The 70,118-nt window shown below is 48.9% G+C and overlaps 5 protein-coding genes across 9 annotated transcripts; 3 read left to right on the plus strand and 2 right to left on the minus strand.

The window, feature by feature from the left end:
- Positions 1-10,826: 10,826 nt before the first annotated feature.
- On the minus strand, positions 10,827-14,396 carry LOC120672094 (homeobox-leucine zipper protein HOX3-like). Its single transcript, XM_039952388.1, has 4 exons — positions 14,242-14,396; positions 13,844-14,082; positions 13,099-13,178; positions 10,827-11,409 (listed from the first exon to the last, which is right to left on the minus strand). Exons 1-4 carry the CDS (start codon positions 14,312-14,314, stop codon positions 11,106-11,108), a joined length of 696 nt encoding a protein of 231 aa, XP_039808322.1. The 5' UTR covers positions 14,315-14,396; the 3' UTR covers positions 10,827-11,105.
- An 11,857-nt stretch (positions 14,397-26,253) lies between these two features.
- Positions 26,254-34,384, plus strand: LOC120675882 (wall-associated receptor kinase 5-like). Of its 2 annotated transcripts, XM_039957093.1 has the most exons (5): positions 26,254-26,705; positions 32,227-32,774; positions 32,867-33,001; positions 33,136-33,819; positions 33,862-34,384. In XM_039957093.1, exons 1-5 carry the CDS (start codon positions 26,269-26,271, stop codon positions 34,341-34,343), a joined length of 2,286 nt encoding a protein of 761 aa, XP_039813027.1. In that variant the 5' UTR covers positions 26,254-26,268; the 3' UTR covers positions 34,344-34,384. The 2 variants fall into 2 exon arrangements, with proteins under 2 accessions (XP_039813027.1, XP_039813026.1); XM_039957092.1 differs by having other exon boundaries at positions 33,136-34,384.
- Positions 34,385-36,618: 2,234 nt separating this feature from the next.
- Positions 36,619-42,609, plus strand: LOC120671972 (protein CHUP1, chloroplastic-like). 4 transcript variants are annotated; one of them, XM_039952249.1, is made up of 5 exons: positions 36,619-38,192; positions 38,283-38,686; positions 38,766-38,949; positions 39,031-39,213; positions 39,322-42,609. In XM_039952249.1, exons 1-5 carry the CDS (start codon positions 37,746-37,748, stop codon positions 39,397-39,399), a joined length of 1,296 nt encoding a protein of 431 aa, XP_039808183.1. In that variant the 5' UTR covers positions 36,619-37,745; the 3' UTR covers positions 39,400-42,609. The 4 variants fall into 4 exon arrangements, with proteins under 4 accessions (XP_039808183.1, XP_039808186.1, XP_039808184.1 ...); XM_039952252.1 differs by having other exon boundaries at positions 38,766-38,895; XM_039952250.1 differs by having other exon boundaries at positions 38,283-38,414; positions 38,505-38,686; positions 38,766-39,213.
- A 260-nt stretch (positions 42,610-42,869) lies between these two features.
- On the plus strand, positions 42,870-43,415 carry LOC120672985 (oleosin-like). The gene has a single exon (XM_039953644.1). The coding sequence runs from the start codon at positions 42,870-42,872 to the stop codon at positions 43,413-43,415; it is 546 nt and encodes a 181-aa protein (XP_039809578.1).
- A 453-nt stretch (positions 43,416-43,868) lies between these two features.
- LOC120674303 lies at positions 43,869-44,679 on the minus strand. The gene has a single exon (XM_039955474.1). The coding sequence runs from the start codon at positions 44,609-44,611 to the stop codon at positions 44,147-44,149; it is 465 nt and encodes a 154-aa protein (XP_039811408.1). The 5' UTR covers positions 44,612-44,679; the 3' UTR covers positions 43,869-44,146.
- Between the last annotated feature and the right edge of the window lie 25,439 nt (positions 44,680-70,118).

The following is a 70,118-nucleotide window of genomic DNA, read 5'->3' on the forward strand; positions in this document are numbered from 1 at the left end:
TACTGCTAGTTTGTGCCAACTCTACTGTAAAAAGTTAGGCTTTCTCCAACCATTCCCCCCATCCAACTCCCCCCAAACGTACTATTTACTATATTTTACTACCTCACTCCAAAAGATTCCTCCCCCTATAACTCCTTCTCTCCAACCATTCCCCCCATATCTATTCCCCCTATACACTATACCTCACTCTTTAACTATTTATTTATCATTTTTAAATTCTGAAAAAAAATAGTATTGTATTTGTACTACTATAATACATATTGTTATCAAGTTACGAAATTCAAATAAATTTTTTATCATAAACAAATGACGTGATTAGAGTATAGAGGGAGTTGTAATCTCTCCCTATATGTGGGGGGAGATTCAACTCCACCCCTACGTAGGGGGAGCTTTAGGGGGTGCCGTTGGAGGCACCCTCCCCTCTAAAGCTCCCCCCACACAGGGGGGAGGGGGGTTTGGGGGGAGGCGTTGGAGAACGCCTTAGTGTCTTCAGGAACATATAACAAGCTCTAAAATTTTTCTTCCTAATATAAATATGCAGCTCTCCAGCGTATTCTCGAGAGAGAGGAAAAAATCTTGTGTGGGTACCTTCACCCTTTAATTTTTTCACACGGACTGTTCTAACTGTACACACTTTTTTTTGCATTGGATAGGACGAAGGAAGGACCGAGCTATAATGCTTCTTTGTGGTCCATGTGAACATTGTGTGACTCAATAATTTGCCATGGTATTTACTGGGTCATGGGGGAGTCTCTCTTGTCTGTAATATAATAATCTATTTACTCTCTTCTTCACTCTATCCATAAACCTTCAGAAATATGGGATGTACTAAACTTTTATACTTTATAGGTGGCATTGTTCAGGTGGGGCGTGTAGCTAACGTGTCCCTTGACAAAAAAAAACAATATAATATACTGTTATTTGGATGCTCAAAATATGAATGAATCATGTTACCACATTTTCAACTCATCATGAATGCATTAATCTCATCAGAGACATTCACCTTATACAATTACTTTCCAGCTATCATTACTTTGATTGAGACTTTTGTAAAGAACTTATAAAACACCCCTCTCCCTCTCATCCCTCTCCCCCCATTTTCCCTTTTTTTTAATATACTAGCCTATCAATCTGTGCAGCTGCACGAGCAAGTAATTTACAGTTATATGTCTCTAGTTAGCACTCCTCCTGTTTTAAATAATAGTTTATTTTATCTTTATCCTAAAGAAAATTCATCTAAATTTGATTAAGTTTATGGAAAATATAGATCGAGACATATTTTAGTCTATCTTGTGAATCTGGTTATTTAGAATATTTATTAATTTTTTCTATAAACTTAATTAAATATAGAGAAGTTTAACTTAAAACAAAACTAAAATAACGTATAGTTTGCAATGAAGGGATTAGGCAAGTAGAGCTTTTATTTATACATTGCAATATAGAATTTGATAAATATTTTGAATCTTTTGCGAATAAATATGCTTTAACTTGCATACATCAAAATCATGGCTAAGGCGCTGGTAAGCCCATCTCTATCTTAGTGCCAATCATCTAGGTCAACCCCACGTCATGTTGCTCATCACAGAAGTATCAAATTTTATTTCTGGCTCTTTATACACAGATAGATGTACACGTATATTTGATTAGCTCCAGGCAGACTCTCTGATTTAAATAAGGAGAAGAGATTAAGAAGAATAGTTAGGGTAGATATGACCAGTATTATTTTATAGGTATAATTTTTGAAAGATTAAAATTAGGCTAGATCTAATTTTTCTGCAAGGTAGATGTGTGTAATTAAGATATAAATATAGGATCTAAGAGTCTGTTTGGTTTGGCTTTTGGTTGTGCCTTTTGCCCCCAAAAGCCAACCAAAGGGTTAAAAACCCATAGAAGCTTTTTTCCAAAACAAGCTTTTTTCTAGTTCAACTCTCACAACTACTCCCCCTGCTTTTCTTAGCTCTGAGGGTAGTTTTTCTCATAATTACCCAATTGCTTGCCACCAGTTATGAACATACACTTCTGCTCTTTTTACATGGAGTGACCACCCAGACTCCCATATGCGCTCCTCCCCTCGTCTACTCCCACCGCTCCCCCCGACGTCACCTCCCCCATCGGCCCTACCGCTACCTCCCCCGCCGGCGATGGATAGATGCTTTCACCACTGGTGGACCAGGTCGAGGATGTCGCTAATGGCGTTGCAGAGGTCGAGCGCCTTGACGACGTGGTCGAAGAATTCGGGCGGCGACAAAGCGGTCGAGTGGGGGGTGCGCAGCGTCGGCGGCCTCGGGACCGAAGAGGAGGGTGTGAAACTCCTTGAAGCAGAGGAGGAAGGCATCGAGGAGGCGACTGGTCCAGGTGAAGAAGAGGAGGTCCTACGGATCGTCGATAAGGAGGCGAGCGGCATGGAGGGCCACTGCAGCCGGCAGGTTTGAGTGGAGGGGAGGAGCGGCAACAGTCGCCTATGTGGAGGGGAGGAGTGGTGGCTGCCAATGCTGCTAGGAGCTCCAGGGAGAATGACGGAGAGAGAAGAAGAAGAAGATAACAAGTGGGGTCTGCTCATCAGTGAGGGAGTGAGAAAGTTGAGTAGGGAGGGCTGTGGATGACACGTGGGTCTGTTTAATGGTTTTCACAAAAGCCACGACTGTCTAATCAAAAGGCTTTCGGTTTTCTCACACCCTACACCTCACAGTAGTTTTTCTACAGCCCACATCTACGACTTTTTCAAAAGTCACAACCAAACACGTCTTAAATTAGGCTGGAGCTATTTTTTTTCTATTTGGATGGAATATAGTTGAGTGCTAAACTTTAGTACCTATTAGCACTCATATACTCGCTAAAGTTTAGTCTTCACTATTAGCACTCCTATTTAGATGAACTATTGCTAAAATTTATATTTTTGGAAATTCGCACTTGCATCCAAACACCCCTTAGTTGACTCGGTAGAACTGGATGTCTGGATGCACTGGATGCCAAGGCTGATCGTACACACTTCTCCTCAAAGCCTAGATGTATGTACGCATCACTCTTAAATTGGCACGTATCCATAGAAGAGTACTAACGCCATTGTGTCCAGACACAGACAGTCAGACTCAGACACAACGGGACCGCCTGTGCGCTTCTGGAAGGAAGGTCCGGTTTTCTGGGAGTAGCTGGAGCTCTAGGGCTTATAGCCACACGCCTGCATGAATGAGCTAAGGCCGCGTTTAGTTCTAAAAACAAAAAATTTTGGATGTCAAATTGACACTTTGACCAGATGTCGGGAGGGTTTTTCGGACACTAATTAAAAAACTAATTTCAGAACTCACTTAGAAACCGCGAGACGAATTTTTTGAGGCCTTTGACCGCATCATTAGCACATATGGGTTACTGTAGCACTTATGGCTAATCATGCACTAATTATACTCGAAAGATTCGTCTCGTCGTGTACATCCAAACTGTGTAATTAGTTTTGTTATTTAATTACATTTAGTGCTTCATACATGTGTTCAAAGGGGAGGTGAAAATTTTTGGCTGAAAATTTTTAGGAACTAAACGGGGCCTAAGATAAGTTGGTGCGTGAGTTGAAGTCACCTTCTCACATCCTAGGCACGTGCCCTCAAACTCATGCAGGATTTTCCTTCTTCCTGAACAAATGCACGCACGAAGCTTTCCCTCAAACTCTGTAGCTTGTTAATCTTTCATCAGAGAGAAATTCTAGTAGCTTGTTAATCTTTGCTCTCTCCCGACGCAAGGACTAACTAACTGACAGCACAGTTTGACTGCTCAGTTGGCCGTACGTCTTAAATGGACCCATGTTACTCGCACAGTGGCACAGTGAGCGAGAGCCGACACCGGCCTAGCTAGCTCGCAGTCTAGCCACGGAAATATTACGTCAATCTCGGGCAACCTATCTAATCTTGTTTAGATCCCAGAAAACAAAATATAAATTTTTTATAAATTATTTGTATAGTGTACTAAATGTAGTCAAAAAATAAATCGCATTATACAAATGGTCTGTAAATCGCGAGACGAATTTAATGAGCCTAATTATGACATGATTATACACTAAATTACTACAGTTATGCTACAGTAAACATGCTCTAAGGATGAATTAATTAGACTCATTGGATTAGTCTCGTAGTTTACAGACGAGGTCTATAATTAGTTTTATGATTAGTCTATATTTAATACTTCAAATATTAAAAATTCTCTTCCAAAAACACAAAAATATAAAATACAAAATAATCTAAACACACCCTAAGACTCCGCCGTGCCGTGTCCATCTGCTGCACGGCCGGATCAGCGGCAACCCGATCGAGCGGCGACCAGACTGTCGTGGTTCCGGGCTCGATTTCAGGTGCTTTGCCTGTCGGAAATCGCGTCACGTTCCGCTAGCTTGTCGACTTCGATCCGCTGGTGATGGTGGCATGGATTAATTTAGCCGCAAGGATCACAGGATGCAGCCTCATGCATGGTACTAGCGCCTAGCTATACAGTAGCTTCAACTGTCTGTCTAGGTACTAAGAGTCTGTTTTCACATGCATTTGGAAATGGAGATGCGTCAAGCGAGGTCTTCTCCAATGTGCGTTCCAAGAAGGTGCCAAGAGGAGAGAAAAAGTAACAGAAGAGATGCAATACAATGGAGTACCGGTGCTAGATTAGCAATTTCTAGCACATGTGTCTTATTTGGGCACCTTACCGGTGGTAGAGGAGAGAGATGAGGGAGGAGTTGCTGTGTGAAGAAAGGGGAAAGCTGCTGCACGGTCCCACATGAGGTGCATGGTGGTGCCACACGTTGGACCATTTTGATCTATAAATTGAAAGCTGATGTATCTCCTTCAGTAAATTTTAGATGACTATACGACTGGAGGTTAAGCGACACACAGGGCTCACGCATCCAGCAGTGCGTACAGACTACTATAGATGTCCATTCGGGCGGCCCGGCCTGAGCCCGGGCTGGCCCGGGCACGAATGGATCGGGTTTGGATCGGGCTTGGCCCGGCACGTGGAGGCCGTGCCACCCGCCGTGCTGGGGGACGTCCCAGGCACGAGCCCACGGGCCGTTTTCATGCCGGGCCAGCCCGTGAAGCACGGCCTCTAGAGCGTGCTCGTGCCGGCCCACGGCCTGTACACCAAGCCACTACTCAAACAACTCCAAATTCAAAGATACATTTAGACAAATTCTCAGAATAGGCAAAAAAACATGTCAAATTTTCAAACAAACTGACAGACAAGCATAATCACAAACAAGCAAGTAAATAATCAAAAGTTCACCCCTTCATTGCAGGTGATGGAGAATTTTAAATCTGTTTTAACACTTGATCAAGTGTAGCTGCCTCATTAAAAACCTTTCTAGGTAAAACTCACCCTTGTGAGAAACCCTAGGAAGAAAAAAAAAGTACAACCCAGATTTATAATTCAAGGTTCATTGTTCATTACATACATAATGTCATGATTACAATACAAGAATAGAACACAAATGCAAAAGAATAGAACTGCAGACTTGCACTTGCATTTGCACTCTTGATTCTTGATTGCCAAAAGACCAAAATGGCAATTGCCTTGCCTGTCTTCATGAAACAGAAGGGGCAGACCCAGTGGTAGAGGCAGGGCCACCACCAGTAGAGGCAGGTCCACCACCAGTTGAGGCAGGCCTAGCAAAAAATCAGCTGAGCATTAGAATTAGATCATAAATCATAAGAGACTAAGAGTCCAAGAAGGCAAGAACTTACTGATCATTAGGTTGACCTTGTCCTTCCTCCTCCATGAGTCTACTGAAGGCATACTCCATCTCTTCCATCCCCTTCTCAACCTCATGTTGTGCTCTTGCATCTCCCAACTCCCAATCTTTCACACAAGTCAACATTTCCACTACATGAGGCAGCAACCGCCGGCGCCGCTCTTCAATTACCCTGCCAGTTAGACTAAAGCACGACTCTGAAGAAACAATAGAAACTGGGACAGACATGACATCTCTAGCAAGTATGGATAGAATAGGGTATGTAAGTTTATGTTCATGCCACCAGTGAAGGATATTAAAGTCATCATCATAACAGGTTAGGGTGTCACTATCCAAATAAGCAGATAACTAAGAAACAGTTGAAATAGCAGGAGTAGATGAGGATGGAGCAGATGTAGAATCAGAACCATCTAAATTAGAACCAGGAGCTCCAAAGATCTTACCCCAAGCCGTTTTTTTCTTACCAGTAGGAGCTACCTAAGATTGCCTTTGCACCCTAACTGCACCAAACTTAGCTTCATATTTGTTAAACAGTTTGTATAATTCTGTTCTTACCTCACTGAAGTAGGCTGAATAATCAGTACAAATAGTCTGAGCAAGAAGCCAGAGAACATTATGAAAACCTCTTATCTTGGCTCTTGGATCCAAAATAAAGGCAAAGGAATACAAAAGAGGTATATTCTGCCAGTACTTAAGGAACTTTAGTTTCATAGGAGTAACAATGTTCATAAGCAATGGATCATTGTCTTTGGAATGCAAATGCTGAGCAATGTCAAGTATATGATGCAGCATCAAAGGACTGGTAGGATAATAAACACCAGATAATACAACAGTAGATTCATAAAACATTTCAAGAAACTCCATCATCTTCTCAGCAACAACCCAATGACCATCACTAAGAAGGGGTTGACCATTAACCAAACCATAATTAGCACCAATAAAGATAGTGAAAGTGGATCTGTATGGTATAAGGTGCTTGAGCATGAGATAAGTAGAATTCCATCTCACATCCATATCCAAACCAAATTTCCTAGGGCTTACCCCCTTAACAAGGCAAAAGTTGTGAAATTCACCAATACGTTGGTTAGAAGAGTTCAAGAAAGAAATTGCAGTCCTAAAAGCCTCAAAATAAGTCTTAATCCTTTTTAAGCCAGACTTGACAATCGGGTTTATAATGTGACATGCACATCTCTGGTGTAAAAGACCACGCAATGCTCTATCATGATTGTCAAGTGGATTAGGGTCAGGACCAAGGTAACCAACAAATTTTGGAATGAGTTTGGCCATAGCAGAAGCATTAGAAGAAGCATTATCAAGTGTGACAGAAAAAACCTTATCTTTCAAACCAAATTCAGTGACAACAGAATCAACACGATCAGCAATGTTAACACTAGAGTGAGAGACATCAATTAGTCGGAGACCAATCACCCTCTTTTCTAACTCCCAATCAGCAGAAACATAATGGATAACAACACTAAGATAGTCTTCCTTAGCGTTGCCAGACCAAATATCAGATGTAAGGCAAACAGAATTAACAGATTTCAAGCACTCAATTAGAGAATATCGACGGTCCAGAAAATACTTTTCAAGATCTCTAGTTGTTGTTTGCCTTGAAACACTAACAAAACGAGGATTATGAGCACGATGAATGTATTCCTCAAATGTTTTTTCATAACCAAATCCAAGAGGCAAATCAAGTCTAGCAATTAAGCGACACAACTCTTTACGTGCAACATCAGGCTTATAGTCCCAGCACTTTACAGAACCATCAGCATTGTATTGTAGACGAGACTGAATCATAGAAGCATGTTTAGCTTTAGCAACACATACCTTCTGATGCCGGAGAAGATGTCCAGTACTAGCAGCAGACCGAGCAGAAAGAACATGAGAGCAATGAAGGCACTTAGCAGCAACTCTCACCTTCCTACCAGTGGGAGAATCCTCGAAGATATCCTCAAAGTCATTCCAGGCACCAGACCGGACACGCTTCAACCGAACGCTAGTGCCAGTAGAGGCAGATGGCGTAGAAGAAGGCATCGCAGGCGGTGAAGGCTTAGCACCTATACCTCCAGCAGCACCAACATCATCACCGCCATCAACATTGATCCGAGCCGCGGAGCTACCAAACAATGCCTCGCCGCCGGACGCCAGGTCGTCCTCGTCGTCTCCAGCGAGCCAGCAGGCCCTGAGGTCGTCGTTGATGGTGTACTCTTCCAAGTCCTCCATCAACACAACCTCCGCGGCTCCGTTCCTCAACGACGCGCGGGCCCGAGCATGAGACCTGCAGCCAAGAAACGACAAGGAGAGTCGAGAGGTTAGCCTCAAGAATAGGAGAAGGCTAGAATGGAACTCCCTAGACCTAGATCTAGGGTTAGGGTTAGCCTCTTACCTGCGCAGCCGGAGTCCGGAGCCGGACAGAGACGAGAGGATGATGGCCAACGGCGAGATGAGGGCTTCCGGTCGAGTGTGGAGCGGCGGAGCCGCAAGGGAGGTCGAGAGGAAGAGGACAGAGGAGGAGGGTGGGAGGGGAGGCGACGAGGACGAACCGTGGCGGCTTCAGGCAAGGCCTACATGATCTACAAGTACTCACCGAGTCACCGGAGGGGGAGGGGGAGGCGAGAAGCCGGCGGTCGGCGGCCGGAAGCGGGGGAGGCGAAGAATGCGAGACGAGTGGCGGCCGGGGTCGAGGATTAGGGTTGGGGGGTTGGGAATGGGGAGCCGCAGGCGGGGGGTGCGACTATATATGCCCCCCTCCCCTCCCCTTCATGGGCTGGCTGGGGTGCTGGGCCGGCCTGGCCGGCGGCCACCTCGGATGCCGGGCCCTACCCGGGCCGGCCTATGTCGGGCCGTGCCGCCCGACGTGCTGGGGGGTGGCGGCCCAAGCACGGCCCACGCTCTCGTGCCGGGCTAGCCCGGGGCACACCCAGCACCTGCACGCCACGCACCGCGGCGGTCTCCTAGCGGCGACGGCGGCGGTCAGGGGCGGTCTCCTACCGGCGGCAGTCGGGGGCGGTCTTCGGTCGGCGGCGGTCGGGGGCGATCTCCGGTCGGGCGACGGTATCCTGGCGGCGACGACGAACGTGTGGAGGCGGGGGTGGGGCGGGGGCGGGCGGCAGATGGGTGGTGGGGAAGGGGGGTTCTGCGGACGTGGGGGTGTGTGGGGTTTGGATGCCGTTGAACTGGGTAGGGTTGGAGCCATGGGCAATTTGGTCATTTTGGAATTTTTCTCTCTTCCTCCTCTTAAAAATGACTATTATATTATCTAAAGTGTCTTATAGCAAATATGCATACTTGAAGAGTGTCCATGAGCAAATACAAGATTGAGTAGTGTCCACTAGCAAAAACCAACATTGTAGAGTGTCCAATAGCAAGAGCCAATGCCACACCTAGCGAGGAGACATGACCATCCAGTAGCTAGGTTGTGTACGTAGAGAGCACGCACGGCACGGGACAGCGCCATGTGCGCAAATGCTGTGTGCGTGGATCGCACCCGGCTAGAAGAAGCATGGCTGAGTATTGCTAGTACCAGTCTCGTGTCCTCCTCGTCTCGTTGGCTAGATCGTCGCCATCAGCTGCCACCATTTCCGGGTCGTCTCGATAGCGTTGAACTAACAACTGCAGCAAGCGGGCCTCCTGACGACATGCATGCACAGGGCTACGCTTTCCAGTGAGAGAGTACACAACTCTTTTGTTCTTTGCAGTTGCACAGTAGCGAGGCTTGGCCGGTCCACATATATAAGACGCGAGCAGGCCGTGAGGCCATCTGGTAGGGTGGTACCTTCTCCAACAGCTGGACTTTAATCAGGGCCGTACCGGCAAATTCGGGGACCCTGTGCGAAACAATGGACTGGGGCCCTGGTGGCCTAGTGAAGGATCATGAATACCAAGCGATACCAGTCGGTAAGCGCGGTATGCTGTGTGAAAGCACAAATGTTAGAAGTCACACAAGCGCGATGTGCTGTGTGAAAGCACAAATGTTAGAAGTCACACGTGTGACTGATAGTTAAATCATCATATAAGGCCCAATAACTATTTTTTTGTTCCGGTAATTTTTTTTGTTGCTGGAACAATTGTTATTGTTTGGGCAACAAAAAATTTTTTCCGAAAAAAAAGATTGTTCTAGCAACAAAGCATTGAGGGGTCTGGTTTATTATGCCGATTTTATGTCCAAAACACGAAATCTTGAAGAGGTTGGGGTGCTGTGACAGGTACACTTGAGATCACACACGTGACCCCAAACAGCACCCATGTAAAAAAAAGTGGCAAGTGATACGCCTACGACGATTTATCTTTTAGGAGCAATTTGGGCCATGTTTTGCCACAAATTGGGTCAAACAATCAACTAAATTAAAGTGTTTACATGACTATATCTAATATATATCTAATATTTTGGGGGCCCTTTGAATTCGGGGGCCCTGTGCGGTCGCACGGCCTGCACGTGCCCAGATACGGGCCTGACTTTAATTTGGTCCCGTGCAATGCAAGCCGGCCGACCGGGGCCGTCGTACGTGGTGATCATGCTACATTGCTGCATGTAAACTGTATGCAGAATTACATGGAATCGTCATGGACCATCTCATGCGTGCATGTATAGCGAGCTTGCCCCAACCGTACCTAGAGTATGTCTGATCTTTCTCCACGCGGCTTCCAAGATGCACTGTGTTATTGTCACGTAATGCGACTACGCGAGGCTCTTTTGGAGCCCTCCACATGACCACATTACGCGGCGAACGTTACTCCACATGAAAGTTGCATGAGTAAAAGGGGGGCTCCTGAGTCATATACCCATCCCGTGGGAAGACAGTTAACGCACGCATGTTCTGGGTGGCTTACTTGTTCCTCATCTCATCATAACCATTCATGTAAACATAGCACTAATCCATGTGTGAGAATATATCGCGGAAACTCGCTACAGTTGTAGTACAGCCGTACCAAGCAGCAGAAAATCTGAAAATGGAAGGATTATTCAGTATATATGGCCATCTGCCCGGACGTGGAGTAACCCACAACTGGAATTCCCATTGTTGCTGGGCCTTGTCTCAAACGAATTTTAGCACTACAGTTTTGGGCCGAATAGATGGGCCCACAAGCGTGGAAACAATTGTCATGGAAGCAGAAACGACCCATCACTATCAGATACACGCAAGGGACGAACTGACGACCAACCGATCCCTCCGTCCGTCCGTCTGTCAAGACACGACCAAGCTACAAACTTTCGAACCAGGCATGGCGTGGCATGGAGGAACACGGACGGGAACGGCGGCCAAAACGACTCCAAGATCCAAACCCCTACACACCTACAGCTACAGGTGCCCACGCTGTTTTTCCGGCACCATCAATTTACACGACTCTTTTCATCCCCTAGCAACCAAACTTTTCCCTTCCTCTAGCGCCTGATCAAAACGCCGCGGTGGAAGGGGCTCGCCGCCGCTGCCGCCGGGCGGGGGGTGCGCGCGGCGGGGGCGCCCGTCGTCGTCGTGGCCGCCGTGATGCGCTCGCAGCGCGGGCACATGGTGAGCGCGGACGCCGGGAGCGGCTGCCGGGTGTGCGGGGAGAGCACGGTGGGCGGGGCCATCCGCATGGCGCGCAGCTCCTCCACCTCCCGCTGCAGCCGCCGGTTCTCCTCCGTCAGCGAGCCGAAGCACCGCTTCAGGTACTCGCACTCCAGCTCCGTCTGCTTCAGCTTCGTCCTGCGTATACACCACGCCCGTCCTCAGGTTAGGTTATCAGTCCAGAACAACTGAACTTCACTGTTACTGCGTGTCTAATCATGATCAGTACTCCATGACAACAAGATTGTTAAGAGTAATCAACCAAAGGTCTCTGTCCTGACATGCACGGCACGTCTCACGTCTCTGACGGCTACAAGGTTTCTAGATGTTAAAGTAGCGTCGAGTCGAGTACCAGAAGCTACTTATTTTGACCTTTAGGCCCCCATTCCGAGACCCTTAACACCCCCGACAAAGAGTGGAGGCCAATGACTCTGCAGCTGGGGATAAGCCGGATTAGCCTTTCAATCACTTGTTCCTCACGTGACTTGCTGTGCTGAGCCATGCATCCATCAATCACAAGTTCACAATCACAACTAGGGTCAGCAAGCTACAGGCAGCTAATGCTCCTAGCACGTGCCGAGATTAGTCCACGTGCATGCATGCCCGTGCTTTATTTGGGGGCAACTAAACCGGCTCGGCCTCTAGCTCTAGATAGAGACAATAATCTGATTGCACGAACACAATGGAGCTAGTAATCTATTCCGTCAACAAGCTCAATGGAGTGCACAAGGGTGCAACCGTGCAAGCTCTGCCTACTTTATTTGGCTAGAGAATCTAGCTGACTGTTGCTGTCTCACATCTCGGATGCAGTCCAAGTTTCAAGATGGATACCTAATGATCCTTGTCACCTTAACTGAGGGAAGGGCCCATGATTTTGTTGGAAGGAAGTGGGCTCGTTCTAGTGTTGGGACTATTATTTAGTATGTAAAACTGAGTTTGCATCAACATTAAGTAACCACTCTAGCTAGTACTATGTGAGATCGATAAAAAAGTATGTAGAGTCTAATGCAAAGTTTGCATAGGACACAGTAGAATATTTTTCTTTCAGAATTTCATCTAGCATGTGGGCAGAAAGCCTATTGGTATGGATTTTCTCAGCGGCCAAATAACAGCGTAACTAAGTTAAGTTGGTCTGAATTTTCTATATGGATAGCATGAAACAAAGCTTGGCTTTTTCAAACAAATGGTCCCTTGTGTTCATGTGAGCACGTGAACCATTTGAAAAGCTATTGTTATGACTACAAGATGTCAGCTTGGATAAATGACCCGTGTTCATAAATGTCTTATGGCAGGGACTGATACAGTCTTTCCACGAGTGAAATTACCTCAGAAACCTAAGCCATTTTTGTCCGATATAAGCAATGGCTCCATTTGTTAAACTACTGTCATCTCATTCGCCAACTAGACTTGAAACAAAATGAACAAAACATCATTTTTTTCCAATCATATATAAGAACCTTACAACCTCTTCAAGTGCGTAGTAGTATCAACTATAACTAGCCTCTCGTGACCACTGACAGGACATAGATACACTCCATGTTGTTCCTTCAGTTTTATTACCCGTCCTACTCTAGTAATAGTTAATCTGATTATAAAGTGCTCGCAAATAGTTAATGATGACTGCCATGGACTGAGTGACAGACTATGCAGCAAACGCGTACACTAGTTTACCGTAGGAACAAAAAAAAAACACGTAGCTAGGCAGCGGTTTGCCATGGTTATTGGCCAACAGCTAGCAGCTAGCTACTACTTCACTTGTTCAGGACATGAAAACGCGGCATGTCTGTTGCAGACCGAACTAATGCATGGAAGCAGCAGTATACGTACCTAGCCCTGCGGTTCTGGAACCAGACCTCCACCTGCCTGGGCCGCAGCTTGAGCTTGACAGCCAAGGCCTCCTTTTGCTTCTGCAGGGAAAAAAAATCGCATTTTCCAACGCCATTAAATTTCTTATGTATTGCATTGGAGTAGCAACACACTCCTGCTAGTCAAACCTACAGTAGCAGCTGTTCGAAGTAACTGCTTTTACTTGGCATCGTAGTACACAGTGCTAGGAGAGTACAATGCATGCGAGACAAACGTTAGACTAGTCTAGCTACGACGGCCGCTGTACAAAACTAGCTAGATTATCTACGGCACCGGATCACACGATCAGGGATCTGCACTGTCATCGATCCTCCTTACTTACAAGGACGCTTGCAAGTTCGTACGTACTACTGGAACTGGAAGTGGAAAGACTTGTACTGCGTATCTGGATTCGTTACGCATGTGCCAGCCATACCATACCATCACACCTCGAAGAAGGAAGAACTATGTGACACCACCGGCCGGCCGTTAAATGATGGACGGCCACCAGAATCCGATTCTCGGAATCCAGATACGGTACTAGTACGACGTGAAGTACGCACGTACACCGTGCCAATCGTTTTGGCCGTACGTAGCCGTCACGACGCAGGCCGTACGTGCCGGCGAGCTTGAATTGAATGGTTGATGCGTCAAGGGGAAGGACAAAAGCATGGGAATGGCTGGCTCAGTCAGAGGAGTAGAGCGGAGCAGGGCAGCGGCGACTCACCGGCGTGAGGGTGTGGTTGAGGCGGAAGCTCTCCTCCAGGAGGCGGGACTGCTCCTTGGAGAGCCGGAGCTTCTTGGGGCGGTGCGGCCCGCCGGCGCCGGCGCCCCGCTCCTCCTCGTCCTCCTCCACGCTGCCCATCGGGAACTCCTCCTCCTCGCCGCCGCTCGCCGGCTGGTTCATGTCCAGGTCCCTCATGGCGTTCCCGCTCCCGCTCCCGGCGTTGCATCCGAACCCGCCCTCTGCCAAACCAACACATACACCCACACTGATGATTTAGCAAATGCGCAAACCCCAAGCAAGTTTTCCACGCCTACTGGAAACACGCATCACGAACATTTGAAGAACACATGGAGCTCTGCCTGCTAGCAGCATGTGATCTCCTCTCCTGCTGGGCTTACCTGAGCCAGAGGAGGAGCTGAGGCCGGGGACAGCCATGGTGAGCTCCAGGCCTGAGGGAGAGGTGGACCCCATCGCCACCCAATGCAGGCACAGAAGCAGGAAAAAAGGGAGACCGAGAGACGAAGGGTGTGGGAAGGGAGAGGGGGCAAGCAAAGACAAGCACAGATTGGAAAGGAGTAGAAGCCTGGGGGCGCGTTATATAAGCGCCGGGCGCCGGCGGGGGCGGAGGGGATGCGTTGGGAACTTTTAACAGTGGGAGAGAAAAAAAATGGAAAAATAGACAATTTGGTCCTTCAACCTTGCTCCAAGGGTCAATTTGATTCCTCAACTTTCAAAAAGATCAATTTGCGCCCTCAACTTTTATTTTTAGGTCAAATTTGTCTTTATACTGATTTAATGCTCCATAATACCATTAGACTAATGCTAAAAAGTCATCGTTACCCTTGGCTATTTTCTCTCCTTCACAATTTACATGTTTAGCATTGGTGTAACAAGTTAATCAAATATGTGCATGATATTCTTATGTGATCTAGACTAAATTAAATTCGAAAGGCCATTTCAACAAATACGGGAGACATCAAATCAGTTGACAGAATAATAGATCTATTGTGACCTATTATTGATTAATTACAACTACACAATTATGGAAATTGAGTATGAGAAGGAGCTAAGAGTAAAACTGACTTTTCGCATCTATCTCATGGTATTATGGACCATCACATCAATATAGGGACAAGTTTGGCCTAAAAAAAGTTGATGGACCAAATTGGTCTTTTCGAAAGTTGAGAGACCAAGTTGATCCTTGGAGCAAAGTTGAAGGATCAATGTGGCTATTTTGCCAAAAAAAAATAGTGTTGGAAAAAATACTGTGGCGGGGTACTGGTGCCTGCTGGTACTGTCTGCCGAGAAATTATTAGGGCCACACTGTTGGACAGATGATGGGGTTTTCTTGTTCTTTGACTGAGGTTTGTTTCGGGAATGATTTTGGTTCTTCATTTGATTGCGCTGATGATTTTAGCTGTTACTAGTAGTGGTAGTGGTGGTAACGATTGTGCACGAAAAGGATTGTCCCGTCAATCGTCATGATGGGTTGTCGCTCACGTCTAGTGGAACACAAGTGATGCCTCTACACTTGGACATTGTCTTGCATATATATATTTATAGAAAGCTTAGGTTGCCGACCATTGCACACTAATCGTGTAATACATGGTGCTTGATTCCATTTTGCATATATATATGGATATATATGTACCCATAGCAGCATGTACCCTTCGCATACCTCTTGCCTTTGTATGGAAAAAGAAAAAGAAGTGAGGAACGGAACAGTGAAACACGAGACGCTCCACGAATTTTTTTGAATTCGGTTACTATAGTATTTTTATTTTATTTGATAATTAATATTCAATCATGGACTAATTAGACTCAAAATATTAACCTCATTATTTACAGCTAGATTGTGTAATTTATTATTTTTTAAATTACATTTATTGTTTTATACATGTGTTCAAAAATTCATCATGAAAATTTTTGGAAACTAAACTGGCGGACCAGATATGGACGAGCTGCGAGATGCTGTGGCAGGCATCACGCAGTGTCACGCACAGCCTCACGGCGCAGGACGAGAGTTGCATGGCGAACGGGCCTGCGACCGGTCGGTCAGCAGCGCCTCAGTAGCGCCCTCTCCTCCGGTGGAGGTCCCTGGTTGGATCTCCTGTGGGGATGAATTTCGGTGGATTTTCTAGAATTTTTTGGTGGCCTTCAACACATGTTGAGAATTGGTGTCTGAGTCCATCTCTTCAATGCAGGCGTGTGAGTGTGAGTATAGAGTATAGGTCTTAGCTTGCGCATAGGTGGTGTGTGAGTGTGTGAGTGTGGTGTGTACAGGGTTTAATTTACCGACCGGTTCGGTCAAACCGGCGGGGTGTAAGCATCTAGGCTATCAAGGTATGTTTCGGTAATTAATGACAACCATTATTGTGACTAATGAGTTTGTGCAGCTTAATAGATCATTATCGCTCATTTGGTCATATGTCAAAAGAGGCCCCTCAATTTCATTATCCAAAAGGCGATCTCGGTTTTCAACTCATATGTATGTCAAGACTAAGGATCTTTCTAGTCCTAAGTGTCATAAGGTTGAGAAGGACACTTAGGTTAGTATAGGTTTTATAGTTTTGTAGTGATCGCACTATTAAGAGGGGTTAAGGCCAAGTAACTTGAGCATGGACATGGTTAATAAAAAATGGATGCACACTCAGGTTCCTAGAAGTTCAAATAAGTGGTTCTCAACTTATATGTCAAGAATATTTGGATTTCATTCAAGACTCAAATCAGAAAAGGCAAAATCAGAAAAAGTCTTTAACACCGGTTTAACTGACGCTCACAAATTTCTATACGTCGGTTAAACGAAGTCAGCAGAGTCTGGACAAGTCAATACACCGGTTAAACCGACGTGTTTGAATTTGACGTCGGTGCATTAGTCCAGAGTTGGTTTTTTCCAGAGTATTTCAAGTTCTATACACCGGTTAAACCGACGCTGTTTGAAATGAGACGTCGGTGCAATTGACCAGTGAGATGGTTTTTCCAGAGATTTCTGAAGTTGTACTCACCGGTTAAACCGACGATGGTTTTGAGTTAACGTCGGTGCAGTTGTCCAGAGACTTGGTTTTTCAGTTGATCAGTGGACAACTACACTCACCGGTTAAACCGATGATACGTCGGTTAATCTGCCCAAGTTGTAACGGCTAGTTTTCAGAAGGGGCAGTTTACATTCATCGGTTAAACCGACGCTGGCTATTGGAGGATCGTCGGATTAACCGGCGCTACGCAGTTTTCTGGCAGCTTTTCTCCAACGACTCTATTCGTGTGAGCTGCCTATATATGCCCCTCCAATGGGTCATTTTGCATCTCTTGACACCAGGCAACATCCAAACACTCATACTATAGTCAAGTGCCACCTTGAGCTTCATCTTTCACATACTTGTTCATTCAATCAATCAAGAAGCAAGATTAAGGACTTGAGTAGAGAGAAGCTTGTATGCATCCGTTCTTGGTGATCGGTTCTTACTCAAGTGAAGGCCTTAACTTGTTACTCTTGGTGATTGGCATCACCTAGGCGATCTTGGTGATCGAGGTGTTTCTCGCGGAGCTTGCCAAGGATTGTGGGAGCCCGGAGAAGAAGATTGTACGTGGCTTGATCTCCACCACGCCGGGATGGTGAACGGAGACTCTTAGTGAGCGCCCTCGTCTCGGTGACTTGGGAGGTGACAAGACTCTTTGTGAGTGTCACAACATGGATTAGGGGTGTGTGCCAACACATCGATACCACGGGAAAATAACCCGGTCGTCTCTTGTCCACTCTCTTTATTCAAGCATTTTCTTTCATGCAATTTATTCATGTGCTTGACTTAGAGATCATAACTTAAATCTACCTTGCTAGGCTTTACTTTTCTTTATATCTCTCTTAGCTTGTGTAGGTAGCTTAGTTATCCGGTTGGTGAATTGATGTCTTACTAGCATTGCATAGGTTAAGGTTGCTTTATTGTGTTTTAGAAATTGAAAAAGACCCAATTCACCCCCCCTCTTGGTCCATCGATCCTTTCACGGGCTCCGGTACCGGTATACCGGACCGGTTTGGCCGGAAACCGGTCAAATTCAAATTCAAATTCAAAATCGCATGTTCAACCGGTTCCGACTGGCTTACCAGTCGGTTTGACTTTTAACCGGTCAAATTCAATTATTTTTTTCTTTTTTAGTTTAAATTCAAATGCCCGCAAAGTATACTAAATAAATATTTGTATAACATATTTTAGTCTAAATGAACCCTCCAAACCTCTTTTGTACTACTTTTACATTGTATTTGTATACTTTTATATGCACGCTTTTTTTTGTTTAACTTCAAATCCCCGCAAACTATACTAAATGAATGAATTTTTTAGAAAATTTGACACCATTAAATTCGTCGCACCTTGAAGTATTTTTAGGATTTTTTTAAATTCAAATTTAAATTTTGAATTTGAGCCGTTTTGGTACCGGCCCAAACCGGAACCAGGCCGGACCGGTAACCGGTCAAACCGGACCAGTTTCCACCGGTTTGGTGAACCCTGTGTGTGTGGGTCTATGTGTAAGTTCAGATGCTACAACTTGTAAAGTCCAGTAAAAAAAGCGAGAGTTGCATGGGACTAGCTGAAGCGGGCCCCGCGGGCTTTGACTCGACTCGTCATGTCGAACTGACTGGGCCGGCTGGCTGGCCGGCTGGGGCGCTGGACCCTGGGCTAGTCGCCGCGCCGCGTAGTAGGAGGTGGCCCACGAGGCAGGAGGAGGTGGGGGGCCGGGGCGTGGATGGCACGTGTAGCGGCGCATGGACGCGGCGGGTGCAGGGGAAACTCCGGCAGGTCCCCCGGTTCAGGGGTAGGCGAGTTTGGCTGTCGGGCCGCAGCTCGGCCGCCGTAATCATTGCACCGCCACCAACCTATGGTCGCTCCGCCGGGCGCCGGCCGCCGCTTTCCCCACCGCCGACTGGCCGGGGATGGATCATGGATGCGCATGGGCTTACCCACGTCCGGTAAATCTCGCGTTTCGGGTGGCCACGAACGAGACCAAGAGTGACGTGACTCGTTTTTACAGCGCTGGCCGCTGGGTTTGGTTTAAGCCTGAGCTTCTGAATTCGTGGGTGAACCACCGAAGGAGTGGATTATTCATCATGTTCACATGATTGGCGTCGCCCTTCTGAGGAGTAGTAGAGTGGACTGTTTTTTTTAACACTATAGAATAGTACAGTCCTTTGTTGGTTGGCAGAAACCAATCCGGCCCTGTTTAGTTCCCAAAATTTTTCCTATACTACTCGTCACATCGAATCTTCGGACATATACATAGAATATTAAATACAGTTGAAAAAATAATTAATTATATAGTTCAACTGTAAATGACGAGACGAATCTTTTAAACCTAATTAGTCCATGATTGGATATTAATTGTCAAATAACAACGAAAGTGCTATAGTACCAAAATCCAAAAAATTTCGTGACCTAAGAATAGCGAGCCTGGTTCGTCGTTTGAGGACTGGACATTGTACACTGGAGTGCATGTCGATCATACGATCGATAAGGCCCTTTGTTTTGCATCCAAAATTCCAAAATCTTATAAGATTCTACGTCATATCGAATTTTTGAACACATGCATGAAGTATTAAATGTAGCTAGACAAAATAACTAATTATACAGTTTGTCTGTAATTTACGAGACGAATCTTTTGAGCCTAGTTAACCCATAATCGGATAATAATTATTAAATACAAACGAAAGTACTACGATACTAAAATTCTAAAAGTTTTTGCAAATAAACAAAGCCAAGGTCTCCGGGCGCAACTCTAGCTGTTCCCAATCGAAGCAGCAGGGTCGCCCTTCTCCTTTCTTTCGACTAGAACGAGACGAGATGAAGAATGCGTTCCACGAGGCCTGCTAGCGTGTAGCCAGGCGCCCGCCCGTCGTAGCCCGAATGAATAAAGCGGCGCGCGCCAAGGAACGGCGTGCCGGATCGGCAGGCGTGCCATCGATGTGAAATGGAGTTGTTGGGAGTCATGCATTGCATGTCCGTCCAGTCGAGCTTTGATCCAGGGACGACGGGATGGATAGATGTGACACGCACGCACTGCCACTGAAGACGCCTTGACCGTTTAGTGAGAGCAGAGCAGCGCACCACACAGCGGACAAAGCGGCGCACGGGCATCTGTCAGGTGTGTACGCGGGCCTATCATGTCGAGAATGGGTGTTTTTACATGGGTTGTCTGCTCCCAGCTTGCATATATATTGTTTGCGGGCATTCAACGCAAGCAATGCGGTTCTCTTGAATTCGTCAAGGTGTGGCGGAAACGCTGATCGAGCTCGATCCCAGGTTCAGTCAAGCTTGAAAAACTGTTGTAGCAAATGGCGACGATCTCGCTTCCTAGTAGCTCTGACGTGATAAAGGCCTCTTGGCAAGACACGGGCGCAACGAGTCCTTAACTCCTCGTCCAATGCAAGCCCAGACATTCAATCATGCCGCTGTGAAAATCCTAACGGATAAGGGCAACGTCGCGTACTCCCCCGTCGTGTACGTGCGAGCAATCACGAGTACACGACCACGCGGGTCGCGGGCGGGCGCACGTACGAGCGGCGCCACTGGAGTCGAGTGCGGCCCGCCCCATCCGGCCGGATTCCCCGGCGGCGTGAGATCAAGATCTTCCCCACATTAGCATCACATCACACTGTGGGCGGTCGACTGGTCGGGGCGCCCGTCCATCCATCCATCCATCCATCCACCATCCGTCGCGTTCCCCGCCCGGGCGGCCCGGATGGTCCGCAAGCCCGCCGTCCCGCGCGCGCCGTGGCGCAGAGCACGCACAGTGTAAAGGCAGGCTAGTCGCAGAGCCGGGCGGAGCCGTCCCGTCGTGCGCGCCGTGAGCGACCGGGGCCGGGTGTGCAGGCAGGCCGGCATCGGAAGCGGCAGTGGCGGGCGGAGGGGACAGGTGAGGGCCGCGCTTTGTCGCGGCTGGCGTCCGCAGCGAATCATGTCGTTTGTCTTCTTTTGCGACTGCCTCTGGGAAGCACCGGCGCCTTTTCCCTTTTCCTTTGGGTGTCGACCCCGGCCGGGCAAGCCAAGCCAAGCCTGAAGCCTGGCCCGGCGGGGCCGCCGGTGTGCCTGGCTCAGGATCCACATCGCGTCCGGCCCGTCTGATTCCCTAGAAAGGGGCAAGCCTTTCGCAGGCTAAGATTCTGTTTCTTTCTGTTCCCACGCCTCCTCCGCCTGCAGCTTACTAGTACTACTCAGGGTGTGTTTAATTGGTGAAAAAATTTGAGTTTTGATATTGTAGCATATTTCATTGTTATTTGATAAATAGTATCTAATTATAAACTAATTAGCCTTAAAAGATTCAGCTCGTGCTAATCAGTTAGACTGTGTAATTAGTTAATTTTTCAGCTGCATTTAATGCTCATGTATGTATCCGAAGATTGTGCAAAAATTTTTGAGAACTAAATGGGGGCCTCATCTCTTAACCATCTCGAAACAGTGCTCCCGCTGCGTGTTTCGATGTACTTCGTACTACTCTGCGAAGCCAGTCGAAGCTAAAGCATGATACGGCCGGCCTACTACGTGACTGGCTGTTATACACGCTTTCGGCCACCCGTTTATTGGTCAGCAATATAGTGGCACTGTTGCAAAGCCGTACGTATGCGTCTACGAGACCCATGACCGCCATCGTTCCGTCCAGGCGACGTGACAGCTCAAATGCCCACAAGTCTCCCAAAAAGGGTAGGACATGGCGCACCGTAAATAGTATCCGCTGTATAGCATGCAGCAAAAGCAGTACACTCATCAGTGGACAGCATGGCCCGCATGGGCAAGCGCACTATTCCTAGCAGTAGCAGGCATCATTGGGTTGGGATTGCGTCGCACGCGCGCATAGCCACGTACGACTAACGTATCGTACATACCCTACATGGACTCATGGAGAGGAAAGGCGGGGCCTCGGCGATACCGGCGCAGCTACCAATGGCGCGAGCACAAGTAGTGCCGGCTCAGTGGCTCTGCCCGTGGTGGTCGGCCGGCCGGCCGGCTCTCTCTCCCCCGATCAGCCAGGCCCAGCCCAGGCGCTGCCGAGCTCCGCCTGCAGCAGGGCTCTCGCAGTGCCCGTCCATGCATGTGTTCTCGCGCTGCTGCTTGCGGTTTCTGTACGCACTCAGTAGTCAGGCGGCCAGTCCACTCCCACCATGCCATTGCCATCATCTCGGCTTGCAAGGCAAGAGAAATTGCAGTTGCAGCACGCTCGATCCCTCTGATGGCCGCCTGCATGCGCCTGCGTGCAGTGGTCTCTGCTCTGAACCCTTGCCCCTGCACCTGCCTGGCGACCTCCCCCTTCCACGCTGCTTGTTGCTCTGCATGAAGTAGTGCTGGATCCTGCTTGTGCTTGCCTGCGTGCACAATAATGCCTGCCTGCCTCCTGCTGCATGCTGAGGCATGCCGCGAGGGTACACCAAGTCACCAACACCCCATCACCAACGCGTCTGCATCTGCATGCATGCATGCGCTTGCCCGGTTGCACTTGCCCCCCCACTAGAGTGATGAATGCCCTGCCCGGGCGCCCGGAGTGCTGCATGCACACCAACACACCATCCTCTCTGATAGATGGATGTAACCGGCCACGTACGGCTTCGCCCCCTTCTCTCATCCTGTCGACAATTATGGAGTTCAGTCCGGTCTCTCGTCTCGACTGATGCCCAAGATGACCGGTCTTGGCATGCTCTTATCCGTAGGACAGGACGGGGGACGCTTGGTGAAGAAGCATGCAGCATTGCTGCATCTGCATGGCACGGGTAGCCTTTTCTTCAACGGAAAAGGGAAGAAATGAACGTTGCTGGATGCCTGTTTCAGGAACTTTTAACGTTCACACTCTTTACTCTACCCTAGTACATCCTCAGTAGAAGAAGAGCAAAATATAATGTCGGCGAAAGGAGGTGCACGTATCTTTTGCATTTGCAGGACCCGTGAAAAACCGTCAGTACTTGCACGCGGACACCCAAGGCAATCTGATTTTCGGTTGTTCTTTGAGCAGAGCTGCGGCCAAAGTGACCTTTCCGCCACTGTTTCCAGTCAAAAAGGAGAGGAGGAAAGCACGGCGAGATCGTGGCCAACAGTTCTGTTCTGCACGCATGCATGCTGATCGATAGCTAGCGGCTGGTCACTGGTGGTGGTGGGGTGCCCCCCCTGCTCGATGCGTTTCGTTTTTTTCCCAACACGCTACTGAATTTGAGGACTTGCACGCCTTCAATCTAGCTAGTAGATGATATGTAGGTGCAGTGGGATGGCTAGGTGTACCTTCAGAAATCATTTGCACACCAGCGTAAGGAGAGAGCACGTAGCAAAGACACTCGTAGGGGCACATGTTGATCATTGTGTATCAGGTCCAATCATGGTAGCTGTGGGTAGGTCACTGTAAGTCGCTGAAATTGTTGCTGGACGTGTGCAACCCTGTCTGGATTACGTGGGTCCATGATCGGTGCACTTATCTCTAGACCACGTGTTAATCTAGATCGAGTTGGATTGGATAATGTGTGCCTTCCTAGATTTCAGCTGTAGGGCCATTTCAGTACCTGACATTGACTTCTGTTTGGGACTAATCCACTCCACCCACATTAATCAGCTCAACCTAAAACACTTCATCCTGGAGGCCTGGAGCAACTCGACTTTATATGGTTGGAGTGGAGCTCAATTTGAATTTGATGAATTAGTGAATCAGTCGACGGTGGTTGAATTTGAACTCCTTTTGCGCGTGCACTGCCTGTTCGGGAATCAGGACTCAGGCGGTTCAAAAATGTGCCGCTTCACCACATATATTCTCCTCACCGGAATGGGAATCTCCAACACTCTCAAGCTACTTGGCCAGTCTTCTACTACCGGGCACGCTCCTCATTGGTCAAAAAGGGCACAGCGTGTTGCATGAATATGGATGCAGGCTTTCCTGGTCGAGGATGGAAATTGGAAACATGCATGCGTATCGAGTGCATGTGCTCTTAGCACAATGATGATGCTGATAGTTCTTTGCCTGCACTGCAAGCATGTGTGCTCCACGCTCCCCAGTACTGTGCGTCGCACGTGAGCAACGCCACTTCTCAACACCTGGGGATTGGCCGTACTGATTACTGAAGGGGGCTAAAAACATCAGGAAAGGCACCATTATTAATACGTTCCCAATGTACGAAATGAAACAGGCATACATGGTTCATGAGTCTTCGATCGAGGTTCTCGAATTTCTCACCTGCCAATGAAAGCAGGTGCGATTCATGTATATGTTCAGTTCAGTGTATAGTATTTGCTACCAATATGTATCGAGAATCATTACAAACCTGCGATCAGTTACTGGCTAATCTTACTTGTGTCAAATATATCTAGCTCCAAGAGAGAAGGATGAAGGGGGAAAACATTACAACAGGACACAATCATCAAAAAGAAATTGTGGCTACTAAATCTTAAAAATCATAGCATCCGCCTTCTGAAGTTCCCCTATGACATGTCAATGTACAAATTGGTCTTGCCTTTGCCTGTACCTCAAGGTTGTCAGGTTTTGAGTTGCGCAATCCTCCGTGGCACACCATCAACTGCGTCGTTCGTATACTCAGATATAGATTCCTCCTGCAAAGTACGAGATGGATACACCATTTATCATGTGAATTATTTAGAGCATTCGATTAGTGCCAACAAGATTCAAGCAGATTTCTGAACTCTAGGAGCCATTAGACTGTAGTTCAGCCATGGATCTTGTGGTAGTATACGTTGCTTGGCCACAGTAATATCATGCAACCCCTATGTAAGAGTGGGGCAGGAGTTCGGAGATTTTCTCGGCCCGTGTGAGTGATCTTTTTTTTTTACATTAATACTCAGGGGGCGGCTTGCCCCTCGCAGGTCGAGTTTTAAATGTTGCAGCTGATCAGCATTGCTGATTTTGGCAATAGTTAACTGGTTATGCTTAACAATATGAGTGAAAAAACACACCCCGGTATTTACATATTAAGATGATTTAGGAAAGTAGAGAGTACTCCTCTATCTTACAATCAACAGTAGCTCATTTTGAGTTCCCCTGCACCTGCGTATAGACAGTTTTTAACTCCCCTTCCATATTGTATTAGTTAGAAATTAGCAACTACCAGGTACCATCTTGGTAATCTTGATAGACAATACATAAATAAATAGGACTTTGTTATTCCACTTACATCGTTGTCTCGTTTTTGTTTGATGACAACGCACTGGGAAGCACTGATGCTTTCGCTCTTCAGAAAGTTACGAGAACTTGAGAGTGGCTTGTTCAGAGCATCTGTTACTGATGCATGTGCTGGTTGCTCACATACATGCAATCTTATGTAGTAATCCGCACTTGGTTTCTCAAGGTCATCCCCAATGCCGTTTACTCTTTCCCTGAGACAAGATGCAAGAACCATTAGAGCAAGACTTAATTGGCATCAATACAGGATGAACATCTTTTCATGAGATTCAAGTATTTTATTTGGACTCACTGTGTCCCAAACTATCTCCATGATTTTCTTGGAATTTTTGGGATTTTCTAGATATATTTTTCATGGATTAAAGAATTTATCTAGACTTTTTTATATTTAATTTAAGTCTAAAAATATATTCCGAGCGACCCATTGATGAGTTACTGATTCTCTAATCTTTTCACCTTGGTCAAATCATGCTCAAAATAGAGACTTATCTCGATTTCGGTGTGTCCCGGTGATACGATGTTTGTCGTCGCCGTCTGCTTCGGCTACTTGCACCGTCAGCGCCTTTTGGTGTTTGACCCCCACCGGAAACCGTTTCGGCTATGCTCTCAGAATTTGCTCGGTTACTCTAGTCCCGACACGAAGTTGTTTGCTTCCTCCTTTCCTGTTCCTTCCTCTCTTTTTCTTGCTATATAATAACTCGTGGGACCTGGTAGGCAACCCCATCTCCTTTCTTACGTGCACAACATGAGTCCCAGCCCTGCACGCCATGTTCTGCTCGTCAACAACACACAAAGGGGCCGTGCGGTGAAGCCGTGCTGGGCCTCGAGCAGGAGGGATGCGGAGTTTGGGGCCGAGAGCGCGAGCAGTGAATGCAAAGGCCTAGGCAGGCATTGCGTGCTGTAAACTTAAACTTGCAGTTGTAATATACCAACCACTATTTTCCTCGTTTTGCTTTTACTATAATCGCCTTCGAAACTTTATGGTTGACCGCGCGCATGGACACGCGCCAAACACTAGTGCTTCCATGTGATCGAGCAATCTAGAAGAGCAAAGCTATACATCGCCAGAAACGGTCAACAAAACACAACGCGTCGCGGACAGTCAGAGCAAAGCTAGGAGCCAGTCAAGCCCACGCCACGCGCTTAATATAATAATATATATATATGGTCAGCAGGTGAGGTGAGGGAAGGTGTCTCGAGACTACTTATTGATTGACATGCAACTCGGATCCACTACTCTTTGATTAGCTAAGCCTAAGGATAGAAGACAGCTTGTCATGATAATTCTGGCTGCAGCGCTGCTGCTGATGCTGCAGCTCTCCTCGGCGGATGCTCAGCTCGGAGGTGCCGGCCCGGCGCCCGGCTGCCCGATCCCGGACACCTGCGGCAACGTGACCGTGCCCTACCCATTCGGCATCCGCGCCGGCTGCTCCCTCCCTGGCTTCAACCTCACCTGCGATCAAACGCGGCACCCGCCGAGGCTGCTTCTGGGCGACGACGGCACCCTCGAGATCGTGGAGATCTCGCTCGTCAACTCCACGGTGCGCGCCATGGACGTCGCCGGCGCCGTGAACATCAGCAACTACGTCGGCCCTGGGCCTGAGGGCAGCGGCACGTGGCGCGGCCTCGGCTCCGGCAGCAACGACAGCACGTACATCCTCTCCGAGCAGCACAACCAGTTCGTTGTGACCGGGTGCAACGTCCAGGGGACGCTGCTCGTGTTGGATTGATCTCCAAGACTTGGTCAAGGGACCAAGTCCAACTTCCCCTAATCACGCCCTGATCGGGGGCACTAATCATCATTAAGGTAGTGGGCCCCTTCTGTCAGCGCCACAACTATAAGAACCCTATTGAGGAGGGCACGCAAACCAACGTTTTGCTGAGACCTCATCTACGCGGGTATCGGTCCGATCACGAAGGGCGCTGTACTGAGGGATGACCCCTATCACCACCGTCCGCCTCATCGCCGGTCGCCACTGCACTGCACTGCAGCAACGATCTTCACCTACACTGACGACTTTCATCCTCTACTTCCACGGCCAATGGTTAGTGTCTCTGCCCTCTCCTTCTTCTCTCTCTAGTTCATGTATTCAACAACCCCTGTTTTATCCAATAGAAAAGAAAGTACCACCTCAATCTATTCCTAGAGATCCTAAAGGTCCTAACATTGGTATCAAGAGCCGATCTATCGAGTAGATCGATTTGGGAATGGACCCGACCAAGGATCAAAAGAATCACAGAAAGGAAAGAAAGAAATTTCGATTTCTAATCAAATTGAGAGAGAATCACAGAAAGGACCCTAACCCTAGGGGATCGAGGCTGGCGGGACTCACCTCCACCGCCGGACGGAGCCGCATGGGAAGACCCACGAGCCGCCGGCTCACCGGAGCTCCAGCACTGCGCTGCAGATCTACGAGAGGTGCCGGCCCGCACGGCGCACGGCCGCCACCGCGCGGGAAAGACGCGAGCCACTGCGCTAGAGGAAGGATCTTCTCGACGCGCGCACTCGGGGCCCAAGGCGCAGTCCCGGAGCCGCTCGACGGCGGCGCGCTCGCCACGGCTAGCGCGCACGCCGGCAAGGGGGCCCGCGGCGGCGCCATCTCCTCCGACCGCCGCTCAGTGTGCTCAGGGAGAGAGATTAGAGAAAGGGGCTCATGGATCTCGGGTCGTGAGCGTCGGCAAGAGCTACCGGCGGCGCCGCCGCAGTTTTGGATAGGGAGGAGGAGAAATGGCTGCTAGGGTTTAGGGCCAACCGGGCGGCGGGTTTTGCTCCCGCGAGGACGGCGGGGAGGAGCCGCGAGCAACGAGCTGGGCTGCCGGCCCAGGGGGGCGGTGCCAGCTGCTGGGCCTTGCTGCGGCGACTGGGCCTCTGGGCCGCGTACACAAGGGAAAGTGGGGAGCCGAGCGGGCTGAGCAGGCCGCGGGCCAAATTGGAAGATGGACCGCTTTAATAGTAAAGTTTGCAAATTGTTTTATTCCTTTTCAGAAGCATTTTTTTTGAAGACTTTTGTACAGTTTTGATCATCTCTATTCAATTTTGAACCAACGAGATAAATTGTTTAAGAGAGTAGATGAGTTCAAAAATGCTTCGGAATAAGTGAATTTTGTTAAGTTTCCGCTGCAAAGTAAAAGTTTCATCCTCTATTTAAATTGGAACCAACGGGAAAATTTAAATAGAGGAGTAGAAAGATATTTGGTTTAAAGTTAATTATGGTATTGTTATTTTCTGACCAACGTTGATGATAACAATATTATAATTTCATTGTGATTTTAAGTTCAATGTTAATTCTCTGATATTTTTGCATCATAGTGATCATTTTTCCAGAGAATAGAGAAAGACAAAGAAAAGCTTATGAAAGAAAAAAAAAGTTCTCCGCTGCAATAAAGAAAGATAAACTCAGATGAGTTTTTTTCCTGTGGGAAAAAGGAGCCTGTAATTTTAAGGTTAAGAAAAGCTTCCGCTGTTGTATGTCAAAGAAAGAATGTTTTGGCACTATTTGCCATTGTAAGTGTTAAGTTGAGCTTTAGTTTGCTCTTAAGAGAAAAGAAATTTAAAATTTATTATGATGTTGTCATTTTCTGACCAAAATTGATGATGACAATATTATAATTTTTATTCTAGTCATCTGTTCTATTTCTGCCCAACGGTGATATAGAATTGAAAGTAAAGGAAAGTTGTATGTTTTAATTTTGACCAACGTTAAATTAAGACATACAATTCTTCCCACGTAGAGAGAAATTAACAGACAAAAGTTGATTCTAACCAACGCTACAGATAAAGTTTTGAGGTTACTCAGCTGTATAGTTGAGGTTAAGAAAGAAAAGTGCTTGTTCCATTTTGACTTCTAGTTGATATGGAAAATAGATGCAACTGTTTTCGAAAAGTTTTTCGTTTCTCTCACTAAAGTTTTGCGAATATTGTAATTCGTTAAATTTTCTGATTAAATTGGAACCAACGGGAAGATTTAATCAGAAAAGAAAGTATATGTGCATGTTTTAGTCATTGTGACCAAAGTTTATCACTATATTATGTTTTTATCTTGTCCTTCAACAGTAAAGATAATGGTTGAAATGAGTTTGATGCACGTTCAATTTGACCAACGTTGAATTAAACATGCGTTACAAATGACTTTGAAGTTTTATACCGCATGTCGGAAAAGTTTTTGGCACTTGTGTCACTTATATCCTGCATGACAGGAAAGGTTGTGACGGCTCATGTGCTACTTGAGTATCACATAAAAGTAAAGAAGTCTAAGGGAGCTTTTAAAGTTATCCCAGCAATTCTCATGCACTACTATATTGGCATATTGGATAGTGACCTGAAAAGAATCGAAGGACAAAAAGAAAGTCGTATGCGAACCAAGATTGCAAGCATGACTTGCAAAAGTATAGCAACATGAAGAACTTATGAGTTCTTGAAAGTGCAACAAATTAAGAACTCTGAGGAGCTCTTGAAAAGGAATGAGGAAATAGTACTCCCATTATTTTGTATGACTTGGTCATATGAATAAAGTTCAAGTAATGAAAATGCTCCTCGTTCACAATTGCTGAAAATAGTTTCGAAATCATGGCAACAAAGTATGTGCCATATTTCGAGGGGGAGAAAAGTTAGAAAGACTAAGATTTACAAAGAAATTCTCCTCAAAATTAAAGCAAGAATGATCTATTAAAGTGAATATGACCGAGAAGGGAGTACAACGGTCATAACATTGTAGGGGGAGAAAAGTTAGAAAGACTAAGATTTACAAATAAATTCTCCTCAAAATTAAAGCAAGGATGATCTATTAAAGTGAATATGACCGAGAAGGGAGTACAACGGTCATAACATTGATACCCCAATAATAAAAGTAAGCAAAATTCCTGGAGTTTTTCAGCTCCAAATAGGAAGAAAAGATAGTTGAGCCTCAAAGCAACCGAAAAGAAAAGGTGCTTAAAGCATCCTGCGAGGCATGTAAAGTCAAACCCAAACAAAAGCAAAGATATTCCATCTTTACAATAGAATGGGATAATCTGGGGAGTAAAGTATGCCGAGAACTAAGACTTGAAGAGAAGTGGGACGGTATATTCACTCCTATGATTCAAGCACTGAAATTGTCTCAACATATGTTTTGACGTTGTATGAATGTCATAAATAGAGTTGTCTCATTCATCGACGTGGCGAGAAGCCATGGAAGATATAATGAGATCTAAAAGTTCTAAATTTATTTTGGGACATGGAATAAGTTTCTAATGGAGCCAAGACAGTAGGCTATAATGGGTCTACAAGATTGAAACGTGACTCCGGAGGGAACATGAAAAGTTGCTAAGCACAACTTATGGCAAAAAGTTTTGTGCAAAGAAAAGAATAAGTTATAATGAGAAATTTTATTCAGTCTCATGAAAGGATTCTTTTAGAATCATAATGTAATTGATGGCATACTGCTTTTAGAATTGCATTAGATGGATGTTGGAGCAATACCTCCCGATGGAGATTTGCTCAAGAAAGTATATACATGGCATAACCAAATGGTTCCTTTTGTTGTGGAAAGAAAAGAACATCGGAATACCATCTGATGAAATCAGATCACTAAATAGTGATATCTAAAATTTTATAAGTACAAAGAAAGTTTTGGGTTTTAAGTAAAACTCAAGATGACAAATTGCAAATATGCAAAGTTCAAAGATGGGAAATTCCTTTTCCCCCAAAGTCCAAAGAAGATTATTATGATCTCTAGTTTTGATAGGAATAATCTTGGTGAAGAGTCATTCGCTCTGGGAAAGGAAATTCACCGGGATAAAAAAAAAGGGTATCAGGACATTCGCAGATAGCATACTTAGAAAAGAGTTCTAAAGATATATAGTATGCATGCGAGTAAGCCTACGCCTGTCCTATTGTCAAGGGTAATAGTTTTGGAATTTTCAGGATTCCAGGAACCGTTATATGATCGATCAAAAGAAAGTGGTTCCATGTGCTTCAGCTGTTGGAAGCAAAATTAGTGCTCAAAAGAATTTACCCTGACATAGTGCAAGTATCCGGGACATTTTGGCAGAAGTCCAGTCCAGCAATAGATCACTGGAATGGAGTTATAGAATGTTTTGCAATTTTGCAAAATATTGTCAGCCTCATGCTAAGTAAGAAAGAAACATTTACTCTCAAAAGGTTGTGAGTAAAAAGAATCAAGTTTTGGCGAGTTTAGTGAAGCCCACAGTAGTAGCTAACACTCGAGTTTGGAGTTTTATTGTGGAAAAGCTCCAAAGCAAAATAGTTGTGATATTGTGGGTCATGTACCCAAAGTCTAGCATTATATGAGGCTACAGGACAGGCAAAATGGTTAAGAAAACCATTACCCGGAATTGATAATGGTAGACAACAGCAATATACCATTCGAATGTTTTCACTCCTATGGCAACATGTTAAGTGTGCTGCCAAACACATTGACAATGGCTTATATGTTGCAAAGGAGAAAATCCAGAATCATATGAAATCATGGAGCACCAAAGTATCAAACAAGTGTTTGCGGATCCGCTTACCAAAAGGCCTACCGCCCAAGTCGACATGGGTTTTACGGGAAGCCTACGATTTCTGGATTACTAAAGGGCCCAAAGAAAGATTAAGGTCTTGTTTCAATACAGAAAGATGCATTGTGGCTGTTAATCTGATGGTAAGTGATAACTGTCATGACGAAGCACGCCCTACGTACAGATCTGCAATGAGATGAGGACCGAAAGCAAAGCAAGTAAAGAAAAGAAAAGAAGTTAAGTCTAAGTTGAATAGTTTAAAGTTCAAAGTTGAGATCAAGGGGGAGAATGTTGGATTGATCTCCAAGACTTGGTCAAGGGACCAAGTCCAACTTCCCCTAATCACGCCCTGATCGGGGGCACTAATCATCATTAAGGTAGTGGGCCCCTTCTGTCAGCGCCACAACTATAAGAACCCTATTGAGGAGGGCACGCAAACCAACGTTTTGCTGAGACCTCATCTACGCGGGTATCGGTCCGATCACGAAGGGCGCTGTACTGAGGGATGACCCCTATCACCACCGTCCGCCTCATCGCCAGTCGCCACTGCACTGCACTGCAGCAACGATCTTCACCTACACTGACGACTTTCATCCTCTACTTCCACGGCCAATGGTTAGTGTCTCTGCCCTCTCCTTCTTCTCTCTCTAGTTCATGTATTCAACAACCCCTGTTTTATCCAATAGAAAAGAAAGGACCAACTCAATCTATTCCTAGAGATCCTAAAGGTCCTAACAGCTCGGGGACAGCGGCAACATCATCACCGGCTGCTCCTCCTTCTGCTCCATCAGAGACACCTGGACAGATCCCGTGGTAAGCAACGACCCCCGCAACGGAACGGCCACATGCTCCGGCATCGGTTGCTGCGAGACGGCCATCCCAATCGGCCGCCCCTCCTACAGCGTGCAGTTCAAGGACCTGGACCCGAACCACGAGAACGACGGCAGGCTGCCCATGGCGGTGCGCGTCGCGGAGCGGGGTTGGTTCGACAGCGTCGCCACCCACATGCTCGACAATTCAGCGGGCAACAGTGTGCTCCAGACGGCGGTGCCGGTGGTGCTGGAGTGGGCGGTTGCGTCAACCAGGATAGTGCTGCCGGGGACGACTTCTCCGGACAGCGGCGGCGGCAACTCGTCATGCCCCGTTGACGCGGCGAGGAGTGCGTGCCGCAGCAGCCACAGCACCTGCCACAACGTCGCCGATAACTACCGAACTGGCTACGTGTGCCGCTGCAAGGACGGGTACGACGGCAACCCGTACCTTGCCGGTGACGACGGATGCCAAGGTATGCACCGGGCACGCGGCACCGCTGTCCGTTGCCTGCAGCAGGACATGCTGATGACATAATCGAATTGACATTCTTGTTTGCTTGATCAGACATCAACGAGTGCGCACTCCGGGGGAAGTGTTTCGGCGTGTGTACAAACACGGCTGGATCGTACGAGTGCCGGTGCCGGCGCGGTGCTCGTGGTAACCCATACATGGAAGATGGCTGTATCAAATCTTCTCTAGGTGAGCAGACAACCACTCGATCAGCTCCATGACATATTCCTCTGTTTCAGTTCTGCAATCCTTCTTGGTCGTTTACAGTTACAGAATCTGTCATTCTCACTCTGATAGGAAAAGATTTTTCCGTTATTACTCAGGGTTGAGTGTTGGCCTTGGAGTTGGCAGTGGGGCAGGTCTCCTGGTCGTGGCACTCGGTGCAACCTTTGCGGCTCGCAGGATTAAGCATCAGAGGGAAAGAGTGCTGAAGCAGAAGTTCTTCAAGAAGAACCGTGGGCATTTGCTGCAACAATTGTTATCCCAAAACGCAGACATCGCTGAGAGAATGATCATTCCCTTGGTGGAGCTGGAGAAGGCCACAAACAATTTTGACAAAACTCGCAAGCTTGGTGGAGGAGGGCACGGCATTGTGTACAAGGGGATCCTATCGGACCTGCATGTCGTCGCAATCAAAAAATCAAAGGTGGCAATCCAGAGAGAGATTGATGAGTTCATAAACGAGGTAGCCATTCTCTCCCAAATCAACCATCGGAACGTAGTAAGACTTTTTGGCTGCTGCCTTGAGACTGAAGTGCCACTTTTGGTGTATGAATTCATTTCAAATGGCACTCTTTATGACCATCTTCACGTTGAAGGACCAATATCATTGCCATGGGAGCACAGGCTGAGAATCGCAACAGAAACTGCCAGAGCCCTTGCCTACATTCACATGGCCGTGTCTTTTCCTATAATTCATAGGGATGTAAAGTCTCATAACATTCTTTTGGATGGCTCTCTAACAGCTAAAGTGTCAGACTTTGGAGCCTCAAGGAGCATTCCACCTGATCAAACAGGGGTTACTACGGCTATCCAAGGAACACTAGGATATCTAGATCCTATGTACTACTACACAGGAAGACTCACCGAGAAGAGTGACGTTTACAGCTTCGGTGTTGTTCTAATCGAGTTGCTCACTAGAAAGAAACCATATTCGTATAGATCACCTGAAAATGATAGCCTAATTGCACAATTTACTTCCTTGCTCGCACAAGGCAATTTGTCTCATGTACTTGATCCACAAGTCATGGAGGAGGGAGGCAAAGAAGTCAGCGAAGTAGCTGCATTGGCAACTATGTGTGTGAAGTTGAAAGCAGAGGAACGCCCAACCATGAGACAGGCGGAGATGACCCTTGAAAGCATTCAAGAATCACTGCAGCAGGTTAAACTGCATAGTGTGGATACAAAGATATCCAAGGATAAACAAACGGCAGTGGCCTTTCCAACGGTGGAGGGTAGAAGCAGCAAAGAGTCAAGTAGGCAGTACAGTCTTGAAGAAGAGTTCTTGTTGTCAGCAAGGTATCCCCGTTAGTGGTTTCTTACAATGTTGAGTCATGTAAAGGCTTATCTTCATGGTTCTGAAACCTTTTGTGGTTTAAATTATTTCATAGCAAAAATCATACATGGTGTGCTGAATGTACTTCTCAGTATAACTAGTAAGGTGATCCGCGCATTTGCACGGCTAATATTGATATTCTAAATATATCTTATATTTTTTATCTAATTATTATTCATAAATTTAAATCTTTCTCATCACATGCTACTTGCTTCAATAATCAAGAGTGCTTTGCTGCTACTAGTGCAATGGTGCCTTCTTTTACCTACATCTTTCTTTGTCAGCGATGTGGCCGCATGGCAAGCGCACAACCCTAATCCTGTCACGACTAGCTATCTCCTCGATCTTAGCTACTACCATTTGCTAGTAGTAGTAGCAACATATTTCTTACCTGCCAACCATTGTAGTAATGATGTCCACTGCTCAGTTCAACTGACTCAGTTCTTCTTTTACTAGCTTCCCTACTTTATGATCATTTTGGTCGTCTGTTGCTACTATGTTTAGTTCTGCCGTCTATTACATGGCGCCATGCCTCCATGGCCTAGTCTTTGTTGGGGAACAATCGATCCAAATTTCTTACTTTTTGGAAGTCAACAAATCTCCATAGTGCAGAGCACAAGATTTCGTTCAGAATTCAGCAACCTATGTTCATGTTCAAGCATGATGAGTTTACTATACCAATCATGGCCTGATCGATATTGTCATGGTTCCTGATCTGCTTGTAGTGTTAACATTTTTTTGAGCTTGTGGTGTTAATTGTGATGTGCGGTAGTGTTTTGTAGCAATGTCGTCAACAAACTATTGTAGTAATGTCAAGGACCCTCCCTCGGCAAGAACAGGGATGCACGATATGTAGTTTAATATGCAAAACGATGGATAGATTTATATTTGTAAATAGAAATATATTTTAATGGCACTGGTGGGTAATTTATAAACATGTATGTGGGTATTTTAGGCTAATTTCTTCGTAATGGCAGTGGCGGGTAATTTTAATTTTCCTTTTTTTTCTCCGATTAACGTGGGAATTTCTAGATTTTGAGAGCGAACGTAGAGACTTCATTTGTTGGCCAAATAATAAGACAATAAATAACCTGTTGCACATTCACCCTTATCACTGTTTGTAGCATTTGGTTAGGCCCTTTATCCCTTATGCAGATACTATTACTATATGTTTATGACAATATATTCACCCTTATCACTGTTTGTAGCATTTGGTTAGGCCCTTTATCCCTTATGCAGATACTATTACTATATGTTTATGACAATATGAGGTTCGGTTGCAATTGTGTGTTCAGGACTTCTGGTGCATAAGATAGGCAGCTTGCATGGTATGAACTCCCATGGGCACTTCCACTTTACGGTCAACTACTTTCAATGAAGCTACACATTTGATGTGACTCCAAAATTACTTCAACTAGGACTGATACAAAAGCATCCTTCTAGCAAGTTATATATCAATCGTTCAACCAAGTTATTATAAAGAGGAAGAAGTCTAAATTACTCTCCCAACTATAGCCAAAATCCGGATAACCCCCTAAATTATCGTTTGGTTTATTTTACCACCCAAACTATGCTCTTTGGTTCAAACTACCCCTATTACAATTTGTACTTTTCATTTCTTCGTGCATAGATTGATTTCTAAGTTGAAATTTTACATGATGATTGTGCACACCATAGCACATGTTAGAAAAATATATCATTATTTTTTATCATTATCTTGATAGGTTAGGATATGCATTGTGATGTCCACTACTACCTTGCAAAATTAAAATTCAACTTATGTATGGAGAAATAAAAAGATAAATTATATTATGGAGTAAAATGAACTAAATGACATAGTTTAGGATGTAAATTAAATCAAGTTATAGTTTAGGGGGTTATTCAGACTTGAGAAATTTGCTTATTTGGCACTAAAAAATCAGGTTTGCTCATTTGACACTGAAACTTCAAATCTTACCCATATGTCCTCGAGTTAAAATTTTGTTGCCTATTTGACACTTCCCTTACCTTCTCTACCTTCTCTTAGCTTCCACCGTTAGATGTGTGGCCCAGGCAGCGGGAAAAGACTAAAATACCCTTCTGCGAACATGTCAAGTTCTTCCCTGGCCGGCAGCTCCCTGACGCTTGGCCGACCCCTGCTTGGCCGGCGGCTCCCTGGCCGCGCGGAGAGCCGGCGAGGCCGCATCGCCCGCCTCCCCTGTCGCCTGCTCCCAGGCCGCCTACACCGAGGCCGCCCCCGCCTCCCGTGCTGCCTTCTTGCCCACGCGGGCCGCCACTGTGCCAGCGTCGCCGCATCTCGTCGCCGCAAAGCCCGCCTCCCTGGTCACGCTGCCCACCTGCGAGGCCGCCTCCCTGGCCGCGCGGGCCGCCACTATGGCAGCACCGCCGGATCCAGTTGCCGCGCCGCCCGCCTTCATGCCCGCGCCGCGCCGCCGCTAGGGTTCGGCGGCCTCCCAGAGCGCGAGGGAGACGAGACGAGACGAAGGGGCCTCCCCGGTGAAAAACTGAGCAGTCTAATTTTTCCTCAAAGGCATTTTGGTCTTTTCTCGTTACCTGGCCCACATGTCTAACTATAGAAGCTAATAGAAGTGACAGGAGTGTCAAATAGGTCAACAAAATTTTGACTCGGGGACATATAGGTAAGATCTGAAGTTTCGGTGCCAAATTAGCAAACCTCATTTTTTTCATTGTCAAATAGTCAAATTTCTCTTCAAACTTTGGCTATAGTTGAGGGGAGTAATTTAGATTTTTTTTTCCTACTGATGATATAACATTCTTATGTGACTAAATTGACCGAGATGAAATACTCATGGAATGTTGTGAACTCAAGTCGAATTTGGGTAGTCTGGCACAAATCAGCAAGGATTTGGGAAGAGGAGGAAGTTGCACCATATTGTTAGAGATGACGTTGTAGATGAATCAACTATTTTATTTTAGTAACCAAACAAAAAGAAGTGGTAAGTTGATGAACTACCCAATTCTTCGTATAAAAACCCCACAATGTCCGTTGTCCTTTTCAAAGAGAACACTGTATTCACTACTCTCAAAAGGAGGGAAAATGTTTCTTGAATTCTATCATTTTCATCGGAGCAATTTCATGGAACCGTCTTCCAAGCCATTATTTGTTTCCTTAGCGAGCAAGTACCTCATACTATTTCTTATATTTTCCTACTCCGGAACATATATCAACGAAATCAAGTGGCTCCAGGTAGAGTTGAGCATTTTATATTTTTATTATGGCACGAAGTCAAAGCTATCCCGCGTCTTGACAGTTGACCATCATGGCAAACTAGGCAAGAGCATGGTGGCCCGGATCCGGGGAAATAATCGAAACCAGTTGGGCGCCGGAAGCACCGAGGTCCGTGGAGCAAGTTCGCCATGAGCAAGCTGGCACGGTCGGATTTGGAGAAGAGAGCTACGAGGACCCCGAAGCCGCCGCCCAGGCGATCCAAGTCGATCGGGCCTTCGGCGCCTAGCAACAGCCCGTTGGCCGGTCTACCACGCCCGCCTGGTCCATCCGCTCCTGGCGGTCCGCCACGTCCGCCAGCTGGTCCGCCGCCGCCTGGTGGTGCTCCTCCGCCACGCCTGCCGGGAGGCGCTGGGCCGCCGCCGCCGCCGGGTCCTGCCAGCAAGGGCCGTGCGCCCGCGGGCGGCAGGATACGCCGGGCGCCCGAGATCGTGGAGCTCTACCAGGCGCTGATGAGGCGCTGGGAGGCGAGCAGGCGGACGGGCTCCCGAGGTCCAAAGGCGCCGGCCGGCGGGTCGAGGGCCGCGAGGAGCGACCTGATCGGGGAGATCACCAAGAACTCCCCCCATCTCGTGGCCGTGAGTTCATTCGAAGACTTGACCGTTCTCCCCATCCATCAATGCTCCTCCAGTGCTTGACGAGGAACATGGCCACGCAATTCGCCGCAGGTGCAAGCTGACGTCGACACCCAGGGGGACTTCGTCCGGACCTTGGCCGCCGAGGTCCGGGACGCGACCTTCGCCAGCATCGACGACGTCGTCGCGTTCGTGGCCTGGCTTGACGAAGAGCTCTCCTTCCTGGTGAGCACCAATCCGCTTGTTACTCTTACTCTACCGTGTTCATGGCATCGACTTTTTGTTGGAGCACGGATGAAATGCTTCCATCCTCAGGTCGACGAGCAGGCTGTTCAGAAGCACTTCGACTGGCCGGAGAAACGAGCGGATGCGCTACGGGACGCGGCGGCCAGGTACCAGGGGCTACTGCAGCTGGAGAAGCAGATCTCGTCGTTCGTCGATGATGGCGCGCTCCACCGCGACGCGGGCCTCGGCAAGATGTTCTCCCTCTTCGAGAAGTGGGTGCTTTCCTCATGACTGGATGGGGCTGAATCCGATTCGAGCACTGACCGGCCAGGTTCCTCTGTTTCTTTGCAGAACAGAGAAGAGCGTGTACAGGTTCATGCAGGAACGCGACGCTGCTGATGCCAAGGCCAATCTGGTCTCGCGGTACAAGGAGCAAGACATCCCGGTAGGCTGGATGTCAGACACGGGTGTAATCGTCAAGGTGCGCGCCGGGAACACAGTGCAAGCTCTCAAGTCTCATCTGAGATGCTCCATGGTAGTGTCTCTGTCTCTGCTGCTGCATCTGCATCTCGGTTTCAATTCTCGCCCAGTGCGCCTCTATGTGACTATGTGGCAGATCAAGCTGGCATGCATCAACCTTGCGAAGCAGTACATGATGAGGGTGGTGTCCGAGATTGACGGTCTGGGAAGCAAAAACGATGAGCAGAAGAAGGAAACCGGGCTTTTCAAGCGTCTGAAAGAGCAGAACAGGGAGGTCTTGCTCCATCAGGGTGTCAGGTTCGCCTTCCGGGTTCATCAGGTACAGAAAAACTTAGTCTCTTCGTCCCTCTTCCTGACACACAGAGGTTAGAGGTAGTTCATGTTCATGGTGAAATGCAGTTAAGCAAGCACTTTCTCTCGATCTTAGTTTGCAGGAGGGTTCACTACTGATAGCTTGGATACTTTTGGTGAGCTAAGAAGACGACACACGGATGGAACAAACTAATAACCTGTAACTTACTGGAGTTTTAGTTTAAAATCTGTACATTACCAGATTCTGATAGGCTTGCACGACGCCGGTCCAGGGGTTGACCCAGGACGCCATGGGCGCGCCACGGGGCGCACTGGAGGTGGCGCCCGACGTCTGGCCAGTAGAGGAGGAGCCAGTACGAGAGTACTGCTTCTTGCGCTTGCGTGGCCGATCGTTCCCGCCGCTGGTGGGGTTGGAGGTTGGAGACGCGGTAGAAGAACCAGAGCCGGTGGCAGGAGCAGTGGAAGACGACCTGGCAGATCGGGACGCGGCGAGGAGTGCGGTGGACGTCGCCCGCTGCGTCCGATCTGCGGCCCAGATCTCTTCTTGGAGGAGGAAGGAGCGCGCCTGAAGGAACGTCATGGGCGGGCGTGATGCCGAGATCGGTTCGTGCAGCGCTCCGTGACCCAGCCTGGTTCGCGGCGATGCAGGACGAGTTCCAGGCACTCCAGGACAACGGCACTTGGGAGCTTGTACCGCGACCCCCTGGCGCTCATGTCATCACTGGGAAATGGATCTTCAAAAACAAATTTCATGCTGATGGCAGATTGGAACGCAGGAAAGCACGTTGGGTCGTGCGTGGCTTCTCGCAGCGCCCTGGCTTGGACTTCGACCAAACCTTCTCCCAGGTGGTCAAGCCTGCCACCATTCGGACAGTGCGGCACCTCGCTGCGGCACGCGACTGGCCGGTCCATCAACTTGATGTCAAGAATGCGTTCCTCCATGGTCATCTGACGGAGCAGGTGTTCTGCCAACAACCGGCGGGTTTCGTCGACGCCGCGCAGCCGGACGCCATATGGCTTCTCCGGAAGTCGCTCTGCGGCCTGAAACAAGCACCTCGCGCTTGGTTTCAGCGATTCGCCACCCATCTGCAGCAGCTAGGCTTCGTCCCCGCCAAGTCCGACAGCTCCCTCTTCGTTCTTCATCGTGGCGACGAAGAGGCTCATTTGTTGCTGTACGTCGACGACATTGTCCTTGCTACCTCGACGACGGAGCTACTTCACCGGATCATCGATCAACTCCGTCTTGAGTTTGACATGAAAGATCTTGGACCCGTCCACTTCTTTCTCAGCATCCAAGTACGGCGCATGGTGATTGGCTTCTTCCTATCCTAGGCACAATATGCTGAAGACGTCCTTGACCGAGCCGGCATGGCGAACTACACACCGGCTTCCACGCCAGTTGATGTCAAGGGCAAGCTCTCCTCCAGCACAGGCACACCAGTGCCTGATCCGACGTTCTACCGCAGCATCGTCGGCGCGCTCTAGTATCTCACCCTCACGCGCCCAGACCTCACCTACGCCGTGCAGCAAGCATGTCTCCACATGCATGATCACGGCGAGGTGGTGGAGCGCAGGGGGTAGAGGTCACCGGAGCTCTCACTGCGGAGGAGAACTGCCTTGCTGTGAAGATCCTTAATTGAGAAACCAAGGGGGTCAAATTCAACAGAGACATAATTATTTGCGGTAAGCCGACAGACAAACGATATTATGTTTGAGGGAGAGAGAGACAAGAACGTCACGTAGGAGAAGAGTGGAAGGAGAGGAGGTCGTGGGAATGGAGCCGTGTCCGGTGCACTGCACGGGCAAAGAAGCCCCATTGTCAACGACGATCCGAGAAGAAGATGGGGATAGGGAAGAAAGCATACCGGAATTGCCCGCCATGTGCGACGATGCACTGGTGTCAAACACCCAGTCGGTGGCGTTTGGCGGGGATGGCTGGAGCAAGAGGCCGGTGAGAGCCTGGTAGAGCGCGGGCGGCAACGTGCCTGCCGGAGCATGTTGAGCAGTCATGGACTGCTGTGGTGCAGCACCGGGGTGGGCACCGAGAACACCGGCGCCAGGAGGTATTGAAGGGAGCTGCGCAAGGGGCCAGGCTTGCACGACGCCAGTTCAGGGGTTGACCTAGGACGCCATGGGTGTGCCGCGAGGCGCACTGGAGGTGGCGCCCGACGTCTAGCCAGTAGAGGAGGAGCCAGTACGAGAGTACTGCTTCTTGCACTTGCGTGGCCGATCGTTCCCGCCGCTGGTGGGGTTGGAGGTTGGAGGCGCGGTAGAAGAACCAGAGCCGGCAGCAGGAGCAGTGGAAGACGACCCGGCAGATCGGGACACGGCGAGGAGTGCGGTGGACGTCGCCCGCTGCGCCCGATTTGCAGCCTAGATCTCTTCTTGGAGTAGGAAGGAGCGCGCCTGAAGGAACGTCGTGGGCGGGCGTGATGCCGAGATCGTCGGGATGCAGTTGGCGAACTTGTCGTTCAGGCCGCTCAGGAGGTTGATGACGAGGTCCTAGTTGGTGAGTGGCGCGCCGACGACGCGCAGCTTGTCCGCGATGTCCTTGAGGTGCCCGCAGTACTTGGTCACCGTCAGATCGCCCTGGCAGAGGACGTGGAGTTGCTGGCGTAGCTAGACGGTGCGCTGCACGATGTTGTCGAGGAACTGCGATCCAATGGTCGTCCAGGCAGTGTAGGCGTCGTCGTGCGGCTGGACGACAGCCGAGAGTAGTTCGGAGGAGAGCGTGGTGTAGAGCCAAGAGACGATGTAGGAGTCCACCTGTGTCCATTCGGTGTCGAGGAGCATGGCGTGGGAGTCCACCGAGCCGTCGACGTGATCCTCGATGCCGAACTTGCGGAACACGATGTTGAAGAATGTGCACCAAATGGTGAAGTTCGAGTCGCCGACGCCGAGGGTGACCGGGACGTGAGACTTGATGTTGATGAGTTGTGCTGTCGCCGCCGAGATGGCCACAGGAGGTGCGGCAAAGGGGTTGCCGCCGTCGTTAGAGGACCCAAAGCTCGACACCATGGCGGAGAGGAGAAGCAGCAGAGGAGAAAGAGCGGAAGCGGTTTAGGATCTGATGGCGAATGGTACCATGAATGAGAGTAGAGGGCAACACACACTGTATTGATCTTATGAACCGTGTACATATACAAGCCGATGCCCACTCGTGATGCCAACGATCACCGAGAATAACGGATCGTGGCGAGCGCCGGGGGCTGAGCCAGAAGACTCGGAAGCTAGCAACTAACTTAGACTAGCCGGTACAACACAATGTGATTAGCCACTTTGACAGCAAACATTGTAAATATCCAGCACTTTGAAGTCGCGTGTGTGTGTGTGTGTTTTTTTATATCCTTTGAAGTCGTGTGTTACCAAAGAAGAACAGGGTAATTCCACACCCTGCTTTTTATCTCGTTTCTGTTTTACCTCCTTCCGTGACGCGAGTGCTTTGTTGTACGTGTTGCTGGCCCTTCTTCCGTGGCGAGAAACAAGTCGTCTGCCACACTTGTAAAGCGCCGCTCGGCGCCACACGTCGCCAGGCATGCCACGCAGCACAGCGAACGCCGCCACACGTCGCTCCGAGCGCTCGCACTTAACCCCCTCTCGACCCCCGCCATCCCCTAGCGGCCAACCGATTCCCCTCCCACCAGCGCCGTCGTCTGCCAAGGCATGGCAGACCGCCCGCCGCCCGGCCCGCGCGGCGCAGCCTCGCCCAGCGCCGGCCACGCGCCGGCGTCGGGGGAGCACCCGCTGCACTCGCTCATTGGGCGCGCCGCCCAGGCGTTCCACGTCCGCGGCTCCACCCAGCTCCTGGGCTTCCTGGCGCTGGCCGTGACCCTGACCGCGCTCGTCGTCCTGGTGGGCGTGACGCTCGCGGGCGCGCTCGTGGCGCTGGTCCTCCTCAGCCCGCTCGTGCTCCTCACCGCCCCGCTCTGGGCGCCCGCGGCGGCGGCGGTGTTCCTGGCGGGAGCCGCCTCGCTGCTCGCCTGCTGCGCCGGCGCGGCCGCGGTCGCCGCGGGCACGTGGGCGCACCGGTACCTGACGGGGCGGCACCCCGTGGGCGCGCACCGGGTGGCGGAGCCGTCCAGCGGCGCGGCCGCGGTCGCGGAGGTGGCGAGCCGCGTGAGGGGGTACTACGACGCCTACGCGCGCGAGCACGGCGGGTTCCCGCGCCACCCGCGCGCCCGGGTCAAGGACGCTGCCCCCGGGGCGTAGGCCGGCCGGAGCACGGTCGCGGGCTGCTTTGTGCGCGTGTTCATATGTATCGTTGCAGCAGCCGTGTTCAGTGCAAACGTTGTGGTTTGAGCCAGGTTATTTGGGCATGGAAATTGGAATGGCTCTGGAATTCTTGTCTCCGTAGCTTGCGTCGGCGACAGTTAGTTCAGTTCACCGGACGTACGGGATCGTGATGCGGAGGAGCCTACGATGGTCACGCACCTCGTCCGAGTTTGGCTGGACCCTTGTGCCTTGTGGGATATTCTCTGAACTTTTTAGCAGAAGGGGAACAGCAGAATGTTCCTTAAAGAAAAAAAAAGAAAGAAACAGCAGAATGCTAGTCAGCGAGAGTAGTAGCAACGATAGCGAAAGAAAGTGAGAGGGCCGCAAAGTGGGCGTGCGTCCAAAATGTGAGCGACAAATAGTTGAACGGTTCCTCATCTACCAAATCTCTTTTGGGAACGGTTTCATCATTCATCTGCTAAAATCTGGCACGATGCAGGACACTGACCAAACTCTTAGACTACACTTTCACAGTTCACTGAAATAGCTAGTCATGCCCATTCCTCTGCTCCGCAAGAGAACAGATCGAAATCGAGCATGATGCGCTCGATCGACCACACAGGAGTATACAGTACATACAGGACGAAAGAAAAATGAAGTCACCAAAGAAAAACACAAACTACTGATCGTCCTACGTGCAGACGTGTGCCAACGTGCAGACGATCGTCCTACGCGCGATCCATGTAGCCGAGATCGGAAGGGTGGAGACGGACGGGGCTCATCAGCAGCGGCGAGGACTGCGGCGGCGTGCGGGGCTGCCACAGCCGCTGCCCCTCGCAGTCGTAGTGTATCGCCCCCGTGAACTCCAGCGGCTGGCACCTCCGCCCCAGCAGTATCGTCCGCCGCCACACGCACGGTCCGTCGTCGCCGCCGTCCAGGAGGTGCTCGCCGCCCTTCCCGCCGTCTCGCCCGCGCTCCCGCTCCCCGACCCTTCTGGGCTTCACCACCTTCCTCAGCGTCCTGCCGCGCTTGACGACGAAGAGGCTGCCGTCGCTGACGTCGCGGCGGCCCGCGCCGCACGGGAAGAAGGGGCGCCTGGCGGCAAAGCCGGAGGACGTGATGCTCTTCCGGCGCCGGAGCGGCACCAGCCGACTGACGAGGGAGGAGAGGAGGGCGGACATGACGCTGAACATGGCGTCAAGGCCCGACCGGGTGCAAGAGCAAGACGGCAAGCGCAGCTCAACGGAGTGATGGCTTCTTGGAGTAGTGCGGGACGAGAATTGGGGAGGCTATTAAATTGGGGGAGCGACCAATAAGCTGGCAGTTGTTTGGTGGACCATTTGGCACCTGACAAGATGAAATTAACGGGCGGCATATTGCAAATAACTAGTTAATTACGCATTAGTGCCACCGATTTAATAGAGCTGACTAAACTTTTATGATTTTTTTTAAAAATCTGTACCGTGGACAACTAATTTGTGCTAACGGTCCCATTCCAAGATAAAATTAAAGTAGAACAATAAGAAAATAGTACCCGCCCCCCCCCCCCCCCCCAAAATGAGTATAACAAACAGGACTTTAATTGGAATTTCAAATAGTTAGGCACATTTTATTTTTTATACAAGGCTTTGATTGAAAATAACTCTATTAATATCATTTACTATGTGGCACAAATCATAATAATGCATTAATACACTATTGTAATATTATAATAGTATTATATGTGTGTTAAAATCATAAATTAATAAAGTAGTTGCTAGTCAAAGCTTTGTTTTTATTGAACAAACATGCCTTGTAATTTCAAATGAAGTGTTATGGAACGAAGATGTCAGTGATATCGGTGCAATATTATTTGAACCTTTAAATAGAGACAAGTAAGGTCCTATATGAAATGGTGCCTGAACAAGTATTCGTTCATTATTCCTACAAAATTCATCAGTTTCTATGAGAAGGTTCACATGGGATTCATGTGAAATTCCAGACAAGTAGAATCATAATAGCTTTCAAAAATATAAATCATGAATTGCAAATATATTTTTGAAATACTATTAGAATGTGCATAGGGATAGGTGAACGCTAACATGATTCATTGATTCCTCCCACTTCAGCTACTGGCCTCTCTACCTTTGCTCCTACTACCACCTACGCTACCTACATCACTTATCAGGCTTGCCACTTCCACTCATTCTTTGCCAAGTTTGTGGACAATGGCGCCCTAACCACTTCGTTGGGTGGCGTTCAGACCTTCACCTTTGTCAACGAGCGTGTATAACTAATCTCTTTTTTCAAGAACAAAACGGCTGCAAACATTTAGCCCGTTCGGATGGGCTAGAATGGTTGGGCTGGCTGGACTGGCTGGGCTGCTCAGCCCATCTAAACGGCTGCTCAGCCCATCTAAACGGCTGCTCAGGGAGAACCAGCCAGCAGGGAGAGCTGCGGTTTCAAGCCAGCCGGTTCCCAGCCAACCGCTGTTTTCTCATAGCCAGCGATCCGAATAGGCCGATTGCTGGAGAAAAGGACTACTCCCCGTTCCAAATAAATACACTTCTAGAGTTCAAAATTTATTCTAAAATAAATTTATATTTATGAATAGGAAAATCTAGCTCTATTTGTCTTTTTTCTACTTTCTCTCGTCAAGATACAATGGTTACATCTTTATATATATATATATATATATATATATATATATATATATATATATATATATATATATATACCCAAACTCGAGAAGTGACGGAGGGAGTAGGCAATCCTAATAGGGGTTTTCATTTTCATTAAATAGAATGCCATGTTGGGTGTTTTTTTATGCAGTGGTGGAGCAAGAATTTTGCACTTGGGTATTCCTACTTTCTATAGAACATTCAATAAAAAATACAACAATATAAACTCAAAATTCGAAAGTGCTCGTAGAAATAGAGATAGAGTTGGATGCATGCATACGAGTGCTTTCTTCTATACTGTGTTTCCGAAAGAAAAGTACTTGCAACAACAGTTGACGTACGAATGCTGCTATACCCTGATTTTGCAACTTGCAAGTTTGTGGTGGTTGTTAGCTATATCCACAAGGCCAAGAGGTTTGACGGGCTAGTTCTTCAAGGCCCGATAGGAGGACATGGGCTTTTCGCCAGCCTGGCCTGGGTGTGGTTTGCTGAGGTCATATAATTTTTTGTCTTTAATCTTAGAAAAAATTCTTGGCAAATAAAAGATTTCTAAAAAATCTGAAAAATAAAATATACACAGTTTAAACCAACGCCCTGTTTAGTTTCGAATTTTTTTGCACAGTACTAGCCACATCGAATTTTGTATGGAGCATTAAATGCAGTTGAAAAAATAATTAATTACACAATCTAACTGATTAGCACGAGCTGAATCTTTTAAGCATAATCTTACTATTACTAATTAGAGGCTAAAGGAGTCTCCACATGAAGCCACCTATGATCCTAGGTGGACACTCTAAAAAAATAGAGAAATCTTATAAATTCTCACAAATATCAGAAGCATCCGGCTACCGATCCAACAACTCTAATTATAATAACTATCGGATTTGTTATCTCTTCTAATAAATTACCCACCTCGACCCGAGGCAGCGGGACTGTTTATAGACATATAATATTCTAAAGTAAGGGATATCTCATATATATATATATATCTTACTTTTCTTGTAACTACCCGAATAGACATAGAACTAGCTGCAGTACAAAGAAAACTACCCGATTGTGTTGTAGTAGGACTCAAACTGTACTCGGTTAGTACTTTCCATATAATCCTGTTCATCCGAATATATAAGGGCGGGCAGGGACCCCTTCAAACATCATCAACATCTAAGGCAATACAAACAACCACACAGGACGTAGGATATTACGCAACTCGCGGCCCGAACCTGTCTAAATCTTTGTGTTCCTTGCACCATCGAGTTTCAGAGCAGTCGATCCTTACTTACAAACCTTACTGCTAAGGGTATCTGTTGGGAGAATGGCCCAGCCCATATTTTAAATGGGCCTTGTGTGGCGGCTCAAAGGCCTGATTGTAAATCTTGTATTCGCCAGGGGGTCGGGAGAAAATTACCACTCCCTCCCCTCCTATATATATATGACCCTAGGGGTCAAAGGGACTCTCTCTCCCTCATGAGCATTTTCACTCCTTTGAGTTAAGTTTTGGTTCGGTGCTTTCACCTTCTTTGCTGTTTGGCGGAGTCTTCTCCCCAATAATTTGCCCAATAGTTTGGGGCTCACCGTGAATTTGGCACGAAATTAAAACTCACGAGTAGCACGTGAAAGAGCCTTCGATTTTTACCCTTCGTAGAATTTGAAGGAGCTTCGGATTCGGCAGCAAGACTTCGTTGATTTGGTTCTTAACCTCCGGCAAAACAAGCCAGCGAAGCCATTTTTATCCTTGGTCTAACCTTCGTTCACGCACGCCAAGCTTCGGCCCACCTGCGCGCCGCCCTCTTCGGCCCACCTACGCGGCGTCCTCTTCGGCCCAGGCGCGAGGCCCATGCTCGCCGCCCTCTTCGGCCCACCTGCGCGGCGTCCTCTTCGGCCCAGGCGCGAGGCCAACGCTCACAGCCATCTTCGGCCCGGCAAGTCTTCGTCGGCCCGTGACTACTTCGGTCCAATGCGAAGGCCCCCACGCCAGCCCACGACGAAGAATCAGGCGTCGGCTTCAGTTTTTGACTTCGGCTCTGCTCCAGCCAGTTCCAACTGCGGGTAAGTAATTTCACAAAAATTTTGTGGAGAGCTGGGGATTCGATCGCAGGCCTTCGGCTTCAACAGCATTGATGACAACCAGCTCAGCCACTTTGCTTTCTTGTCTCTACCCCTCCGGAATTAATTCTTTCACCCTTCGGTATAAACATGGCACCCTGGTGATGGTACGGATATTTTTTTTGCCCTTCGAAACAGTTTTCACCTTCGGCTAAAATATTTTTATTCCAACACGTTGACCCAGTATAATCAAAGGCTCAATGTAACTTCGGTTGCACCACCGAAGTAGTATTTATCTTTGTGGAATGCAAATCACCAAATTAATCCGGCGAAGAGTAGCGGCTCAAAGACAAAGCCCATTCCGTTCCATCAAAAGGCCAGCGTCCGCCCGCACGGAGCACCACGGTTTTCGCCCTAAGCGAAGGCGGCCCAGCATGGTGCCCTCCAGGCTTCGCCCTGTGGCGAACCGCCCGGCACGGCGCGCTCTGTCTTCGGCTTGGCCCGTGGTGATGGCGTGCGGCCCCCAGCTTCGGCCAGGCCAAGAAATTGGCTTCGTCAGTCATGACCATCAGAAAATTGGCTTCGTCAGTCACGGCCTTCGTCAGAAATTGACTTTGTCAGTCATGGCCTTAGTCAAAAAATGGCTTCGTCAGTCATGGCCTTCGTCAGAAAATTGGCTTCGTCAGTCATGGCCTTCGTCATGGACCTTTATAAAAAATTGTCTTCGTCAAATGGTTTTCATCATGGGTCTTCATCGCATTGTCTTCGTCAGATATGGGTCTTCCTCGCAATGGGCTTCGTCATGGACCTTCATAAAAAAAATTGATGTGTCTTCGTTTGACACCTGACCATTTTCGGCCTGTCGCCGCTTTCGGCCCACGGCGCACGGCCAGCGAGCGCGGATGCCTTCGACTGCTCGGCAAGCTAGGCTTTAGCTTCCAAAAAATTAAACTCTTGCCTACTGTTGAAATAATTATTTTATGATCCCTCTTCGCATCACAGATTTGCTCTCAGTCTTCGTGGCATTATTTTTGCCAATTTCGGGTCACGTGAATATGGCGGTTACCCCTTCGGTCAACATCGATAATGTTACTTTGCCCAAGTTCTATTTTTTTACATGAAAAATGGATTTTGCACCACAACTTTAACCTTCGGTAGTTTGACCGAAGTGACTTGTTAGTGTATATATATATATATATATATATATATATATATATATATATATATATATATATATATTCAAATGACACTAATGCTTGGGTTTCAACCACCAAAACAGCAACTCTTTTCGTGGTTGTGCAGGCCTCAAATCTTGATCGAAGGGACAACTGCGCCATCAGTTCGGACTAGCGCCGAGGCCTTCGGCCCGTGATGACACGCAGGCTGCTGCAGCGAGCACTTAGGCTCCCGAGGCCTTCTGCCCACGGCCCAGCTCCAACTAGGAGCCCAGCACTCCACTAAGGCACGCTCGCGGCTTCAGCACAGCGAAGACATTTCGCCAAGCCTCGGCCCAAGGAGAAGGCCCAGCTCGGCGCGCGCTCGGCTTCGGCCCCCGGCGAAGGCAAGCAAGGCCAGGGTTTTCGGCCCCCGGCCTTCGGTTATTGGTGTACTTGACAAGGGTGCACCGAAGCGTCTATCCCTCTTCGTCAAGTGAAGATGGGAGTCATCGGTGCATTGCAAGTGAATGCCACTTGGAGAAATGAGCCCAGGGCTCGCGAAGCTGAGCGGCCCGCATCACCCTTTGGTCTCAGTTCTTATTTTTTCCCAGTCGAAAAAGACATTCCGCGCAGAGTGCTGAAGGCATTCAAAGACCTTCCGCGCAGAGCGCCGAAGGCAGTTAAAGTCCTATCGTGCGGAATGCCGAAGACATGGAAAGTATTTTCGTGTGAAAGGCAAATGTTAGGGCTTATCTATGCGAGCTAAAGAGCCGAAGATCCCCTAAGAAAAGTCCTTTCGTGTGAAAAGCCGAAGGCATGGAAAGTCCTCCGGCAATTATGCCAAGGGCAACCTAATATATTTGAAAAATATTGCTCTCAAGTAAAAATGGTGCAGACATTGCAGGTGTATAAATTGGCATCTTCGGAACGACAAAACCCTATATTTGGTTTTCACATTAATGTTGAAGAAACAAATCATCAACATCAACAATATTTATCACAAGTTGACTTTGGAGGGGCCTTCGGCGCGACGACTCCTGCGGCCTTCGCTCTTGCCGACATAGCTCGGCTCGAGCGGCTCACCCTCCACTTCGACGGTGACTCCTACGGCCTTCGACCTCGCCGACACAGCTCAACTCGAGGGTCTCGCCCTCCACTTCGACGGAGACACCTACGGCCTTCGTCCTCGCCGACACAGCTCGGCTCTAGAGGCTCGCCCTCCACTTCCTCGACGACTGCTACAGCCTTCGCCCTCGCCGACACAGCTCGGCTCGAGAGGCTCGCCTTCTACTTCGGCGACTACTGCTCCGGCCTTCGCCCTCGCCGACACGGCTCAGCTCGAGGGGCTCGCCTTCCACTCCGGCGGCGACTGCTACGACCTTTGCCCGCGCCGACACAGCTCGGCTTGAGAGGCTCGCCCTCCACTTCCTCGACAACTGCTACAGCCTTCGCCCTCGCCGACACAGCTCGGCTCGAGGGGCTCGCCTTCTACTTCGGCGACTACTGCTACGGCCTTCGCCCTCGCCGACACGGCTTGGCTCGAGGGGCTCGCCCTCCACTCCGGCAGCGACTACTACGGCCTTCGCCCGCGCCGACACAGCTCGGCTCTAGCGTCTCGCCCTCCACTTCGGCGATGACTGCTACGGCCTTCGCCCTCGCCGACACACCTCGGCTAGAGGGTCTCGCCTTCTACTTCGGCAACGACTGGTACGGCCTTCGCCCTCGCCGACACGGCTCAGCTCGAGGGTCTCGCCCTCCACTTCGGCGATGACTGCTATGGCCTTCGCCCTCGCCGACACATCTCGGCTCGAGGGTCTCGCCCTCCACTTCGGCGACGACTACTATGGCCTTCGCCCTCGCCGACACACCTCGGCTCGAGGGGCTCGCCCTCCACTTCGGCGGTGACTGCTACGGCCTTCGCCCTCGCCGACACCTCAACTTGAGGGGATCTCTTTCTACCTCGACTCATCCACGACATCGGCAGTTTCGGCTATGCCTCTTGAAGAATCTTCGCTCCTCCCCCCGCTACGACCTCCGGCCAAGAGGGTGTAGGAATATGGGGTAGCAAAAATAAAATTTTTCTACCACATAAACCAGGATTACTGCAGTTATAGATTACGGGATTACCACTAGACGCACAGTTGCGGAACTTCTGTAGCGCGTCGGTGTAGTGCAAATGGAAACCTTGGGTGCCCCCTTTTGGGCCGAAAAGGCCCATTAGTGCAACTAAGCCTAGTCTAATTCGGATCTCATCCTTATCAAGTTTCTTGACCCTATGAGTTCACATGCAAATAGACATGGCCCGAGTACTCTTACTCGGCCCAATAATAGACAGTGGCCTCTAGCAAGACATGTCAACTCCTATACTCACACAAAGATCATATCAGACGAGCCGCCACAATATCATATACATGTTGTTCCCTTTGCCTCATGATATTTGATCTAGTTTAAAGCCGACCACTCTTTCTCGATCCTGTGATTCGAAATACTTGGTTAACTCTTAACCGCAGCATGGCCATGCATTTCCTGATCCGAATCACTCGAGGGGCCCAGAGATATCTCTTTCTTGTAGAGGGGAAAATCCCGTCTTGACCGACCATGTCTCACAACATGCTTCTTGACAGACCCGAAAGCCACCTTTATAACTACCCAGTTACGGTGCAGCGTTTGATGGCTCCTAAGTAAGTCGGTTCACATCTTGAGTACATACGACGATCTCAGGTCTTAGGACACAGCGTACATATTGTGTAATGAGAAGTCATCATCTCGTGTTGGGTCAGTTCAGTCTCATGTCTCACATGAGCCCACATTATTAGTTTGACATCCCCATGTCCATGACTTGTGAAACGTAGTCAATCAACTAATACATGTGTTAGTCTAATATTCATGTGTGTCCTCACATGAACTCCGACTAGCAACATCTTAGAATATTCATACAAGTATAGAGTTTCACAAATACTTCACATAAGCATTAATCAATACAAGTTATCATTCATGAATATTCAAGGTACACTTTATTAACCATGAATACAAGGAAATATGATTGCCTCTAGGGCATATTTTGTGACAACCCGAAAATCTACCAAATAAATCACGCGTGAAAAAAATTTAAAATTCTTTTCATTGTTGAGCTCAAGACCCTACTAAAGCCCTAAACCCTAAATTCCGGGAATTTTTCCTGTCCCGAACAATCGATGTCCCATCTCCTTTTTCCTCTCCGTGCGACGCGCTGCGTGTCGCCCGACAACGCGCGCGTGGCCGACAGCCGCAGTCGACGCCGCGATCAGTGCTGTCAAAAATCCCTCCCTCTCTACCCAGAACTCCGGACCCTGCGTACCCCACAAATCTAACCGGACTTCAACACCTTGATGAACAAGGCGATACTTACAGAAAGGGCCAAAATTGAAGAAAGGAAGGATAACAAGCGCAAGTTTCTGGAAAGCAAGTCCCGTCAGCAGGATCGCTTCCAAAAACCAAGAAGCTTCAGCTACACTGCACCAAGAACCCAGGCCCCAATGTAGTATAGGACTCAATCTCAGGTGACAGGCCCACAAGCCCCTAACACACAGCTCAGGAGCCAGAACACCATGAGGACCCCGCAGAGCAATGCAAGCCAGGTTACCACCACCAACAACAATGCTAGGGTCTGTTTCAACTGCCGAGAGACAGGGCATTTCATTGCCAACTGCCCATATGCCAAGAACAAGCCTGCTACATTAGCCTTCTCCAATACAGTGAATGGACCAAGGCCAGTTCTATCAGGTGCCAACCGAGTGCCCATCCGCAACAACAACAACACCAACAACAACAGTCAGCAGATGAGGCAGCCCCAGCAGTCTTTTGGACGAGCCCGCGTCAACCACATCAACGCACAGGAGGCTCAAGGAGCTCAGGGCGTAGTGCTCGGTGAGTACCTAGTCAGCTCAGCTCTTGCAACAGTATTATTTGATTCTGGAGCATCACACTCGTTCATATCCTCAAGTTTTGTGGAAAAGCATAATATACCTACAGTACTACTAAAAACACCCCTATTAATCCGGATGCCTGGAGGTGACATCAAGTGTCAACTAGATTGTCTACGAGTAAGGATCAATTTAAGTGGGGTAGAATTTTTAGCAGACTTAGTAGTACTTAAGTCTAAGGGAATAGACGTGATCCTTAGAATGGACTGGTTAAGCCGACACAATGGTCTCATAGGTTGTACTGACAAGGTGGTACACCTAACAAACCCGAAAGGAGTACGAGTGACCTGCCATACCCGGATAAGTGGATTAGACCCAATGGTGTTTAGCATGGAAGCCAAGTCTGTAGAAGAAGTCCCAGTAGTGAATGAGTACCCAGATGTTTTCCCGGAGGAACTCCCTGGAATGCCACCAGATAGGGATATAGAGTTTGTCATCGACCTTGTCCCTGGAACCGCCCCTATAGCCAAGTGACCCTATAGGATGGCAGTGTAACACCCTAATTTAAATTCCAGCATTTTATAATAAATTTAATTGGCTTTATTTAATTTTCTAAGGTTTATTGTGTTTAGTTGGCATTTAATCTAATTTTTGTTCCTTAAGTAATTAAAATTTATCATAGGTTTAAATTTTGTTGTTGCATTCATGCTGGATGTTTTTACTTTTGCTTGTGTGCTTTAGGTTGTGGAATTCAAAATTTAATTTGAATTCATCTAGTTTGGTTTGAGTTGGAATTAGAAATAGAAAAGTAAGAGAAATAGAAAGGAGAACCCAACCCAACCCAGTCCGGCCCAATCACCCCTTTCCTTTTTTTTTCCTGAGCCCAGCCCAAGGCAACCCAATCCTCTTCCGCGGCCCAAGTCCCCACTCGGCCAGCAGAACCCCGCCCAACCCGAGACGGCCCAGCCCGCTCCCCGGCCCGCCTCACGCTCCTCGCGCCAGCCCAGCCCCCGCGGTTTTCCCCTTCCCCGCACGCACTCCTCCCTCCAGTCCCGCTCAGCCCGTCACCGCGCGATCCCGCAGCCCAGTAAGCCGCGCGCTTCCCCGGCCTGGCTCACCGCGAGCGCGCCCCCTCCGGCTGACAAGCATGGCCCACCTGTTGGCGCCATCCCCTTCCTCCTTCCTCTCTCTCCGCGCGCGCGTAACGCCCCGCCGCGATCTCCGGCCGAGATCCCCGGCGAGCCCCGCGCCAGACCCGCACGCCGAGAGACCCGGGGTTCCTTTAATTGGCACCCGCGACCCTCTGCGCCCGCCATCCCACCCCGCAGCGCAGCCCAAACCCCAGCCGCCGCCTCCAAGTTGCTCCGCCCGGAGCAGAGCCCCGCGCCGCCACGGTGAGCCCTCGCCGAGTTTCCATGCCGCCAGTGTCCCTCCTGCCACGCTAATCATCTCCTTGGCTTCGCAGCTAGACGCAGACCCCGCTCGTGAAGATCAGAAGCCAGGAGACCCCGCCTGCGTCGACCTTCTCCACGAGCGCCGCCATATCCTCGCCAAGCACGGAGCTCCGCCGCGCCCGCTCCGGCCCTCCGTCGCCTCCCTTCCCCAGCCAAGTGGTCCCAGAGCTTCACGCCGCGGTAACAAAACTCCCCGTGCCTTCTTTTCCCTCGGTCTGTCCCTGCCCCGTGCGAGATTTCTCGCCGGTGTGCCGCCGAACCGCCCTCGCCGTCGAGGGCCATGCTCCCAATCCCGCACCACCTCCCTAGGTACCCCAGTGGGTTACGCACGCCGCCCTGGTTCCTTTGCACCAGCCCGCAGCCTAGAATGAGCCCAGGAGCGCCGGATTCGCTCACTCCGGCGACCCAGCCGCCGCGGGAGCTGCTGCTCCGGCGAGCCGCGCCGCCTCCCATGCGCCCTTTCTCTCTGAGCCGCCCGATCGGCAACCGACGCACAAGATTAGATCGGCTTACCTCTTTGATCCTAGCCACAAGATCCAGATCCGAGGGCTGACATCCTTAGATACCGGTTCGGCTCGGATGTTTTTCTAAAGAGCCCCTCCCTTTATTGCAAATCAACCCGCGGTCCTGATCTATTCAAAAGTATGTACGCAGATGTCCTATTTTTATTCACTTAAGCCCCTGATCTTTCTAAATATCGAACCCGCGGTCCAGAGTTGTAGTTTTTGCACGTTGGACCCTAGATCTTTAGTTTAATTATGTTTTAGCCCTCGGTTTTAGCAGAAAAGCCCCTGAAACTTCAGTTTTCTTACAAATAAGCCCCTGAACCTTGTTTTAGGCCTAGAATATGCGTTTTAGCTCCGTTTTTAGCGTTCTTTATATCCACGCGATCGTTGTAACGCGTAGAATAGTTTTAGCTTAGTTTTTCTTGCTGTTTTTATGTATTGATGTACTGTTCTTTAGCTTTTGTTAGAGTTTGCTTGTCTACTTATTATTGTGCATTGTTTTGGCCATGTGTTCGTGAGTAGACGTTGATCCATCTGAGGAGCCCCAGTACCAGTACCCGGAGCAGCCGTCTTCCGAGCACTTTGAGCAGCAGCCAGAGCAGTACGAGGAAGGCAAGTATAACATGAACAACCCATCACTTTTAAATACATTTTCATACTGCATTTTAATATTGTATGCCTTTAAGGATTTCCTAGCCACTTTATATCCTTTATATATGCCTTTGGGTTGCATTTTGGTTAGTTGTGCTAGGTTGCTGCGCTATAACACACTCTGGTCCTTTTTAATTAAATTGATTAATGGTTTACTTGAATTTAATTCTGAGAGTGGCACTCTGTGTGGCTTGAGTGGCTCACGTCTCGTTAAAATTGGCTTTTGTTAGAAACATGGTTTAGGGGGCCAGCACGGTGCTTAGTGCTTGGTTGGCTACTCTCCATAAGGACCGGTTCATAGAGCGACAACCTGGGACAACAGCGCTACCACAAGGCTAGAATGGGATAGACTTGGCGTAATAATTAGATCTTTTTGGTTTGGAGTAACTTACCTGCGGGGCAAGAGTAGTAAGCTTCAATGGTCCCTGCTCCTCCGGCTTGGTCTGTGCTTGGATTGCGCTCCTGTGCTTGTACCCCCGGAGGTGGGCCCCATCGTCGCCGACCTAACTCTCGCGGTTACGCCTTACCAACGAGATTCTTTTTAAAGGCCTCGTAGTGAGTCGCTGGCCATCTCACCTAAGGAAGTGTGATGAACAACTGGCGTAGCTCACGACTTGTGGGTAAAGATGTGCAACCTCTGCAGAGTGTAAAACTGGTATACTAGCCGTGCTCACGGTTATGAGCGGCCCAGATCCTCCTTTTGATTAGTGGAGTTATCTCCTTCCGACGAGGGGGGTGCTTCTCGGGGTTTACCTTGGTGGCTTGGTTTTGGTATGGTTCTCAGTAGTTTCTTAATTAATCCTGATTAATTACTATGTAACTGGGTCAATGGTAACTCATCAACTCATAGTAAATAGCTTTAATAAAATTTTGCCAACACTTAAAAGCTAATGCAGTTGAGTCAGCCAGCCTAGAGCCTCATAGTTTGTGTTATACTTGTTGAGTACAAGTTGTGTACTCACCCTTGCCTCTTCTCTACTTTTTCCTCTTGGCTACGCTACTGCTGCTCAGTTCCTGCCGACACGAGGGAGTTCGTCCAGCGCTACCAGGACTACGAGGACTTCTAGGTGCTTCGTCTCCCAGTCGACGTCCCTGTGGCGCCCTGCTTCAGCTTCGGTGAGCTTTATTCGTATTTTGTACTTCGCTTCCGCTGTATCAGACATTTATGTCATTATTGTAATAAATAATATTCGTATTCGCTTTATTATATCTTTTTACGTGATATGTGCTATGATATACTGTTCATTCTGTTGTATATACGTGTGACTTGATCCTGGCACGTATATGATTGCTCGGTTTATGTTCTTTTATAAACCGGGTGTTATAGAGTGGTATCAGAGCCATATCGACTGTAGGACGAAGCCTAGATAGAACTGGTCGAGTTTTAGGACTTCTTCTCTCCAATCCTTGTCTGCTGAAATTATTTTACTATTATACCCTTCACTTCTTTGACTTTTTACCCTTTTTGCCTTGATTTCTCTCTCTGGAGAATAGTTCTCGTAGATTTGGCCTGAATCAGTCATCTGACCACCATAAGTATTAGGTAGTTGACCTTCTATAATAATACGATAGCACGTTCTGCGACGCGTTGTGTTAGTCGAGTCTTTTTGCTAAACTCGGCTAAGTCGTGAAAATTGTCTGCTTGTTATTATGCTACATGTTTGATTTGGATTTTTGAATGATTGCATAGCTTAGTAGCTTAATTTTGTTTAAAGAAAATCACTCAGATGTTAAAGTTAACTAATTAATAAAATGAGTTAGATCGTTGGGGGGTAAAACAGTCAACTCTATCCTGTCTACTTTATCATGGCTGAATCTTTTTCTGCGAAGAGTTATCATATCCATCTGAGTTTATTCTTGCAATATCCTTACTCGTGAAATCTTTTGTTCAAATCAGATGGTGAACACCAGGAGCACCGGTTCCGGTTCTGGCCAGCAGCAGGGTCAGAACAACCAGGGTACCGGGATCCCGATGCCTCCGCCTTTAACTCCGGAGCAGTACTTCCAGCTCCAGATGCAGATGATGGCTACCCTGAACAACACCGTTCAGGCTCTTCAGCACGCTCACACTCAGCCTCCGCCTCCTCCACCGCCGCAGCCTCGCGACAGGCGTGCTGAGTTCCTGAGGGGTCACCCGCCGACGTTCTCTCACACGTCCGACCCTCTTCAGGCCAACGACTGGCTCCGTGCAGTGGAGCGTCAGCTGGACATCGCCCAGTGCGATGATCGTGAGCGCGTCTTGTACGCAGCAGGACAGCTGCGAGGGGCAGCTTTGGACTGGTGGGAGTCCCACCCAGTTCACGACCGCGAGGCTCTCACCTGGCTCCAGTTCAGGGAGCGTTTCCATAGCCACAACGTCCCCGCGGGCGTTATGAAGATGAAGCAGAAGGAGTTCCTTGCACTGAAGCAGGTAATCTTAAGTATAATCATTCAGCGTTTTCTTTTGAGCTAATGCCCTTGTTCCATCCTTATGAATCTTGAGTTAATCTTTCGATATCTATCTGTCTTTGTCAATTCAGGGGACTATGTCGGTCACGGAGTATCGTGATCGCTTTCTTCAGCTGGCACGCTACGCCCCTGCCGAGGTTGCGGATGACCGCAAGAAGCAGGAGCACTTCATGGAGGGTCATGAGGACTACCTCCAGTACGCGCTGCTCAACCTCCGCTTCGACGACTTCAACCATCTGGTTGACAGTGCGCTCAACACTGAGCGCAAGCACTTGGAGATGGAGGACAAGAAGAGGAAGGTTGTCCCCGTTGCTTCCGGCAGCAACACTCGTCCTCGACTCCAGCAGCCCCAGCAGTACCAGCCTCAGTACCGGCCTCCTCAGCAGTACCAGCAGAGGCCACCGCAGCAGTACCCGCCTCGACAGCAGCAGCAGGCGGGGCAGGGCCAGAGGTTACCGGCACCTCCGGCTCGTGCTGCTCCACCGGCACCGCAGGCTCCACGTCCGGCAGCTCCTACCGGACAGCAGGCTCAGGGACCTCCTCACACCTGCTTTCACTGCGGCCAGCCGGGGCACTACGCCAACGCTTGCCCCCGGAAGGCGCAGGCGGGACAGCAGGGGCGCCCAGCTCAGCCCAGGGCGCCAGCACAGGGCAGGGTGAACCACGTGACGGCCGAGTCAGCGGCCGAGGCTCCCAACGTGGTTATTGGTACGTTCATGGTTAATTCATATCCAGCTACAGTGCTTTTTGATACTGGTGCTACGCATTCCTTCATTACTCAGTCTTTTGTCGAGCATCATGGTATTCATACTAGCACATTAAAGAGGTGCTTGTTAGTATCTTCACCGGGAGGACAGTTGAGGTCTCACACTTACTGCCCGAGAGTTAGTGTTTCTTTGAGGGGAGTAGAGTTCTGTACTGATCTGATGGTGCTAGACACCAAGGGCATTGATGTCATTCTGGGAATGGAGACTCTGGCCAAATGGGGAGTTCGGATAGATTGTGCTCAGAGGACAGTCTTATTATCAGCTTCCAGTGGCCAAGAGGTTGTTATCAGTGCAGTAGAGCCTTCGGGATTTCTTCATCAGATGGAGGCTAGACCCACGGACGGTATTCGCGTGGTGTCTGAATTCCCGGATGATCTGCCAGGTATGCCGCCTGAACGCGCCATTGAGTTTTGTATTGATCTCTTGCCTGGCACAGCTCCTATTGCAAAGCGGCCCTACCGTATGGCACCTATAGAGCATGAAGAAGTTAAGAAGACTATTGATGAGTTGCTAGCCAAGGGCTATATCCGTCGCAGCTTCTCTCCTTGGGCTTTTCCATTATTGCTGGTAGATAAGAAGGATGGCTCGAAGAGGATGTGTGTGGATTATCGTGAGCTGAATGCAGTCACTATCAAGAACAAGCATCCACTGCCCCGTATTGAGGATCTCTTTGATCTGCTTCGAGGTGCTCGTATATTCTCGAAGATTGATCTTCGTTCGGGTTATTTTCAGCTGAGGATCCGTCCTGGGGATATTCCGAAGACGGCATTCACCTGCAAGTACGGGCTATATGAGTATACAGTCATGTCCTTCGGCTTGACTAATGCCCCGGCTTTCTTCATGCATCTGATGAACATGGTCTTCATGGATTATCTGGATGTTTTCGTGGTGATCTTTATTGATGATATTCTGATCTTCTCCAAGACAGAGGAAGAGCATGAAGAGCATCTGAGGCTCGTGTTGCAGAGATTGAGAGAGCATCAGCTGTATGCCAAGTTCAGCAAGTGCGAGTTCTGGATTGACGAGGTTCCATTCCTCGGTCATGTTATCTCTCAGGGAGGCATTGCGGTTGATCCAAGCAAGGTGAAGGATGTGCTCGAGTGGGAGACACCGCAGACAGTGAAGGAAGTCAGATCTTTCTTGGGCTTAGCTGGATATTATCGGAGGTTCATTGAGAATTTCTCCAAGATCGCGAAGCCTTTGACTTCTTTGCTAGAGAAGAATGTGGCATTCATATGGACTGATGAGCGTCAGATGGCCTTTGATGAGCTGAAGAAGAGGTTGACTACGGCGCCAGTCCTGACTCTGCCAGACCAGACGAAGAGGTTCACGGTATATTGTGATGCTTCGAAGGATGGTCTTGGGTGTGTTCTGATGCAGGAGGGCAGAGTGATTGCTTATGCTTCATGGCAGTTACGTCGGCATGAGCTGAATTATCCTACTCATGATCTTGAGTTAGCCGCAGTTGTGCATGCTCTGAAGATTTGGAGGCATTACTTGTATGGGCAGCGGTGTGATATCTACACTGATCACAAGAGCCTCAAGTACATTTTCACGCAGAATGAGCTAAACATGCGGCAGAGAAGATGGCTAGAGTTAGTCAAGGACTATGACCTGGAGATTCACTATCATCCGGGTAAGGCCAATGTTGTAGCAGATGCTCTGAGCAGAAGAAGTTATGTCAACATGGCCGTGGCTTTCCAGATGCCTCCAGAGTTATGCGAGGAGTTCGAGCAGTTGAGTCTGGGCTTCTTGCATCATACTTCCAGTGCAGCATTTGAGGCAGTACCGACTCTAGAGTCAGAGATCAGGCAGCATCAGAAAGATGATGAGAAGCTGCAGGAGATTCGTGAGTTGCTCAAGAAGGGCAAGGCTCCTCATTTCAGGGAGGATGATCAGGGTACCTTGTGGTACAAGAACCGGATCTGTGTGCCAGATGTGAAGGATCTTCGGAAGTTGATTCTGAGTGAGGCCCATGATACAGCTTACTCTATTCATCCGGGCAGCACGAAGATGTACTATGATCTGAAGGAACTTTTCTGGTGGTATGGGATGAAGCGTTCAATAGCAGAGTATGTGGCTATATGTGACACCTGTCAGCGTGTCAAGGCTGAGCATCAGAGGCCAGCAGGTTTATTACAGCCTTTGAAGATTCCAGAGTGGAAATGGGAGGAAATCACTATGGACTTCATTGTTGGATTGCCTCGTACTCAGAAAGGGTACAACTCCATTTGGGTAGTAGTGGATCGATTGACGAAGGTTGCTCACTTCATTCCAGTGAACACTACTTACTCCGGTGCTAGACTTGCAGAGTTGTACATCTCTCGGATTGTCTGTTTGCATGGTGTGCCCAAGAAGATTATATCCGACAGAGGGTCTCAGTTCACTTCTCGTTTCTGGGAGCAGCTCCATGATTCGTTGGATACGAAGCTGCGTTTCAGTACGGCTTATCACCCTCAGACAGATGGGCAGACAGAGAGAACCAACCAAGTATTGGAGGATATGCTGAGAGCTTGTGCTATTCAGTATGGTACTAGTTGGGATAAGTGCCTGTCATTTGCTGAGTTCTCATATAAAAACAGCTATCAGGCCAGTCTAAAGAAGTCCCCATTCGAGGCATTGTATGGCAGAAAGTGCAGGACTCCTCTCTATTGGGATCAGATTGGCGAGAAGCAGCTCTTTGGCCCTGAGATCATTGATGATGCAGAGCAGATGGTCCAGGCTGTGCGAGAAAATCTGAGAATTGCACAGAGCAGACAGAAGAGCTATGCTGATGGCAAACAGAGAGATCTGACTTTCAGTGTTGGTGATTATGTGTATCTGAAGGTATCTCCGATGAGAGGAATCCGCAGATTCAATGTCAAAGGGAAGTTAGCACCTCGGTATGTGGGGCCATTCAAGGTGCTAGAGCGGAAAGGCGAAGTTGCTTATCGCCTGGAGTTACCTCTCAGCCTCTCAGGAGTTCATGATGTCTTCCATATATCTCAGCTGAAGAGATGTCTGCGAGTACCCGAGGAGCAGGCACCCCTGGATGGAGTCGATGTCCTGGAAGATTTGACTTATACTGAGCATCCGGTGAAAATCCTGGAGACATCAGAGAGGGTTACTCGGAACAAGCGCATCAAGATGTGCAGAGTTCAGTGGAGTCACCACAGTGAAGCTGAGGCTACTTGGGAGCGAGAAGATGAGTTGAAGAAGACATATCCAGATCTCTTTGCTAGCCAGCCCAGCTAAATCTCGGGGACGAGATTTCTTTAAGGGGGTAGGGTCTGTAACACCCTAATTTAAATTCCAGCATTTTATAATAAATTTAATTGGCTTTATTTAATTTTCTAAGGTTTATTGTGTTTAGTTGGCATTTAATCTAATTTTTGTTCCTTAAGTAATTAAAATTTATCATAGGTTTAAATTTTGTTGTTGCATTCATGCTGGATGTTTTTACTTTTGCTTGTGTGCTTTAGGTTGTGGAATTCAAAATTTAATTTGAATTCATCTAGTTTGGTTTGAGTTAGAATTAGAAATAGAAAAGTAAGAGAAATAGAAAGGAGAACCCAACCCAACCCAGTCCGGCCCAATCACCCGTTTCCTTTTTTTTTCCTGAGCCCAGCCCAAGGCAACCCAATCCTCTTCCGCGGCCCAAGTCCCCACTCGGCCAGCAGAACCCCGCCCAACCCGAGACGGCCCAGCCCGCTCCCCGGCCCGCCTCACGCTCCTCGCGCCAGCCCAGCCCCCGCGGTTTTCCCCTTCCCCGCACGCACTCCTCCCTCCAGTCCCGCTCAGCCCGTCACCGCGCGATCCCGCAGCCCAGTAAGCCGCGCGCTTCCCCGGCCTGGCTCACCGCGAGCGCGCCCCCTCCGGCTGACAAGCATGGCCCACCTGTCGGCGCCATCCCCTTCCTCCTTCCTCTCTCCGCGCGCGCGTAACGCCCCGCCGCGATCTCCGGCCGAGATCCCCGGCGAGCCCCGCGCCAGACCCGCACGCCGAGAGACCCGGGGTTCCTTTAATTGGCACCCGCGACCCTCTGCGCCCGCCATCCCACCCCGCAGCGCAGCCCAAACCCCAGCCGCCGCCTCCAAGTTGCTCCGCCCGGAGCAGAGCCCCGCGCCGCCACGGTGAGCCCTCGCCGAGTTTCCATGCCGCCAGTGTCCCTCCTGCCACGCTAATCATCTCCTTGGCTTCGCAGCTAGACGCAGACCCCGCTCGTGAAGATCAGAAGCCAGGAGACCCCGCCTGCGTCGACCTTCTCCACGAGCGCCGCCATATCCTCGCCAAGCACGGAGCTCCGCCGCGCCCGCTCCGGCCCTCCGTCGCCTCCCTTCCCCAGCCAAGTGGTCCCAGAGCTTCACGCCGCGGTAACAAAACTCCCCGTGCCTTCTTTTCCCTCGGTCTGTCCCTGCCCCGTGCGAGATTTCTCGTCGGTGTGCCGCCGAACCGCCCTCGCCGTCGAGGGCCATGCTCCCAATCCCGCACCACCTCCCTAGGTACCCCAGTGGGTTACGCACGTCGCCCTGGTTCCTTTGCACCAGCCCGCAGCCTAGAATGAGCCCAGGAGCGCCGGATTCGCTCACTCCGGCGACCCAGCCGCCGCGGGAGCTGCTGCTCCGGCGAGCCGCGCCGCCTCCCATGCGCCCTTTCTCTCTGAGCCGCCCGATCGGCAACCGACGCACAAGATTAGATCGGCTTACCTCTTTGATCCTAGCCACAAGATCCAGATCCGAGGGATGACATCCTTAGATACCGGTTCGGCCCGGATGTTTTTCTAAAGAGCCCCTCCCTTTATTGCAAATCAACCCGCGGTCCTGATCTATTCAAAAGTATGTACGCAGATGTCCTGTTTTTATTCACTTAAGCCCCTGATCTTTCTAAATATCGAACCCGCAGTCCAGAGTTGTAGTTTTTGCACGTTGGACCCTAGATCTTTAGTTTAATTATGTTTTAGCCCTCGGTTTTAGCAGAAAAGCCCCTGAAACTTCAGTTTTCTTACAAATAAGCCCCTGAACCTTGTTTTAGGCCTAGAATATGCATTTTAGCTCCGTTTTTAGCGTTCTTTATATCCACGCGATCGTTGTAACGCGTAGAATAGTTTTAGCTTAGTTTTTCTTGCTGTTTTTATGTATTGATGTACTGTTCTTTAGCTTTTGTTAGAGTTTGCTTGTCTGCTTATTATTGTGCATTGTTTTGGCCATGTGTTCGTGAGTAGACGTTGATCCATCTGAGGAGCCCCAGTACCAGTACCCGGAGCAGCCGTCTTCCGAGCACTTTGAGCAGCAGCCAGAGCAGTACGAGGAAGGCAAGTATAACATGAACAACCCATCACTTTTAAATACATTTTCATACTGCATTTTAATATTGTATGCCTTTAAGGATTTCCTAGCCACTTTATATCCTTTATATATGCCTTTGGGTTGCATTTTGGTTAGTTGTGCTAGGTTGCTGCGCTATAACACACTCTGGTCCTTTTTAATTAAATTGATTAATGGTTTACTTGAATTTAATTCTGAGAGTGGCACTCTGTGTGGCTTGAGTGGCTCACGTCTCGTTAAAATTGGCTTTTGTTAGAAACATGGTTTACGGGGCCAGCACGGTGCTTAGTGCTTGGTTGGCCACTCTCCATAAGGACCGGTTCATAGAGCGACAACCTGGGACAACAGCGCTACCACAAGGCTAGAATGGGATAGACTTGGCGTAATAATTAGATCTTTTTGGTTTGGAGTAACTTACCTGCGGGGCAAGAGTAGTAAGCTTCAATGGTCCCTGCTCCTCCGGCTTGGTCTGTGCTTGGATTGCGCTCCTGTGCTTGTACCCCCGGAGGTGGGCCCCATCGTCGCCGACCTAACTCTCGCGGTTACGCCTTACCAACGAGATTCTTTTTAAAGGCCTCGTAGTGAGTCGCTGGCCATCTCACCTAAGGAAGTGTGATGAACAACTGGCGTAGCTCATGACTTGTGGGTAAAGATGTGCAACCTCTGCAGAGTGTAAAACTGGTATACTAGCCGTGCTCACGGTTATGAGCGGCCCAGATCCTCCTTTTGATTAGTGGAGTTATCTCCTTCCGACGAGGGGGGTGCTTCTCGGGGTTTACCTTGGTGGCTTGGTTTTGGTATGGTTCTCAGTAGTTTCTTAATTAATCCTGATTAATTACTATGTAACTGGGTCAATGGTAACTCATCAACTCATAGTAAATAGCTTTAATAAAATTTTGCCAACACTTAAAAGCTAATGCAGTTGAGTCAGCCAGCCTAGAGCCTCATAGTTTGTGTTATACTTGTTGAGTACAAGTTGTGTACTCACCCTTGCCTCTTCTCTACTTTTTCCTCTTGGCTACGCTACTGCTGCTCAGTTCCTGCCGACACGAGGGAGTTCGTCCAGCGCTACCAGGACTACGAGGACTTCTAGGTGCTTCGTCTCCCAGTCGACGTCCCTGTGGCGCCCTGCTTCAGCTTCGGAGAGCTTTATTCGTATTTTGTACTTCGCTTCCGCTGTATTAGACATTTATGTCATTATTGTAATAAATAATATTCGTATTCTCTTTATTATATCTTTTTACGTGATATGTGCTATGATATACTGTTCATTCTGTTGTATATACGTGTGACTTGATCCTGGCACGTATATGATTGCTCGGTTTATGTTCTTTTATAAACCGGGTGTTACAGGCAGCCTCTGAATTGGCAGAATTAAAGAAGCAACTGGAAGAATTGCAACGAATTGGCTTCATCAGACCAAGCTCGTCGCCTTGGGGAGCCCCAGTCCTATTTGTCAAGAAGAAGGATGGGAGTATGAGGTTATGTGTGGACTACCGGGCACTGAATGAAGTTACCATTAAGAATAAGTACCCCCTTCCTAGGACTGATGACCTTTTCGATCAATTAAAAGGAGCCAAGTACTTCTCCAAGATTGATCTAAGGTCAAGATATTTTCAGCTTAAGATCAGAGAAAGCGATATTCCCAAGACAGCTTTTGTCACCCGCTACGGACAGTTTGAGTTTACCGTAATGTCTTTTGGACTCACCAATGCAGCTGCATATTTCATGAACCTCATGAACAAGGTGTTTATGGACGAGTTAGATATGTTTGTCGTAGTCTTTATTGACGACATACTTATTTACTCCAGGAGTGTTCAGGAACACGAGCAACATCTGCGGCTAGTACTGGAAAAATTGAGAGTACACAGGCTATATGCCAAATTCAGCAAATGTGAATTCTGACTGGAGAAAGTAGCTTTCCTTGGTCATATTCTGACCGCAGAAGGTGTAGCAGTGGACCCCGAGAAGGTCGAAGCAGTCTCTAACTGGCAGCAACCGACCAACGTCAGTGAGATCAGAAGTTTTCTTGGATTAGCTGGATATTATCGGAGATTCATTGAAGGATTTTCCAAGATAGCCCGACCCATGACAGAGCTGCTCAAGAAGGAGAATAAGTTCACCTGGACAGAGTCATGTGAGAGGAGTTTTTAAGAATTGAAGAATAGGTTGACGACCGCCCCAGTGCTGACCCTACCAGACATTCATCGGGATTTTGTCATCTATTGTGATGCATCCCGATAAGGATTGGGTTGTGTACTCATGCAAGACGGGAAAGTCGTTGCATATGCTTCCCGCCAACTCAGGCCTCATGAGCAGAATTATCCAACTCATGATTTGGAACTTGCAGCCATAGTGCATGCCCTTAAGATTTGGAGACATTATTTGATTGGAAATAAGTGTGAGATTTACACCGACCATAAGAGTTTGAAGTATATCTTCACTCCGCCGGATTTGAATTTAAGGCAAAGAAGATGGTTGGAATTGGTTAAGGATTATAATTTGGAAATCCATTACCACCCCGGCAAAGCAAATGTAGTGGCCGATGCCTTAAGTCGGAAATCCTATGGACCCAAGGATGATCATCTGCGAGAGGAAATGGCACGATTGAATGTGCACATTGTCCCTCGAAGCTCCAGCCACGTGCTGAACGTCCAATCCACACTAGAGGACAGGATCAGAAAGGCCCTAGGTTCAGACAAGGATTTAATGAAGATCCGCAAACATACTGGAGAAAACAAGGCACCGGATTTTAGAGTGGATAATGAGGGAACCTTATGGTATAAAGATAGAATTTGTGTGCCCCGGAAAGGAGACTTCCGACAAATAATTATGGACGAGGCTCATAACTCGGCATATTCCATTCACCCAGGATCCACCAAGATGTATATGGACTTAAGAAAAAAATATTGGTGGAATGGAATGAAGGCGGATATTGCACAGTTTGTCGCCCGTTGTGACACTTGTCAAAGGAGCAAGGCCGAACAGCAGAAGCTAGCAGGGCTGTTGCAACCCCTACCCATCCCGGTTTGGAAATGGGATGAGATAGGAATGGACTTTATAGTGGGTTTGCACAAAACACAGAAAGGACACGACTCCATATGGGTGATAGTGGACCGATTCACTAAATCGGCTCATTTCATACCCGTACGAACAAATTACGGTGGAGAAAAGCTAGCAAAGCTTTATGTGGAAAACATAGTAAAGTTGCACGGTGTGCCTAGCAGGATTGTTTAAGATAAAGGGACCCAGTTCACCTTTAGGTTTTGGAAAAGTCTGCATAAAGCCATGGGCACCAAGTTGGATTTTAGCTCCGCTTATCACCCGCAAACGGATGGCCAGACAGAAAGGGTGAATCAGATCATGGAGGATATGCTGAGAGCATGTGTCCTTACCTATGGCAAGGATTGGGAGCAGAGTTTACCCTATGCGGAATTTTCATACAACAATGGTTACCTAGCAAGCTTGGGCATGTCACCGTTCGAAGCTCTCTACGGGAGAAAATGTAGGACTCCCCTGATGTGGTCAGAGGTTGGAGAACGTGCCCTAGTCGGGCCCGCACTTATAAAGGAAGCGGAAGAAAAAGTTGCCGAGATTAGAGAAAAACTGAAAGCAGCCCAGTAAAGGCAAAAGAGCTACGCAGATAAGAAAAGACGGGAAATAAGCTTCAACCCAGGAGATTTCGTCTATCTCAAGGTGTCACCCATTCGAGGAACCCGAAGATTTCAGGTACAAGGAAAGTTGGCCCCTCGGTACATTGGACCGTACCGAGTTCTGAAGAAAGTCGGAGCAGTAGCGTACCGTCTGGAGCTACTGGAAGAAATGTCGGATATACACCCGGTGTTTCATGTCTCGCAATTAAGAAGATGTTTGAGGGTACCCGAGGCAGAACACGTGCCAATAGAAGCGATAGATCTGCAGCCAGACCTGCGATATCATGAGATACTGGTCAAGATTCTGGACACTGTCACCAGGAGGACAAGAAACTCCGAAGTACGGATTTGCAGAGTCCAGTGGAGCAGACATGGAGTAGAAGAAGTGACGTGGGAACGTGAAGACGCTCTGAAGAAAGAATTTCCCCACCTGTTTAGGAGCCAGCCGAATCTCGAGGACGAGATTCATTTTAAGTGGGGTAGGTTTGTGACATCCCGAAAATATACCAAATAAATCACGCGTGAAAAAAAAATTTAAAATTCTTTTCATCGTTGAGCTCAAGACCCTCCGAAAGCCCTAAACCCTAAATTCTGGGAATTTTTCCTGTCCCGAACAACCGATGTCCCATCTCCTTTTTCCTCTCCGCGCGGCGCGCCGCGTGTTGCCCGACAACACGCGCGTGGCCGACAGCCGCGGTCGACGCAGCGATCAGCGCCGGCAAAAATCCCTCCCTCTCTCTCTCTTTTTCTCTTTCTCCTCTCCTTTTTCCTTTTTCCTTTTATTTTTCCCATATTTATTTTCTCTTTTCTTCTTTTCTTTTCATTTCTTTCCTCCTCTCTCCTTCCTTTCTCCTCTGCGCGCGCTCGGCCCGGCCCCCCTCGCTTCCTGCCGGCATGTGCCGCTCCGCAGCCCGCTCGGCGCGCCGCCCCTCCTCCCCGCGCGCACGACCCCGGCCGCCTCCTGCTCCGCTCGGCCACGCTCCCCACACCTGCACGTGCGCCCCACCCCGGCCGACCCATGCGCGGCCCGTGCACGCCCACGCGCACATGCACCGCCGCCTGCTGCTCTCTACCTCGCCGCGATGGCCGCCGCTACGCGCACGAGCTCGCCGCTGCGCTCGGCGCCGCCCGCCCGCACGCGCGTGCACCCGCACCGCCTTTGCCCCTCTGTGCGCCATGACGCGGCCGCCTGACCAGCGCCAGCCCTGCTTCCCGCCATCACCGCCGCGCCGCTCGTCGAGCAGAGCCACGCCGCGACGCCCACCTGCCCACGCACGCGCGTGTACTGCTCGCCCCGCCTCACCGCTCGCACCAAGCACAGCGCCCGCCCACCCACGTGCCCACACGCCTGCCCGACGCGTCCCGTCCCGCCTCGCCGCTTGCGCCGCTCCACGACAGCCGCAAGCAGCTGTAACGCCATTAAAGGCACTCCGCGCCGCTCGCCGGCCACCCTCACCGCCACGGCCCTCCTCCACCGACCTAAATTGCCTATAAAAGGGCTCCCCGCGCAGCTCCCCACCCCCCCACAAGCTCCACCGCCACCCTCAGCTCTCTCCCAAGCCACGCAGCGCCGCCGCCGCAAGCTTGCTCCGCCGCCGCGCCTGCCTCCCGTGGACCGACCTCCCTGCTCCACTCCAATCCAAGGTGAGCGGGGGAAATCGAGCCCCCGAGTCCCCTAGTGCTCCTCCCCCACTCCCTGGCCGCCGACGAGCTCTGCAAAGCCAGCCCAGTGCCACCCGCCGCCCGCTGCCGCCGACCGTCGCGGCTAGGCCACCTCGGGCCACCTCTGGCCGAGCTGCGGCCAGGGATCAGACCCCCACACCTCCCTGCCTCTTTCCCCTTGCATCCCGACCACCCCCGAGCCCCCAGGCCGCCGGCCCTGGCCGCCGCTGGCAAACCGCCCTCCCTCCCCTGTTCTGCGGTCGGGAGGAAGGAGAGGGGGGCACATTTGCCCAAAACCCCCTCCTCTCTATTCAATTTAATTAAGAATCCTTCCACTTTGTGGCCTTTCGCAAATAAAGCCCCATCCTTTATTATATTTACAAACGAACCCTCCACTATATAAACTTATTTATAAATAGAACCCTACCCTTTTCCAAAATAACCCAAACCTTCCCCGAAATTCTAATCAAGTTCTTTCACTAATTACAAGCAAG

This window comes from Panicum virgatum, chromosome 5N (assembly GCF_016808335.1).
Source record: "Panicum virgatum strain AP13 chromosome 5N, P.virgatum_v5, whole genome shotgun sequence".
NCBI lineage: Eukaryota > Viridiplantae > Streptophyta > Magnoliopsida > Poales > Poaceae > Panicum > Panicum virgatum.

Coding starts and splice junctions, on each gene's coding strand:
- LOC120672094 (XM_039952388.1), bottom strand. CDS start 14,314: ATGGGGTCCACCTCTCCCTCAGGCCTGGAGCTCACCATGGCTGTCCCC. Junction 14,083..14,241: donor CAGCTCCTCCTCTGGCTCAG/GTAAGCCCAGCA, acceptor TTGGTTTGGCAG/AGGGCGGGTTCGGATGCAAC. Junction 13,179..13,843: donor TCAACCACACCCTCACGCCG/GTGAGTCGCCGC, acceptor TTTTCCCTGCAG/AAGCAAAAGGAGGCCTTGGC.
- LOC120675882 (XM_039957092.1), top strand. CDS start 26,269: ATGATAATTCTGGCTGCAGCGCTGCTGCTGATGCTGCAGCTCTCCTCG. Junction 32,775..32,866: donor CGGTGACGACGGATGCCAAG/GTATGCACCGGG, acceptor TTGCTTGATCAG/ACATCAACGAGTGCGCACTC. Junction 33,002..33,135: donor CTGTATCAAATCTTCTCTAG/GTGAGCAGACAA, acceptor GTTATTACTCAG/GGTTGAGTGTTGGCCTTGGA.
- LOC120671972 (XM_039952248.1), top strand. CDS start 37,746: ATGAGCAAGCTGGCACGGTCGGATTTGGAGAAGAGAGCTACGAGGACC. Junction 38,193..38,282: donor ACTCCCCCCATCTCGTGGCC/GTGAGTTCATTC, acceptor AATTCGCCGCAG/GTGCAAGCTGACGTCGACAC. Junction 38,687..38,765: donor ATGTTCTCCCTCTTCGAGAA/GTGGGTGCTTTC, acceptor GTTTCTTTGCAG/AACAGAGAAGAGCGTGTACA.
- LOC120672985 (XM_039953644.1), top strand. CDS start 42,870: ATGGCAGACCGCCCGCCGCCCGGCCCGCGCGGCGCAGCCTCGCCCAGC.
- LOC120674303 (XM_039955474.1), bottom strand. CDS start 44,611: ATGTTCAGCGTCATGTCCGCCCTCCTCTCCTCCCTCGTCAGTCGGCTG.